Below are 72,089 nucleotides of genomic sequence, written 5' to 3'. Positions count from 1 at the left end.
GAAAGAAAAATAGTTGCGTGTTGTCCCATTTGAAACGTTGGGGGATTTGAGGGCACAATACTCTAAGAAATAAAATGCGCTGGGCTAATATAATGGTCTGAGATGTTAATCGGATTCGAACGTTTTAGCTATAATACTGTTTTAATCTCCATTGCTACAATAATATCCGCAGGCGGACTGTAGACGTCTAAATTTATGAATTAACCAAAAAATTACCTTTTTATCGGCAATTACTACTTCATTGCTTTTAATACGTAGATTACATAGAGCCTATTACACAGCTGAGGATTCGAAAAGCAGTCTCTACATATATAGAAACGCCGCGCAAACCATACCTCAGAACTTAATGTGGCTGACAAATTACCAAAAAATTACCTTTTTATCGGCAACTACTACTTGATTGCTTTTAATACGTAGATTACATAGAGCCTATTACACAGCTGAGGATTCGAAAAGCAGTCTCTACATATACAGGGTGTTTCATCTAAGATTTTACCTATTTTTTAAAAATAGGAAAATTAAGTTTTATTGTCGATTCTTCTTTTAGCTATTGTATTAGGAGTAGAGAAAAATCAGGAGTACTAAAGCGTACTAATTAGCTTAATAATTAACTAATAATAACTAATTAACTTTTTCTTTATACAAGCTAGAAGCTACTTTCAAATTGCAACAGTGAGCTACCGGTGTGAGAATGCCAAATGGTATTTTAAACGACAAGAAACGTGCATTTCTTAAGGACTACAGCACTGGCAATTCTGGCCGCTTTCGACGCACAAAAACGAAACCTAGCAAACGAAGCGCGGAATTGTACGCGCCCACGAGTGACGCAGTCGTGACGTCGCCGGGCGAATCAAGCTGTCTGAAGGTGGCTGCTGCCGCTCGTAAACTACTCGTCTGGCGCTGCGTTATCACATGCAGTGGTGCGATATTTATGCATGCACTGCTTTTCTTTTATTTCACCCTCTGGGAGCCAAAGCTTGTAGTCGAGAGGGAGTGCTGATTTGCCCATACCGTCAGCGTTACGCCCGCACCATGACAAGCTTCGTCCGCAATGCGTTGGTGATATCTCAAGATCCTACCAGACTATGACGCAGCTCCAGGCGCGTATTTCGCGGGCGGCAGCGGCCGCCTCCAGACGGCTGGTTTCTCTCGGTGACGTCACGGCTGCGTCACTCATGGGCGTGCATAAGTGCGCGCCTCGACTGCTAGGTTTCGTTTTCGTGCGTCGAAAGCGGCCAGAATTGCCAGCTCTGCAGTCCTTAAGAAATGCGCGTTTCTTGTCGTTTAAAATACTATTTGGCATTCTCACACCGGTAGCTCACTGTTGCAATTTGAAAGCAGCTCCTAGCTGGTATAAATAAAAAGTTAATTAGGTAATCTTAGTTAATTATTAAGCTAATTAGTACCCTTTAGGGCTCCTGATTTTTCTCTACTCTTAATACAACAGCTAAAAGAAGAATAGACAATAAAACTTAACTTTCGTATTTTTAAAAAATAGGTAAAATCTTAGATGAAACACCCTGTATAGAAACGCCGCACAAACCATACCTCAGAACTTAAAGTGGCTGACAAATTTGCTTAATGCCTCCTTTACCCAAGTTTCGCCTAAAAGCTTATTGCGCGTACTTCTAAAAATGTTCACTTTTGAATGGTCACCACTGACGGACGCTCAGAGAATATATTAGGGCTCGCCCTTTTTATTGGCAGGTTTCAGTGTTCAGGACCGTCCGATTGGCCACGCCGCGTTCAAACACATGAGAGCACACTAGTAGTATTTCAGGCAATCACTTCGAAGTTTGGGAACAGCAACAAAAAGCGCAGAATATCTAACGTTCGAAATTATTTGAAGAGCAACAGGAACACGCTTCCGACCCTATGCAGCAGTGTCAGAAAACGCGGCCTCTCTTCAGACGCTTGCTTATCCGCCAGAGACTTAGCTCCCAAACGCGGTCGCGCTGCCCCCACTCGACATTCTGTTTCAGCGTCGATCCCCCTCCTCCATTCTTTCTCTCTCTCTTTCTCTCCCTCTGTTCCTCACCGGCGGGAGCGCACTTCCTCCCTGCTTTCCATCTTCTTTTGGGGCTGCCGCTTGAGACTGCATTTCTCCTTTCATCTTTGTGTTCTGATTTTTGCGTACGGTGTTTTTCCCTTGTGTTTCGAGGTTTTTTCCCCGCTGAAGAAAGGAGGTACTGGTTCGATCTCACGCTCTGTACGGTGCGGCCATCTGGTGGACAAAAAGAAAACTTGAGGTTTAGCTTTTGCTGATTTGGTAGCACCAGCGCATGATTTGGATTGATAGAGGCACTCCTTCAAAGTGTCCTGTTTTCTTTTTTTTCTTGCCTTTATTTCCCATGCTGAACGTGCACCATCCGTTCGTGTTGACTTTTATTACTTTCGATACTCTCCATGGCACAAGCCGCTGTGCCGGTAGCCATTTATTACAACGTTTCCTAATGCATAGACAGCGAATGCGTCATTTTGATAATCTTTAATTATTTTTTGTAATGTAAGAACATTTTCAGCCCCTTTTCTAGTGCAAATCTAGACAGTTGCTATATTTAGGCGAAAAGAAGTCAGCGGTGATTTCAAGTTTTAAAACATCAGGCTGATAACTCGCCACCACCGCATATCTTCTGAACCTTTTTTGTAGCACGCGAATCTTTTTTGATTCACATTTCTCTGGATCTGTTTGTTCTCAATGCGTTCTTGCCACTGGCCAGCATTCACGCTTCAGTTATTGGCGTAAACGGTCATGTTCTTACCTAAGTCGCCAAGAATACGACGTCGGGGGCATACGCCGAACGCCTCAACACTCCTCTCAAACGCGAAGTTCTCAATACGAAATTAGAGACCATATAACAGCACTTCCAATATTAGGCCACTGCAATGCTTAACAAGGTAATCATTCCTACGCATAAGAACGATCTAAATTATATGCATGAAAGAAGAGCGAAAACACTCCCTCTACACTCCGACGCTCAGAGCCACACGCAAGTAAATATAAATTTCAGAGACACAACGACTCCAGGTGATATAGTGCCGCAGTCGCAATAAATTACCTTGCTGTTGCTGCACGAGATCGTATGAGATTACATTCCACGGCCGTTCGAAAGTCGTATCGTAAAATGCACGTTTTCCATCTGATCAGTAAATACGCCAAATACAATGGCGGAAAAGCCGGAGGCGAATAGAGCACCGATCGCCTGTAGAAAGACATAGAACTGGTTTGTAAACCCGGTAGTGCTAATCTCGTTCCCAACGTTGAACAGCCCCTCCATAAACTCAGCGTAACGACCGCTTCCGCTTACACTGCTGGAGAAGGGAGGCTGCTACCACGGGTGAAATATGTAATCGCTGGGCTTTATTTCAAGCCAGATCTGCGATATATATGCAGAAAACCATACTGTTCTTATTTTGTTAAATACTTAAAACAACTATGACCAAGTTAGGTTACTCGCAGATTTCGCCTGTCTCCACAGGTTTAAAATCGTACTGACTGATACCAGAACAATTTTATTTCTCCTAATTACTTCTTGCACTCTATATGTGGCAAAATTCAAAGTTAGGTCATAAATCAAAGTGACAGCTAAGTAGCATAGTTATACATTGTCAGATGGCCATGCATGTTTCTCATTAGCACCACATCACTCAGCAGTGCTATAGTTTGAATGCTATGGTCACTATTTTGATGCAGCGCGGCTCGTAGTTTAGTCGTTAATTTTCGAAACGAAAACCACGCAACAGTGGACATGGTAATTGTCACTGTAAAAAGGTTGTTACTGGAAAACGGACCAATAATTTCAGTTAATTTCATCGTTTGCAAAGCAGTTAGGCTTACTTGTTGTATTGTGTTTTCTTGTTTCGATTTCACAAATTGACTATATAATTGTTTGTATTTGGATGATGCCTTGTGTGACCTATGATCGTGCAATAAACTAGAGTCATAGTCTGGTCATGGTCATGCTCAACTGCGTCTCCGCCCATTCGTCACGCCCGCCCTGGGTGATACACAATGATGGTACTCCCATAAGAACATGGCTCGCTATGTATCTTGCCACCAGTATCGACGGCTAATTACTTTCATACTAAGGACGTACGTGGTGAGCAGTAAATATATATAAGGCAATATATAGTGACCGAAAGTTTAATAAAACCGTAATAATAAATCCTAGAGCAAGGATCGTCTCAAAACTATTTGAGACGTGACGCCTCCAAGACAGCGGCCAAGAGACTGCATCCTCCGTTTTTTCTTTGAGCGGATCGGCGCTGATTCAAGAACACGAAGTCTTAACAGCAGCGTCAAGACCCTCAGAAGGCGCTCAAATGTAATAAATAGCGCACATCTTTCTCATACGTTTGCTTCCATGAAGCGAAATACAAGAAACCGCCCGCGTCTGTACGGCATAACTATCGTCTAACGCTTTTAATGCCTAACGCTTCTGGAGGCTTGGAAGGCCATGTGCAGCCTCGATTGAACGAGCGGCAACCGCTGTTCTTTTCCGGCCGAAATAACGGGTTTGTCCGGACACAAGAGTGACTGACTGTTGGCGTTCTCTCTTCCGTGCCGGGGCAGCCTAGTTGGCGCCTGATAGAGGCTCTACCTGAATGTCCTCGAACATTCATCCAGGGGCTGGCGCAGCCGAACTCTCCAACCTAAAGGCCTCGTCACGCCCATTGTGCTCTGGCGGGAGAAGGTTCTTGATCACGTGCGCAGGCTGACGCCAGTCATGAAGGCTGTCTTCTACCTTACCGGTCGCTAGCGCAAGGAAGTCCACACTATCTGTCCCTAAGAGGGTATAAAAAAAGAGCCGCTTGCAGAAAGTAAAAGGTCTTGCTTCAGCGTCTTGTGGCCACACCTCCGTTTTTTCTCCCTTTGACGCGGTTGCTTCCTTCTGCATTCTGTTGGTTAGCATCGCAAGCAGTCGTTACTGGTGCAGGGGGAGTGTGAAGGAGACTGCAAGCGTATTATTACTGTACAAACGACGCGTCAAGACGACAGGACCAAATCGGGTTCGAGTGGCGAGCGCATTCGGTGGTTAGGTTCGATAGCTATAAAAAGAAGCTGGCTGACGGTCACATAGTTCATGAGCTCTACCTGTATTTCGAATTTTCGCCTGGGTAACATCGAGCCAGAATACTAGACAAAGTGGTGTTTATAAATGTCAACTGAACGAGGTTATTGTATAGTGTGCAGACAGAGATGTCTGCAAATAAGGGAACTAGCTGAAATTATTTTTCAATCGAACTTCTCTGTGAAACCTGCAGGAATAGTTATAGCGCAGGCGGGAAGTAGAAGACGAGACTTGTGATGCGCTAGCGTAAGAAAAGTCATACCAACGAAAATTCAGCATCCGTCTCCCGTGTACAGCTGCTCCCAAAACGCAGGAGCAAAAAAAAAAAAAAAAGGGGGGGGGGGGGGGAAGAATTCAGCCATCGCTGAAGCATTTCTCCTCTCAAGTTAAGCTGTCATCCTCTGTAGCTCGCAGTGCTTCGGATCTTGTCGTTTCCGTTGACTTTCATTCTAGCTTGAGACACCCCAGCCGCAAGAACACGGTGTGTGAGCTATAAAATTTGAACGCGCGACCCTTCTGAATCTTAGGAGTGATTAATCCTGGACATCTCATTTCAATAAAACAGATAATATTCCGAACAACTTCAAAGGAAGCTGAATCTCAAACTCGCACTGTTGTGAATGAATTCAGTTCGTGGATACAAATCACTCACGAGATCAGACACTATATGGTAAAGCATTCCTCTCCACCCGAATCGCATTGATCTCCTGTGAATTATAATTTTTTCGTCGCCGACTGTCGCATAAATTAACACCGATTTGCATTTAATTAACCAAAAATATTAATGCGGGCTAAGGCTAGTAAATTGAGCTATGCAGAGATTTCCCAACAACGCTCACTTTGCATTGTGCGACGGACGAATAGCTATTTATGAGGACATTAACCACAACCGAGTACTTCTCAAAGGAAACCCAATGTTATTTTCAAGTTGTCATCATCATCATCAGCCTGATTATACCCACTGCAGGGCGAAGGTCTTTCCCATATTTCTCCACTTAACCCGGTTCTGTGCTAGCTGCATCCACTTGACCCCTGCGAACTTCTTAATCTCATCCGCCCACCTAACATTCTGCCGCCCCCTGCTACGCTTTCCTTCCCTTGGAATCCAGTTTGTTACCCTAAGCGACCATCGGTTATCCTCTCTTCGCACTACATGTCCTGCCCATGTCCATTTCTTCTTCCTAATTTCCACTAGAATGTCGTTAACTTGAGTCATTTCTCTGACCCACTCTGCACGCTTTCTATCTCTTAATGTTACCCCTACCTTTTTTCGTTCCATAGCCCTCTAGGTTGTTCTCAACTTAAGTAGAACTCTCTTGGTTAGCCTCCATGTTTCAGCCCCATAGGTGAGTACAGGTGAGATGCAGCTGTTGTATACTTTCCTCTTGAGCGATACCGGTAAGCTGCTAGTCATAATCTGCGATTACTTGCCAAATGCGCTCCATCCCAATCTTATTCTTCTTGTTATTTCCTTCAAGTTGTAATATTAGCCTAAGAAATGCCACTCCTGGGATAAATTTTCTTATCTCAGAAGAAAGCAACAATGAACAACGTTTTCGTAAACCCTAATGAAATCAGAACATCCTCTCTTTCGATTTTCACATTCAGCCATCGAGGAAGAAGAACGCTAAAATTGATGCCTGTGTGGGGATAAAACTGGTGGGAGAAGGCCCTTGTAAAGGCCCTTCCCACATAACAAAATTGTAATTTATCCCGTATTCCTGGCACGAATTACACAGAGGTACCAAAGATGGAGCAGTATTCACACTACAAAATCCCGGGAAATTTGCGCAAAATGCCTGCTTTCCCATCCTGGAGAGAGTTTCACTTCCTTCACTCCTTCATGAGTTGCTTCCATGTGTATATGCAGTTACTGATGTCAGCACGGAAGGCAGCACCGCGACACATATCTTAGAGGAAGCCATCCCTGACATTGTAGCTGACTCGCAGGAACTTTCAAACTGAAGCCTCTGACACTTGTAACAGTTGGCCTTGTCGGCATTTTGCCACACGTAAGGAAGAAGTTACTTTAATGACAGAACGTCTCATTTGAAGAAGCACGGAGAGGGAATTACTACTCTTTTTTTTCCGTTTTGGCAATATTTCGAAAATTCGACATTCAATTCACTTGGCTGTTATTCACTTTCTTTAATTTGTGTTTTTTTTATTATTACTTGGGTAATGCTTATAATTTGAATAATTTTACATTAGGTGCGTAAACTGTGGGATTCATTAAGGCAGAGATATTAGGTGGTGGTGGTGGTGGTGGTGGTGGTAGTGGTGGGTACTTATTGAATAATCAAGCAAAGGGAAGGAAAGAGTGCTGCTGGCCACGGCAACTACTATCTAAAATCTTAATCGCCCGAGCTGCGATAGGCGGGAAAAAAAATCGGATAGAGAGAGGATAGCGAGGGATAGTGCAGAGGGCAGCGATAACAAGAAAGTACAGGGGAGCTTTGTACGCTATTTACAAAATACAAGCAATATTAAAGGCAGTGTACTTCAACATTTTGTCCTGAAAAAAAATTGTTTGCACCATGAAAACTGTTCACCGTGCTATGCATAGATCTCTTATGCTACTTCTGTTTACAAGCTGAGCCCGCCGGGGTGGCGCAGTGGTTACGGCGTTCGGCTTCTGTTCCCAAGAATGCGGGATCGAATCCCGGCCTCAGCGGCCGCTTTAGACGTCGACAAGCACGGCCCCCGTGATGTGTGCGACGTCAGTGTACGTTTCTCGCTGTCATTTATTTCCCCAACCCAACGAGGACGCAGCTATGCTACTACCGTCATTGCCGGGGGAAGGAGGTTCCTAAAATTTCCTGAGCTACCGAAGCGTTGAGAAACACCGGTGTGCGCCCATGCGCTAAACCTGTTGGAGAAAACATTCCCTGCTCAGTACTGGTAATTCTGCTAAGTGGATCGAATGGATTTCGTTTCCAGAGGGCCGCACCCAGGGACGCCACTAACGAGCGTCTGCTGTAATCTCCAATACGCTCTAGATCGAAGACAGCGAAACCTGGGGGAACTCGCCGGTTACAGCCACGGGCGATGTTCTTTGTTTTGATTTTCTTGCCGGCGAAGCAGCGCTTAGCCATGGTCCGGGCAACTCGGCTATCAGGGCGTGACGTCGTGGACTCGGCGTCAGGATTTACGAAACCGGGGCGCTGCTGCGGCGGCTCGTAGTGCTGCCGCTCCGCCGCGGCGTTACGAGTAACGGCCGTCGCTGCCGCTGCAGGAAGACGACGGCCTTGCTGTGCAAGTGTTGTATTGTCGGTTTTTATGCGCGTGCTATGAGTTAATCCGTCGAGCGCAATTCGGACAGGAGCGTTTATAAGGCCTTGTTGTCCCCTGCTGTTGTTGTCTCCGCGTGCTTCGCATGCACGTAGAGCAGATGTACAGTTGTCACTCCAGTCGCTGTTAGCAGACGACGAATGTGCACTGAATGCTGGGATCGCTGCTCCACACGTCCTGCGAAGTCAACCTCCCTTATTTAAGCAGAATTTGCACTTCCTGCTTCCTTGGCTGAAGAAACAATTGAGATTCTGGAAATTTGTTCTCTGATATCCGGTCACATGCATGTCTGCTGCGAGCTGCGAGGCACCAGATTTTTTGAAAGAGTATTGGCGTATATTTTTGGTTGTGTGTTTTATTCATTGCAGATAAGGAATGTACAGCGATGCGCATAGTATAATATGATTTGTCTACAGCAGGTAAATAATCTAGAATGACCCTTATTTTCTATCGATCATTTCGGTTTCGATTTCACCAGCCGAACTGTGGTATGCAGTCAATGTTTCTCACAGGCCCGTTTTGAGGGAAGACAGGACGTCTTATATACAGATGCCGCACAATGCGCGAACGGTAGGGGACGTGTTTCAGTAGCAACTAGAGAAGACGGGGGCTCGGTAGTATGCTGCAGCACCAGAAATTCGACCACAACGGAGGCGGAAGAGGTGGCCATCGCGCTAGCTCTAACACAACAACAGGTCAAAATTATAGTTACAGACTCGAAATCAGCGATTAGAAACTTTGACGCGGGCCGCATTTCGGCCATAGCAGCAAGAGTGTTGGCCAGTGGTTCACCACCGGCAGAGCAGGTCGCGCTCATTTGGACACCGGCGCACCAGGGGTTGAGGGGGAACGAGAAAGCGCACGTACTGGCCCGAGGATTAGCTACATTCCGGGATCCCAGTGACGACTTATGCGCAACCCCGTACCCCTTGCGCGATGAGGAGCCCCTGCAGTTCGACGATGACCTTAACACCTACCAAGATATCCTAAATCATTACAAATTAGGCAGATCAGTACTACCAAAAGCGTGTAAGCAACTCACCAAAAGCGAGGAGGTTATGTGGCGTAAGCTACAGACTGGAGTATTCCCGAACCACCAGCTTTACAGCAAGTGGCACCCGGAAATTTTTAGCCCCAGGTGCAAACGTTGCGATGGCATAGCGGACATGATCCATATGATATGGACGTGTCCTAGATTTGGAGAACCTGACCGAACAGATGAGTCCTGGGAGGCACTACTTCTCAAGCAGGACGAAAAAGGGCAACGAGAAATCATCCGTCTTGCCCTGGCCGCTGCTAAGATCCAAGGGATCCAGGTCGACGGCTGAGGAGGAGGACATGGTTGGGACAGAGCTTCGCCTCGGATCCTCACCAACCTTTTGACGGGTGCAATAAATGTTATTTCTCTCTCTCTCTCTCACAGGCCAAGGGAAGCATAAAAAAAATCTCCAAGGTAATCGCTGCCGCAGCGCTTGTTGTATAATTCCGGCTTTTGAGGCAGGCTAACTTCAGCATTATAATACTTCAAAAAAAAAAAAAAGCGAATTTGTCGCACCTTTCATCCACATAGGCACTAAATGTAACTATGACGTCATAACCATCGCTCGGGTGCCGAAACAAAAACCAAAGCAAGATAGAGAAATAAAATCAGTTGTAAAATATTTACTGCTCGTATGCAAATCTAGGGTGAAACGTAGAGATTAATTAATGTCTTTAGCATCATTGACACGAAGGAAACATTCAACAAAACCTTCATGTCGATACTCCTTTAATTCCCGCCTGTTGAAACAGTATTGGCGGTTTCTTGTTGTTTTCGTTTTCCCTTAAAGAATGCCATTATGTTTTACTCTCCAACAATGCTGAGCCTCAACAGCTGCAGTTATCTGTTGGTCACTGGCAACATTGGACGTGTAACTCAATAGGAATACTTTTTGTACTTGTAATTCTTCGAAAACTAGACAGTTCTGAGAACTTTAGCGCGTATGTAGCAATCATCATTAGGAAAGTTTTCTCCCTGTTCCCATACGTGACACTCACAAGAACTAGCTCCCAAGAATGCATGGATATTTTACAAAAACATATGCATTTCTTCTGGTTTATTTTCTGCAATAGCTATCTAGACCAACGTTTCACACTCTTTTTGTAAAAATACTAGGTAACTTCTAAGTGGAGCTTTACTTGCTGCCACCCAATGGTGTATGTATAATAGTATAAACAAGTTGAAAAAGTTGGAAAAATGGCCAAAAATCAGGTGATGGTCAGATGTGTCCCAGTTTCCTCCCGTGTAAATGACCACTGATCACATGGGTGGGGTGGCGAGCACTGCTGGTTGTAATCTCAACCTTAATCTCCTCCGTTCCTGTGGAAACAAACCATATATCTCAATAAACATAACCAAGGGTACAAGACCACCCCCTCTCCCCCCTCCTTACACGCACTCTCACAGTTGAATTTTGTTATGTTATTTCTAGAGAAACAAGCAAATGACGCACTCTGCTGTCAAGATATGGGCGTGCACCATCCAATGCAAAGCAACCTACATCCTCAAGCTGGCTCGAAATGTAAGTCCTGACGTGTGTCGTAACCTCGCACCGCACTCTTATAAGTGCCACGAGGAAAGCACAACCAGCACTTCACTGCGCTTAAAGAGATCACGCTCGGAAGTTGAAAAAGAAAGACTACTTTCTGCAATCAAAGAGGACCGTTGCACGGCGCGAGAAACTCGGTTGCAATCAAAGCGGCTGATGTTTATCGTACACTTCCGCCGATCGCTCACGCCAACGCAATCTAACCCTTCCTAGTGATTTCACAATTCCATTGTAATCGAGCAAATTATGGTTGGGTAAAAAAGCAATCCCATGCTTCACTTTCAACGGCTGTTACATTATGCTCATCATACGTGTGTCATGGTCGCATTTAAGTTTTTCGGGGGTGTCCCCTGCAACCAATTCATTATACCAGGTGCCTCACGCAAAATAACTAAGCTTTTAAAAGGGTCAGAGACAGTACCTCAGTTTTACAGAGGAGTCGTACGAAGCAGGACCGCTACTAAGCCTACAAACATCCTTCTGCCCTTGCTCTTTTGTTGTTTTTGTTGTTGTTCTCTAGATTGATGGCACATACCCACACATTTGGATCGGCCAAGAATTGGGGTGCAGGGATATTTGTTCTTGAGATGTATAGATACATCGGCAAAAAACAAAATAATAAAATGATTGCTAGGAACAGAGAAGGGAAGTAAAATACAAAACATTGAAATTAAAAGAACAAATCCTAACGCACATAGGAGGTGAACACTGAGATTTGCAGCTACTGATCAAAATATTGAAAGCAAATCAGCAAAGCAGACGTTTACATTTTATTAAAAAGTTTTGAATGGTGTTAGAAACAGACCTTTGGCGGTACCCAAGTATAGGGACACTAGACGACAATAAAATCAGGCTGCTCAATTTAAGTCCTAGCTGTTGCAACGACCTCTTCAAACGAGATCTCATCATGATGAAACGGCGGCAAACAGCAAGAAATGTTCTATTGATTCCAGTTCCCCGAAGAATGTGTAGACGGGAGTAAGCTCCAAACCAGAGCTGTGCATATAAAAATTAAGAGGCGGGATACGGCAGCACAGTCTTGCTAGAGAAGCTTCAATCTGCCGTGATTGACATGCTTGCCTGCTCCAGGAATACTTGAGATGCAGGTAGTCATCCAATGTCAAATAGTTCCAGTATGCGGGCCGAATAAGGAACGCCTACGAAATCACGCTGTTGTTACGTACGCTGTAGCCAGAAGGATACGCAGCACAAGGCCATTGAGAGACTCCTTAGCCAGGCTTATAAGCAACCTCATTGGCTCTCACATTGCTGTGACCTGGTACCCACACCGTATGTATGAAGATCAAATGTGAAAGGGAGCAATGAAAGAAAGGTGTTTAGAATTGGCGCATCCATATTCGAAGAAAGCGACGAGCACAAGGAATAAGAGTCTGTAATTACAGCCACTGCTGAGTACGGTGGCTCTATAAATTACACAGAGCAAGCACCACCGCCAGAAACTCCGCCTGGAAAATTTTAGTGAAATCCGGAAGTCGAAAAGAAAAAGCGCAGTCAAGAAGCAGGCAGTATACTCTAACGTCTGCCTTTAAATGTCATTAAAAGGCATCAGTTGCTATCATTCTGTTAATGGGAGACTTTGTAAATGGTCTTGTAATAATCCATTTAAAATGAGAGATGATAAATGTTTTGCGTTATTAGGGAAAATTCATCATAGCCAATTTGAACCTAAGACCCATTGACTTTTGTGAGAAGGATGTTAGAAAGCACTACGTTCAAAGATTGTAACAAATGTTGAACTAGTATTACCTGCAGGGTATGAAACTGAGCCCAGGTGACTAGAAAAAAAGAGGGTGGCTGACTAGAAAATACTGACGGGGAGCGATGAAAATATGACTCATATGTCTTTTAACCGGTGCTCTTTTCTTCCTCTACCGATCTGCCCAACCGTTCTTCTCCTTCCGTCGATGTTCTGCGAAGGCGCATGACATTATTTAGGCTGCAGATCGTCTTGAAAAGCAGTTTACTGGAGTGGTTGCGCCAAGCTACCGTTTACGTAAAGCTAGTTTTTAACGGCCATGGCCGGAAACAAGCAGAATGAGAAATAAGGTTCCACGTAGCAGCGGTGCCACTTTAGTGTCCTGAGGTGCATCTCAGAGTAATAATCTGCTTCTCCCTGGAGCGCCCTGACCGATAAGCATGCATGTGCGCACAAGCAGAGAGATATGAGTCAGCAGTTTGCCAAGCGAGATAATTTTTGAAGGCCAATAAATGAAGCCACGTCAATCGTACCTTAATGCAAACATCGTAGCTGGCGGTTTTTGGATAAAATCTACACTCTGACCACTTCTTCATCGAAATTGTCCTCATGAAAATAATTATTAAATGGTTAGGCTGTTGATATGCACAAATCGGCTGTTTCTTTCCCTCTGTTGCTCTGCCAGCATAAGTGAAGCGTAGGTCCCTTGCTTCCGATGAAGCACCTGAGCCTCGTTGACGCGGCTGGTATTAAATGCATTACTATAAGCCGTGAGCACATTTGCAGCTGCTGTTTCCCTTCGAAGGGTACCTTTCTTAGTCGAAGGGTACCTTTCTTTCTTAATTTGGGGGCTAGTTTATTGACTATTTCCTTAGTTTGCCCAGCACTTAACAACTGTTCCAGTTTACCACACCAACACGTGATAACGGTAATCAGCCTGCGTTATTACAAACGCAGACACACGAATGACCTCGCTGTTATCTATTAGATGACGAAATTGGCCCTGAAAATGTAAAACGATGGAATTTTGTTTGTCCTGTATGCTCGCCCTCGGCTTTTGCTACATTTTACTTTGTACCTCGCTTACAAATCTTCTGCCTGTGGATCGCTGCTTCTATCACAAAACATAACCGCTCTGCTCTTGAGTTCACCGTGCTACCGAATTCTATCTTTTTCTCTCTTCCATCTGAAAATTAGATTTACAGCACGCATACCATCACAGATACGCAGTAAGGCTGCCCGAATCAAAAACTGCTAAAGGTAGCAAGTATCCAATAATGCAAATTGTATTTTAACACGGAAGGTTATTTGCAAAGTGCAGTAGCCGCGGCTCATAAAATTATGGTTCTCGATGCCAGCTTCAAGGACGCTCCTTCCGCTCAATAAGGGACATGGCCAACCTTTTTTTTTTCTTAATTTTACTTGCCTGCAAGTCTTAAAGTTTAAAAAATGGCAACGTTCATTGCATGAAAACAACAACAGACACCGGAAGTTCCGTTAAGCGACCTCTGATTCGAAGTAAAATCAAGAGCCGTGGCGTTTGACGCCATCAAAATACGGAGACAATAAAAGCGGAGCAGTACTCTGCACTTGTCCGAAGAAACAGAACGAACTGCCTTGGGGCTTAAAGGGAATCGCCTAAGCGGACTTTCCAATTAAACCCTGTGTGGCTGCCTTAACTCTTGCAGATCTGGAGCAGAGTAGGCATCCTTACGAGGTCGTAAGTATTTCACTCATTATGCGAGTGTCCTATTGCCGTAGTACAGTTTTACACTTTCTCTTGCATCGGAGATGTAGGAAATGGGCGATCCAGTGGAGCGATCGGGACAATGGTATTGCTATGATTTGACTAGTGCAACTCCGAAGCAATCAACCGTGGGCAGATTTGTTGACATAGAGCCAAAAGAGAACAAGTTGGCATATGAAAAAAAAAAAAAAAATCGCGAACGAGTGCCCTAGCCTATCAGAATATATCGCGAAGGCGTCCGCTCTGCTGTATTTTCAAGTGAGTGGACAATGCCGTCTTGGAAACGAGCAGTTCAGCACGCCACTTGGGCAGCGTCTCAGGCGCGCTCTATTGAAGGCTCTCACGAGTCCGCTGGCAGGTTTAATCGTTCCCAGGCTCGGACAATGACAGCGGTTTCAAGCCCAGCCCTGGGATGCGGAAGTTTGCCCCGGAACTGGCTTCCGAGAACGCCCTTCCCTTTATCACTGCATGCTGGCGCCTGTCCGACGCTGGAAGGAGCGGCATCGGTTCCTAAAGAAAGCGATTTGTTTCATTCTTAATGATATGAGATCGACAGCCAGACAGGAATGGAGAATGCGAGTAATAAATACGTTGCCGGAGAACGGCAGCGTAATGCGTGAAATAGACTTGGCCATATCCCTGGCAAGGTGCTATCTTACGGTCACGTGTCGCGAGTGGGTTCAGCTGGGTAAGGCAACGACAACCTAAAAGAACTTTGCATACTTTCATTGACTCGACTTCGTCACAGCTGCTTCCTGCATTCCCAGATTAAGTGCTCCGTTCCGCGTGCACACATGGAGAGTGTATAGTCGTCAGCGCTCGAAAATGATGGTAATAGTAGAAGACCACTGGCACAAAATTCGTGGCTAAGGTAAAATCGTTCGACCAATGTGGTGAAAAGGATTACGTACCTTAAACGGGAACATTGATATTTCATCTTTCGATATAGATTCTATCCAGCTGCACACATTTTGTAGAGCAATCCTTTGATTTTTGTTTTAGAAAAAGGAGGATCTCTCTAGGACCTCAAAGTGATCACTCAAAATAGCTGTTACTTAATTTGGTGAGATTAATTTTCCTGTAGCCAATTCAGAAACAGGAGACACATCACAAAAAGTCAAGTGAATTAAGGAGAGGATCGAGGAACCACGTCAAGCCTAATTTATTGCATTGCGACCACTATAATAATTGGCCAAAGGGACAAAGAGCAGTTGCAATTAAAGAAAATTTCCTTTGTAGGCTAACCACAGCCTCTAGTACGCAGTTCTTGTTTGAGTCAATGCTGAATGGGACTTAATATGACACTGTAATTAATAGCTTCACACATGCGCGCACACACACGCACACACACACACCATATATATATATATATATATATATATATATATATATATATATATATATATATATATATATATATATATATATTTGTATGTGTGTGTGTGCGTGCGTGTGTGTGTGTGTGTGTGTGTGTATGTGTGTGTGTGTGTGTGTGTGTGTGTGTGTGTGTGTGTGTGTGTGTGTGTGTGTGTGTGTGTGTGTGTGTGTGTGTGTGTGTGTGTGTGTGTGTGTGTGTGTGTGTGTGTGTGTGTGTGTGTGTGTGTGTGTGTGTGTGTGTGTGTGTGTGTGAAGCTGTTATTTACAGCATCATATTAAATCATATATATATATATATATATATATATATATATATATATATATATATATATATGGGGGGAAATGAGGGTGCTCGTTATAATACATGAAGGAAAGATGCCAACAGTCGGCGAGGCCAAGGAAAGCATTGGGAATTGTACTTTGTCTTTTTTTTTTAATTTTTACTTCGGTAATCACATTATATAGTAATGTTCCGCGTCGCCAAAACGTTGATTGGCAGCGCTACACGCCACTTAAGGAGCCCACTTACGTCACCGTGACTGTCATGCTTTTCGCGCTCGTATTGCCTGATGCCTGCCGCCGGTGCGCTTGCCGCGAAGCTGGCCGTCGTTGGCGTCTGTGTAACTTTTTAGATGCTGGGAAAAAGCCGCGATGGGTTGTTGCAACGAATTTTTCGCGCATGTGTACCCACCTTAACTCACCATTCATTTGGGCAATCATCCCGCATTAGAAAATATTCGGGCACTGGCCGAAGCGGTTTTACGCTATACCGTATAAAAGGCTCGTTCCGCCTGAAAGCCGCCTCCTGTGTAGACGGCGGTGACATCACGGACTAAATGACCGCTGACGGGCGATTCAAGGACACACAAATTAATTGAATAAAGTTAACGGACTCAGACAGGGTCCATATGAAGCCAGAATCCGTGAGGAGGTTTTCCTAACGGTGACGTTGCACAAAATAGAAGTAGTATATTAAAGTAAATACGTCGTCATTGGGAAAAATTACCCAGGCAGCCTGCATGCTAGGCGAGCACGGAACGTATAGGTCACAAAGGGTCATTGGTACCTAGCCTGTTACAGACGCACCTAATGAATTCGTTGTGTTGCCTATGACTTAATAACGTATCTTTGTGATGTTTATTGACCTTAAAATAATAATTTAAAAATTTAGATAATTCAAACATGAAAGATTTGAAACATACTTTGAATCAAAAAGCCGGGCTAGCAGAGTAATCGCATCTGCTCTTAAGAAATTTGTTAAGCATCGTCCTTATTTGTTTTTGTTTCGGCGGAAATCGCCACAAGGCTAATTATTGGGTGGCCACGGTGGACTCAAATCAAAAACTGAAAGTTGAGTGGGCGGCTGAGATCCGGAATTGTGCGTGGATGAAACGAATGCAACTGATGCAGAATCTGACTGATTGGAGGATTACGGGAGGGGCCTCGCCATTGCAGTGGCTGCAGTCGAGTTGTTGATGAGGGGGAGGATAGAGGCACAGCGCCTTGCGGTAGCCTTTATAGTCGTGCCGTTTTCAGCATACCACGGCTTCGCGAGCACATACACCGGGTCCCAGTGTTGATCCTTCGTATTGACAATCCACATGGTCGCCCACGTACACCTCCATCTTCAGTCAGCGATATAGTTTGCTGCATCGGCTTCCTGAACACGCCTTTGGGTCTTGAGCCGCAATTGTTTGCGTTCACGTTCATACTGACGGCGAACTTAGATGCATGAAATAACGTCTTCGCTTGCTCCGTTCGTGTTTTTTAGTGCGTAGCACTAAACGCCGCAATCACGGATTGGGCCAATATTTGTCCGAAGCAGCTCACCCCGTCTCTCTCCTTGACTTGATATAGAGAGAGAGAGAGAGAAGGTGGGCTACGTCCGTCACGCGGCCTAGCAGTGTAGAGGCGGAGCTGCCACACAGTTGCAGGCGAAGCCGAACTTGAAGCCTAGAAAAGAAGGTGGCGACGAAGTTGAGGGCGTGCGAGCGACACGCGGCGGCTCATTCCGGAGTTACACACGGTTGCCCAGCAGTGCGCGATGAAGGCTGCGGCGTGCGCAATTGTGACACGCCCTTGCCCTCTCACTGGATGCATCTTGTTGCTGTTACGACTGTAGGAAGAAGGAAAAGAAAATGCACGGACCTGCTACTGGCTCTGTAGCTGAGCCACCTCAGCTTCCTCGTGCGGACAGAAGAGAAAATAGATAACAAAGAAAAAGAAGAGGGCGAGAAATACGCGCCTCGCAAGAGCTGTCGTCCACCACCGAAGCGGCGGCGAGTGCAATGACGGCCTACAACATACAAAAATTTGGGACAGGCCAGCCCACAGCGCAAGCGGCGTTGACCTACTAGTGCTAGCCCCGTAGGGCCAGCAACAGCCCTGGGTGCATCTTTGGCCGATCCGCATCCTCCTTAGCTAAAACGCGCCAAGATGTGATTTGTAAATTGGTTTATAGGAAATGAAAGGCGCAATATCTGTCACACTTCTGCGTGGACGTCTCAGCCACGCTATGAGGAAAGTGAGGAAGGTGGGAGTGAAAGCTGAAAGGTAGAAAGAAGAGCCGTAGTGAAGACCTCGTGAACAACTTCGACTACCTGGAAATTCATGCAGTGACATCGCACAGCACACGGATGCCTCGCCGTTTCGCCTCTATCGAAATGCAGTCTTAAGTGGTCGGGATCGAACCCGACAGAGAGTGGAATATCATATGCATGAGAACGTGTTATACCGAAGCAAAACAAACTAAAATATTTAAAAACGTACGGAAGGGTGTAACAGCGCAACTACTTCGTATTCCTTGAACTACGCAAATTGGCTATAATTGTTTAGAAGAGCTCTGTCTCATGTAATCACAGACTGTCAAGCCTTCTGCGAAGAATGTTTCGTTTTTGCACTGAATGCCTTCATCTCGTGTGGTAAACAAGGCAGGTTGATGGTGCGGTAATCTAACCAATAAGTTATTTTGCACCTAAATATCTACAAGGTTTCACCAGTAAGTGGCATTTATTTGATACCAGCGAAATGTCAAAATGATCAGGCGAAGCATGGTGTGAGGAGAGTTTTGGGGCATCGACCTAAGTAGCACAACAGCATCGGACCAATACCGGCACAGCACTGGAAAAAAATGGCACAAATGTCGTACCTTTATTGGCATTCGGCCCAAATGCAACCCGAGCCAATATATAACCGAGCTAAAAACTGATGTAGGACCTATAATTTAGCCATTGAAAATGCCGGCATACCTACGATACTGGTTTTCCATTTTCAAACCAATATTTATATATATTCTTATTGACTGGCTGTTCTATATTTGCAACCCAACCGTATTTGTCGGCTATCGTAATATTTGCCATCGCATGTACTTCACTGGCTTCTAAATATTTACCTCCTCTCAAATTCATTGGCACTGCAATATTCGTAAGCCAAGCCTACATACTGGCATGCATAATATTAGTATCCTGATTTATATGTTGGTTTCTTGTTGGTTTTTTTTTTGCCAATTCGTTGCTTGCAGTCATTCACATGCATAGAGATGTTTGTGCAACTCATTGGAACAAATGCATTGAAGTAAAGATTGTTCCAACTACCGCACGATCGCGCTTATTTCGCATGCTAGCAAGGTGATGTTAAAAATCCTGCAAGGTAGGCTGCAGCAGTATGTGGATCGGGAGCTTCCGGACGTGCAAGCTGGGTTTCGCAAGGGCAGAGGAACTAGAGACCAAATTGCCAACCTTCGCTGGATCATGGAAAAAGCAAGAGAGTTCCAGAAACCCATTTACTTCTGCTTTATTGATTATGCGAAAGCGTTTGACTGCGTAGATCACAGCAGACTGTGGCAAGCTCTCCAAGAGATGGGAGTTCCAATTCACCTCATCTGTCTCCTCAGGAACCTTTACGAAGGGCAAGAGGCCACAGTCACAACTGGGCATGGTCTTACTGATTGGTTTCCGATTGAGAAAGGGGTGAGGCAAGGCTGCATACTGTCGCCCTGCCTATTTAACCTATATGCAGAGTGCATCATGAGGAAGGCCGCTCTGGACGAGTCTTCAGCTGGAGTGAAGATTGCTGGAAAACGTATCAACAACCTTAGATATGCGGATGATACCACTTTAATTGCAGAAAGTGAAGTGGAACTCAAGAGACTTCTGATGCGCGTACAAGAAGAGAGTGAGAAGTTTGGGCTTAAACTGAACATTAAAAAGACGAAGATCATGGCGTCTTGCCCTATCAAGTCCTGGAGCATCAATGGACAAGAAGTGGAAGCTGTGACAGATTTTCTGTTCTTGGGCGCCAAGATTACCTCGGAAGGAGACTGCAGCCATGAAATTAGGAGACGCCTGCTTCTGGGAAAGAGAGCAATGGTTAGCCTTGACCGCCTAGTAAAGAGCAGAGACATTAGTCTACCGACCAAGATCCGTATAACCCGTGCTATGGTCTTTCCAGTTGTGATGTATGGTTGCGAGAGTTGGACTGTGAAAAAGGCTGACCGCCGAAGAATTGACGCGTTTGAATTGTGGTGCTGGCGAAGACTCTTAAGAGTTCCTTGGACTGCCAGAAGATCAAATCAGTCGATATTGTCGACCATAAACCCTGACTGCTCATTGGAGGGTCAAATTCTAAAGTTAAAGCTCAGCTACTTGGGTCATCTGATGAGAAGAGAGGAGTCGCTGGAGAAAGATTTGATGTTGGGAAAGGTTGAGGGTCGCCGGAGAAGGGGTAGGCAGCGAACGCGATGGTTAGATGGCATTCTCGAGGCATTGCAGATGAAGCTATGTGATGTTAAGAAGATAGTGAGAGACCGGAAAGCGTGGCGTGACATGGTCCATAGGGTCACGAAGAGTCGGACACGACTGAACGCCTGAACTGAACTGAAAGTCGAAGAGTCGGACACGACTGAACGACTAAACTGAAACTGAAACTGAAAACCAGAAATATATATTTGAATGAGATTTCTTTATTTAGTTATAAAAAAGCGCGCATGTATCCCAGAGCTTTGTTGGAACTCACTGGAAGGCCCAGTGGCAGCATCTGTATTTAGGTGGCTGGTGGGTGGCGAGTTTCCGCAAGGCGGCGCCGGTATTGTCTAAGTGCAGGGCAAGAGGCTAAATGGTGGGCAGTTCCAGATGCGTCTGAGAAAACTCAACCAGGTGTCTCCTTCAACCTTTCCCACGGTCTATTGCTCTGGAAATCCATCGGATGATGAACACCTGTATTTCAGCGATGTCTGTCGTCCTTGTAATAGATATGGAATCCGTGGAAACAAAGAAAATCAAAACAAATATTCTGTTAGCGCTGCTCCCCACGCGCAGTTATCATTTGTCACAGCTCTGTCAGGGAGATCTCAGCAGCACCTGTCACAACATTGCAGGACGGGTAATATATACTTAGTCATTTTCGTTCGCAGCGAAGTTTCTAAGTTCACAGTCACAACCAGGGATTTTTTTTTTTTTTGCGTTGTGGCGTTGTAAGCCAACAAAACAATGATCGAGATATGGGAAGCTCGTGGTACAGTAACCATCAAGGAAAGCTCTTTTCCTGCAAAAATAAAAAAAAAGAGGCCTCTTGTACTGCATATGAAAGTCATGCGCGTGCAAATTTAGGAAACATGTGGCAGGTTACATTCTTGCTTGCTTGATTTCCGCAAATGCGAAAAGCGGAGCGCTTTCCGGCTCGAGACCGAGCCATATCGAACGTCGCGCAACCGCAGACGATTAGCGGGAACAAAATTTAGGACATGTTGACGTAATTGCTTTCAGAAACATGGCAAAGTTTGTGTGCAGCGACAAAATGTACGGCCAAAAAACACGTGAAGAGGACCATGGAGGAATAATTATTGCGTAAGTTCATGGAAAAGGGATACAATGAGACAGCTCGACGTCTAAGAGGCATTGGACACCTGGTATGCGTTTAAGAAGAGAAAAAGGAGTAATGGAAGGTACTAAGCGCTGACCAATAAAAAAAGCAGGACTGTTATAAGCTGAAGTGATATATGACTAGCTTATATAAAGCATCACCTGCTACAGCTCCACACAGCTTCCAAGTGCCTAAATACTTGTTTTCTTTCTTCTCCATGCTTTATTACGACATAGATGCTGATGATACTCAAGGTATTGTATTGCAGTCGCCGAAGGGATGGACAACATAACAGGAAATGATGCTGACCCTGAAAGCAGAATTTAAGATCAGATGGGCATTGCAAACAAAACGAAATGAAACCTTCATGCAGAAACGGATCAGTCTAAATATTTCCGGTCATAAAATATATGGGAGCTCACAGCATTCTATGCGTACAACAAGTACTGATCGATCAAGAGTGCGAAGCAGTAACACATCATCGCGTATTTGTACGCTCCGCGTCTGATTAGAATAGTAAGAGTAATTTTCTTTTGCAAAGGAGATGTGAAAACAAAGGTCGTACAGAACAGCTTTGAGGCTGGGAAGTTCTCGACACACTACAGCATTTTATTCCAGAAAATTATAATGATCAGCCAATAACATCTGCGCATTTTTACAACAAATAATTAATACAACATAGAGTACAATTGTGTACAGCGAATGGAGCCCTAATTTTGGGAAATGCTCCAAACTTAAGTATGCTGAGGCTGAGCGAAAAGCAACTCTGCCGACCATCATTAGCGATGACCTGTAGGGTACTGGTGTAAAAAAGAAAAACTGCTCCATGTAACATAGGTATCGCTTGCTTTTGTATGCGGCCCCTCAGGCATGGTATATAGAGCGTGGAGCACGAACATTTAGTAGAAGGAATTATATATGACCGTCTTCCCTGGGAAAATTTCAGCTGTTTCAGCTTAAGAGCATATCTACGCATACGTGCAAAATACAATTGGCTCAGAATCGCACAAAAAAAAAGAACTGTTCCAATCACGCAAGGTGTTGGATGAAAACCAGAACTAAATAATTAGAAATAAGAGTTTCATCTGCTGAAATAATAGCTGAACGTTTGGGTACCCTTGGAAACTAAGCAGCGATAAATTATTATTTTTGTTTTGCATTCTCCAGCTAGCAAAACTTTAGGCCACGATTGTGCGTACAAAATACAAATTTTAAAATAGAACCAAGAAACATACTCACTCATTTGGCAGCTAGTGCTGATAAGCGTATTGATGGAATGTAAAAATTTGGTTGCGCTTAGAGAAGTCTTAGGCCGAAAATGCACATCCGTGTTCCACCGTCAATTTTTTCAGTCGGCCGCGGCATGCACGAGTGCTGGCGCGGGGCACAGAGGTAGCGCGCAGCGCAGGGACCGTTCATAGAGGATGAAAGTGGTGAAAGGAGCAACGACTGCATCAAGGGTCAGTAAACCGTCGAGCGAGGCAAGCGCGTTCCGTGAAAATGGACAAAGCAGAGGGTTTTGTAGAGCCGGTACTGCTGTCAGGTGTCTTCATTGCTTCAGCATACAACTTGAGGATACACTTCGTCTCGCAAGTTGTTTGTAGCACTGCGAAAGGCCGAGGCGCCCGGTCCAGTCAGGATCAGCGCACTACAGTACGCAATTGTGTTCCTACGCACCTCTCGCGCCCCAAATCAGTGGGGGTGACAGCAGGGCTAGGGAACTGGGTAGTGTAATTTGTCTTTTCATTATGTATACATCTGCTAACAAGTAACGAAAATAAAATTCTCTCACATAATTCTCGTGAATGGGCTTCTTGTTATCTACGCTCTTGGTTAAAGCAGCCAGCAATAAATATAAAATGCCTATGAATAGAAACACATTTGCTGTATTTTGATAAGGTATATAGATACAGCTAGCAATATCTGTAATGTGCATTACTTGCAAGTTATAGAAAAAAGAAAAGCGGATAGCGCACAGCCAAATGTGCCCAGAGAAAACCGGATCGTCGCTTCTCTTTATGAGATGCAGCTGAAATGCCACACTGGTAAATCACATCAGAGTGAGGTCACGTGTGAACTTGTTCGATACGAACTGGCCACGCTAATGATGCCAACGTGTTCTTTCTACATAAAGCACGGAGATAGCGATATTTTCTACCTGATATGTTGTGACAAATTTTCGATTGCGTGCAGTGATGCTTGTCTCAATCTTTGTTAATGCAGGCTTCCGACTGTCATCTTTCCTCCTTTTTTAAACTATATTCATTGTGTTAGTTTTTCTGTGTGCAGTCCAGCGCCATTCTTGTAGCGTGCGTCGTCAAATGAAGACTGCTGTGGTTTGTCGGCATGCAAAAATATACAAATCGATCAGTAAAACAGTTTGGTGTGGCTCATCTACACATTTTGCAGATTTTTAACAATAAATAATCACAAGTACATTAAAGCTGTTTCACAAGTACACTATGCGGACAGGCGGAAAGAAAAAACTAATTGCTGTTATCATCCCCCTATTTAAATAGAATTTGGTAGCAAAATATATAGCCTCTTATATTATTTAGCCTCTTATACATTTCTAGGCAGCTCCAATTTGTAGAACATTTCTAGAGCGCGTGTGTTACCAGAGATTAAGCTCTATATAAAAAAAAATATTCAATTTCAGTTCTCGTATTCATGCGTAAACGTCACGATGAGCGCCTAAACGGCTTCAGCTGCGGCGAGGTGTTTCACGACACTCCATGTGCCGTTGGCATACTAGGCATGTCTCAACCGTTCGCTTTTCGATGCCGAACTGCAAGAGACTTTCGGATCAAAAGCTAACCACGTCAAGTATGTTTTTCATGTACTGTCTCTGTCTTGCGTGCGTATTTGCATAAATATAATGGTAAAGTTCGGGGTGTATGTCTCGAAACCCGCACGTACACTGAGAATGCAATCGAATGAAGTAGCCTAGGGATGCGACTGCCTCTAGTTTTATAATATAACAATGTCCGGTAGCTAATGTAGCCTGGAAGTTCACGAACCGCTATCAGATGAGGCAGACAGGAATTATTTCTGAAATTGGTGTACACCCCGTTTCATAACCTACACACGCGAGCAAGTTCAATGTGCTGCTTATTGCTTACTTAAAAGCTGTAAATACTAATTGTAAACACCGAGGATAGTAGAGGAAGGTCTCATTCTTAAAAGTAATGTCTTAACCCAACGGAACAGTGTTCTCAAGAAGCGCATGCCAAAATACGAGAGATGTTGACAGTGGGGGAAAATGTTCACCTACGCTCGCTAGCAGTATAGCTAAATAACCAGGTAATGCTGATCAATATTTGGCTAAATGTAGTACCTCATGTTGGCAGCGTGATTGTAATGAGCGAACAATATTTGCATACGTACACGAACGTATGTCAAATGTTCGCATTCCAATCTAAACGAGCGGCCAATATTTGCCAACGCACACGAAAGTATATGAAATGTTAGAAGATCGATCGAACTGATGGACGATGTTGCCAAGCTCACACCAGCATATGCGAAATATTGGCGAGCCACACGTATAGCAGGACAATGTTCATCACTGGTTTCCAGACATCGTACCAATGTCAGCAAACAATGGCATACCTGGCCCGTCGTAACCAGGTTATAGTCTGGCATGACCAATATCAAAAACGTAGCGGCAACAATGAGCCGCCCTTGGGCTACGTTCTGCCAGCACATTTTCAATATCGGGCCGGTTAACTGTGTTACCTGGGGAGGGTTTATTTAGTAAGGAGCCCTCCAGTATGGCGCTTAATTGTATGATAGTGCAGCTGTCAATTTCAGCATTACATACAACAGCACATCCCCGCCGCAGTGGCCCAGTGGTTAGGGCGTTCTACTTACGTACCCAAGAATACGGGTTCGATCCCCGCCCGATGCGGCCACATTTCGCTGGACACGAAAACCAAAGCTGTGCGATGTCAAACCCAGAAACCCAGCTGGTCGAAATTTCCGGTGTACCACTACGGTGTCTCTCATAGCCGGATCCGCTTTGGGATGGTAAATGCCGTAGACTAAACTACTCGTACAAACGTATTTTTAATTTTTCAGCCAGCGGTATTGCTGCTTTATCAAAAATAAGCTGGGCAGCAAAGGTGTTCTATTTCGCTCCAGACGTTTCAGCTTTTGTGGAAGGGCTTTCAGCACAAATCTTCGTACAAAACAAAACGTATCGGGGCGCTTAAGTCCATTTGAAGAGTGGAACGCGAAAACATGAGAAACAATGTTGGCGCTATCAGTTTCTTCGAACACGGCCCAATTAATGGTCTCGTCGCTACTTTCAGTTTTTTATTATTATTTTGCAGTTAAAGTGAGTTGCAGATCAAGCCTGGAGCCACTACACTCGATCATGTGCAGGGTTCAGGACGTCACATTTCCGGCGACAAATTAGTTTTCGCACATGTCCAAGCACTGCTTGGCCATGCCCCTTCAAACTTCCACCTGCAGGAGCACCATGCAGCCATCTCGGCTATGTCGCGTTGTCTCGGGATTTCACACACCCAGCCTACAAACCAGAACTCGGCCCAATGGCGTAGGCCTGTTACGTCATCAACATTTCGACCAATCATAGAGCTTCTATAGTCTAATTGTAGAATTTTGTGACACTGTCGGATTCTTGCTCGTCTGCATTCTAATATACCATACAGAACTGAAAACCAATGAGAAATAAAAGTGACCTGGTTTTCGTGATCTAGGTCTGGACTGCGGACTTGCTGGTAGTTCTCAGGGTGTATTCGTTATAAAATCAGCCATGTAACTCTTCGGTATTAGTTACAGCGATACACATAAATCTGAAAAAGAAAAAGAACACCTACTGAATGCACTATTGATAATTTTATCTCTCCAAACAGTAGCACTCAAGGTTGACAGCCTATTGGCAGTGACTGAACCTTCGGCACAATAAGGAAAGAAAACTCTGCTATGGTATCGCAGCATCAGAATCAGTGTCTAGGTCTAAAATAAATAAATAAATAAATTTAATTCCGTTATAAACTTTCACAGTGCGGTTAATTGGGTTTGACAGTAGAGCTCGCTCTGCTTGGTCTGTTCGATCAATTTAGATGCCCCTCGTTTCTATTCCCTGTTTAGCTCAGGTTTGTGGCTCATCACTGGGAAATGCTAAAGGCAAGAAGACCATGACACGTAGAAAGAATCCACTCGACGCGGTTTCCTTTAAATACCGTAATCGTCGACATGGTTTGCGGCGGTCACTTTGTTTTGGCGTCTTCCTCTTCAGAACTATTCCTGCCGTCCCGGAGGACGGAGCAGGCGCTTTGCATCCTCGATCTAACCTTAGAATGCAACCAGAAGTCGGCCATCGCTGTTTTCTCACCCTGCAATTGTAAACTAAATACGGCGTCCACTCTCCGGAGTTCCGAAAGTATATTGCGCTGTTTCTTTCCATCTTTCTACATTTAGGAGAGCAACGAATTCACGTCCGTGCCGCGAGCCAGTTCTTGCGCGGACTATGTTTGTAAGTGAAAACACGAGCGGCGCGCAACGCTGCGATGGGTTTGTCTGAACGGGGAAAACGCTCTTTTCCTGCCTCCGGCGGAACCGGAACGACCGGACAACCTGGCCGGATGTGGCGCATGAGTCGGCACATCTTCAGGTCACGACGTTCGGTGGATCGAAGTCACGATCGACGCCTACCGAAAGACGAACAAGGCATGACCACGTGCCGAGTCGTCCTCACGATGGAGACCAAATTGGCGTGCAAAACCAACACTTCTTATATTTTTTTAGTGTAGCACTAAGTGCATATCTACTGATACAGCTACGTGCCTAGTATAGATGTCAAGTCACGATTGGTAGCACCACAAAGCCAGAAATAAAACTTAGCGACTGACCTACTCCCTACGGCCTCCATACCACACACTTGAAAAACGTGCTTCAGTCGGACTAATCCTGAGTTGGCAGCGACCGGCTCAGACAACTTTCTCGCGACAAAAAGCAATCTCATGACGAAGCTTTTCTTGTTACCTAGAAAAGGTTAACCATCGAAATATATCTCAAACTAGAAAAAATCTACCGACGATTACGAGGCGAAATTTGAGCCCAGCTTTTAAGCGTTTTGGGGATGTATTAAGGCAAAGAATTTGAGGCTCGTATATACTATGTATGTGCAGTTAAAAAGCACTCCATGTTTCTCACGAGCCGAAGACAGTTTCCCGGAAGAAGAGAAAGAAAAGCCAGCAGTCAGCGGCGCTATGGCTGGCTAAGGGACGCGGCGTAGCGTAATTCCGTCTCCTCAACGGTAGGGACCCGCAACTTCTTTCTCCTCACTGGTTGCCTCTGAGCGGGTTAAACGGCGATTGTTACCGAGAGGTGTCTCTGAACGCAGCCTAAGGTAACATGCATTCCCTGAAGGCGTGAAATGATTACGATAAAGCTAATTTAATAGTGTTACCGTTGTCATGTCGTCACCTCGTGGTTGTGTTCACAGATGGTTTTTGCGACTAATAAGAATTAAAAATATCACATTGTTGTTGTTCTCCTCTAATGTGATGGCACTAATATCACATCACATAAATATCACATAATGCAATCTAAAGAGGAACATCTCCCCGGAAAGATCTTGGTTGCTTATTTTAACGTTGCTTCTAAAAAAGAAAAAAAAAAAGTGATACAGGATTCGAACAGATGTATTAGCCTAGCTCTAAGGTAAGTAACGTCAATCCATGGCGCAACTGAAGCAAAGAGTACGGCAAGCTTTAAATGCACTCTTATTCATTTTTACAATATTTCCGCTATCTGTCGCCAGGTGACGCTGCTCAGAGGACCCTACCCTAAAAATGAGCATGATAGCTACTGCTACCATTCCGTTTCAAAGGGGACGTTCCTATATTCCATCCATCCATCCATCCATCCATCCATCCATCCATCCATCCATCCATACCGTTGAGAGAACGGATTCTCGCGGCGGGGCGTAAAGCTCGTGGCCCTTCTTTCTCTTCTGGAAATTCACTTTGAATCGTGACTCTCTTTCACTCCGTTACACCGGCAACGACACCAGCGGTGACGTGGCCCATCCGCAGAACGAGCGCATTAGAGTTACGCTCTAAAATGTTTTCCCGTGGCAACTGATGCAGTCAAAGACCAAGAATTTGATTTAATATTCTCTCCTAATTGCTCATTGCAGTAATGCAGGATGCCGAGGACAATGGCCTTTATATATTGTTCTATTTTGTGTTGGAAAAAGTACTGGTCATTTGCCTGTAAGCCAATATAAGGAAGATTAGAGCTCGTTGCTAGGGTCTCAGCATTTTATCCTCCCCGCGATAGAAGCGGTACCCTTAACCGGTACTACCAACATCAAAACATTTAGCATGTATAGAATAAACGTGCAGTGAGACTCCTTCATGTGAGTGCCATTCTGTAAAAGTTGTGAATGGAGCGCTGAAGTCTAGTATGGACTACTAATATAAGTGAGTTATACTGACGTTCTTCAGAAATTACTTGAATAGCATCATTTTTTGCTCTAACTATTAGTACGATTTTCCGCTGGTGGATTTACCTAGCAACATTTTGGCACTAACAAGTGCCCCGGAGAAACAACGCTGAACTGCAGCATCGCCAGCGTTGGCGAAGAGGCTATGCCTGCGAATTCAGATCCAAAGTGTCTGGACGCCATGAAGACGTACTGACGATGTCTCGGAGTAATACCAGCTATAATGTACCTGAAATCTCAAGCGGCAAGAGTGAAAAGGTATGTCTTGGCGCGTGGCCCCACCCTGAGTTCTGTAATAACGCATAGCATGGTCGTCGGCATGTTTCGGCATCAGCATAAGACTACATTTCACACACAAATCAAGTGCATATACATGATTGGTCTCTAAAATGAAGTCTTTTTGTTTAGAACACACCTCCATAGTCAACTAAATGCAGTCAGCCGATGTTGGCAGAGCGGCATTTAATTCTTTCAAAGCGAGCGCGTCGTTTCAGGTATCTGCCGTGAAATCAACTTCATGTTCGATCTAATTACGCAGCCCGGGGCCTATGGCGCGCCACACGTTTCCGTTTTCTTTGGGCGTTAATCTTGCTTGGCATGCAAATAATGGGGCTTCGTGACTGTTGTATTAATGCTCGACCGTTGTGCTGAGCGTGCCGCAGTAACAATTGCGCCGGGTTTGTGGAGGCCCTCAAAAGAAAAGAATCTCATATCGCACTGCAGCCTCGGTGCTTCGCATAGGCAAACGCAATATGGCACGAGCTCTATCACTTCAGTCTAGCGGACAACTAAGCAGCAACTTCTAAACAATTTAGGCGCCTTATCACACCAAGACACGATTAAGCGTTATGCAGGCTATCAATTTGGGGTGAGTTCGCAGCCTCGTAAGCGTCAGGCCCCGGGGTATGTAACCGGGTCGAAGTGGCGGGCGATTAGCGAGCTGATAGCTTAAATAACTTGCTACTTCTGATAAAGTCAAAGAATGGGCTATTATCTAATGACTTGTTTTCAGTGGAGGGAGGGAACTGGTAAAAGAGATAGTGCGGACGTTGCCCGCAGTCAAGTCAGGTGCGACATTACATCGGGACCAACAATTTCAATATGAATTTATGCAGAGATAGGAAGCAATGAAATAAATAGCTTTTTTTTATTAGTCCTATCACAACCCATGTATTATTTTATAGCAATCGCCACTACCTCCAAAGCATTCATCAAATTTATCGTCTTATGTTGATGAACACCAACAGTGGACAGGGAGATTTAATGAGCAATTATAACTGTGCTTGGGTCCAAAATACTGTCGGAAGAAGACTGAAGATTTTTAGCACTACTTAACGTATCCGTTAATAGAAGTAAAATAAAAATAATCATTTCAAGTATATGAATTCTCTGTGCATAATGTACGTTCATTTCCGGCTTGCGATAGCAATATGCTGTAAGATGAGCGGTAAACGCAGTGTTAGATCTTTGTCCTAACTTCGGATACCTAACAAATGCATTTGTCCAAAATTCAGATACCTCTTTGAAGAGTGGTTCAGTGGCTCCTTGTATATTAATATCGATAATGCGAGCATATTTGTGGATTGTATGAAGTTAGAAACTTGTTCCAAAGTGGCTGAACTGGCAGCTCTATTACACCCTTGTTCAATTCCATGTTTACTATTTTTTAACGATCTGAGGATCTACAATTGAAACTAATATAATGCAATAACGCAATATGATACATTGAAGATCTTTCATATAGCGATCATACAGGTTCATTGTTTTAGTGCTCTCCTTCCTAAAAGTTAACCATTTATCTGAGTTGAAATTCCTTTCTTATGTCCTTGAAGAATTGAAACAATTATTCCGCCAAGTCTCTTCAGCTGCCCCTAGAAGGGATGCGCCATACTTATTTACGCATGATAATTAGAGAATTCCACCTGTGCGTACGAACTATAAGTCCCACATGCTTTCCTACTTAATTCCTAGTGTTCTCAACAAACATACACAGGCGATAGAAACTATTCGGAAATATGTGTCCCATAATTCGGTTAATGCTTTTTTTTTTTTTTTTTTTTTTTTTTTCATGCTGCCTTTTTGGGGGCACAAACTAGCATCTTAGTAAAGGACCAGGTGCTTTTGTCACCCGCATTTGTAAGACTTTTTCCTATTGCATTTAGAAAATTATTAACAGACAGAGGATAATTTTTTCACGCTCAGATCTATGCTTTGAAAAGTGCTTAGTAACGCGTTTCGTTCCGCCCTCACCCCCTGGAGGCACCTCCACCCCCAGATAAAACTCCACCCCCTCCACCTCCAGGCACCTCCACCCCCAGACAATGCCGAAGGCAGCAAATGAAGAACCATGGGTCGTACTTGAATTAACTCTTTATTGGGCTGGTTTGCGCCCTCAAAAGAGCTAAGCAACTCGGCGGCGCAAATGATAGCAAGCGTCGGTCGTTGAACCACGAAAGCCCGCTGCTCTAGGCAGTAAATCCGTCTCCATATTTTCATTTAATGAAACATTTTCGTCATCGTCACTATCATTATCTCGGAAGTTCTCAGTTTATATTCGGTGAAGAAACATCTAAATAAAGCGCCCAAATTGGCTAGAAAATTCGGGAACACTGTGGGAGTGGCGTGCTGGACAGGAGTCGTTCCATTTAAATATAGATGCATATTAACTGCAAAGACAGTGATATAGTCTGCACTCAGCGGTACTGAGCGTAAAAAAAACAGAGAACACAAGGCCCTTGTGATTTACAAGATAATGACAAGGCCGCATGGCGGCAGCTACAAAGAATGCAAATGCAGTGGTTCGTGGCAATTTCCCTCGGACGATTGCAATTTCCTAACATTTATTGTCAAAAACGCGTCCCATTGACATTTGATGGCTGACTTCACTTCCCGGAGCGGGCGCATGAGAGACTAAAAAAAAAAGCAAGATTCATTTAAGCACTGGCAGAAAAAGGTTTTCGCGCCAATATCTCCATAGCAGTGTCTTAAAATACCTCGCTGTGTATTCATAGACAAAAGTGACACACGAAGCTCCAAAATGGAGCCCGGATGCATGAGCCACTGGTAAGAATATCAAAAATAGTAAAAGCTAGAAGAGGCCAAAACGCCAACAAAACACGAAACCTACAGGCGGCGCGACCTACTTATTTCTTCACTCCCCTTCACTTCCCTTATTGCTTCCCTTAATGTGATAGCCACACGAATATCATCCTTATCATTTCCCTTGATGTGAGCGGGCAACGAAGGGTACCAAGGTGTCTGTCTAGTTGTACGACTACTGACCTTACAAAATTACGACGCTTCTCCTCGAGCAATAGCACCAATAACTGAACTTGAACTACCTTTAACAATCGATATCTTCGATAGCTCGCGCACAGAAATGGCTAATAAATGATCACTATGCGCGCGACCTATCAACATGACGAAGAGCTTTGCTGTAACCGATTTCATACGCTGCTTCTGTGATGGAAGAAAACACTTTATTGGAAAAAATTTGAAGTGGACTGTGCAACATAAGCTCACTTGATAGAAACCATGGTGCTCCAACAGACCACTGGAGAAGGCAACAGCAAGCTCTAGAAGGAATACATACACTTGCGACAAACGGCACGGAGTCCACTAGAGACATAGTTCGAACAAAAACCGAATATACGCGATTCCTTGTCTTGGTATTTTGTGTGCCAGTGCAGGTGTTGCTTCGATGTGTTCCTTATGATGTGGCAGAAATTGCTTCGTCGATATGTAATGGCATTCCAAGATCTTAACCTTCGACAAGACCGATAAATGTTGAAAGCAGGAAACCTGGTGAAGCAGTTCCGTAAAAGATAAACCACTGCCTTCTCTTCACGTTTTAAGAACGTGAAGGTTGTCACGCGATTATACTCGCACTTTTTTTTTTTTGTGCTCCCTTTCAGGACAAGTGTGCTCTGTACGACTGAGTTCCAATTGGCTTGTAAGGTCAAGGAAAAATTTAAAATTGTTGCTTGTAGAGAAACCAAGGAAAGAAAATCTTGAAAAGGAGTCGCCTTACGGAATGTCACCGTTGGGCGAGTTCACAAGTCGCGCTGATCGGGAAAAGTCAGGAAGCAGTTTGTAATCAAAGAAGGCCTCAGCATCACTTCCGGTCTCGATAAGTCTGCATGCCGCGGTGTTACATGTAAGGCACGTCATAACATAGATCGACACACACAAAAAAAATACAGCGTTATGGTGTCGACTCAAATTTCAAAATTATTATTGCTCGCACGAACGTGGGATCCACTGAAATTTGATAGCGACAAGGAACAAAACAAAAAAGCAAAGAAAACTAGAAGAGAGTGGGAACTTGTTCCGGATATGAAGTTTTGATCTGCAGAAACATTAGGTCCCTGATACAACAGACACACTGAGTCTTCTATACTCTGCTTCATTTTGCGAGTTTTCGCTTGTTCTTGCCACGAGCAGTGACCTGATTTTACTGTACTGCAAGACAGAACTTTTGTTACTTTTTGAGTTTTCTTTAACACCACAGCTCTATATCTTCTTGCCCAATACCCCTGCGCCAAATCCATTTTCCTGACATTAGTATCGCGACCTTGTGTGAGTGGTAACTCTTGTAAATTTTGTATGGTAACTGGTAACTTTTGTATGAGTGGTAACTCACTGCCCCGCACTAACTCTCCATATCAAGGCGCTGACTCATTACGAAATGAAAAATAATATACCTAAATATAAAATTGCTGAAGAGCTTCTTTCGCTCCACATTTCGCCGCAGTAATTCCCAAAGGGGATTACCATGAAAATTTCCCTCGTTCAGCCGCTCGTTATGTGAAGCGGTGCAATAAATTATCGTCGGCAGCAGCCTCATTAAAAATTTCTTCTTGTCCATGGTTACCTGAAAAGATGTCAACTATTGCACATGTGAGTACTGATAAATTAGCAACATCAAGAAATTTTAGCTTGCCTCGGGACTGAAAATTTCTAGTGGGAGTTGGGAGAGGTGTTTCTGTTAAAAATTGGAACGTCTCTGCACATTAAATAAGGTGTGCAGAATCGTTGACTCCAGCATCTTCTCACTACTGCCGGCACTTTAAATAATGTCGGGCAATCCCAGTGATCTTACGCTTTCTCGACCGAGAAGCTGGAGGCGTATACGGCAAGAGCTTACTATTCGGCCGATGCGGCACCTACGTTACGAAGCTTCATCTGGTGAAGCCTTAGATATGTTCTGCTCAGCCAGGGTTGCGTATCTTGTGTAATTTGCTCTGCGGTCGCTACTCAAAGACACTAATTATCGCAGGGGGTGGCTTTACTAGATTCCATGAACGCACATATAATTGCTTCGTTTCAAATCAGTGCTGCTAAGAGTATTATTCTTCCCAGCTTTGCATTTACCCCTGATGAAACAACCAGCAACTACAGTTGTTATCTGCGTTAAATAATGTGAAGTCATCAAAAGTTAATAACGCAGTTTTAAGGGGTAGTCAATGTCATGATACACATCTCTTCAGTAATAGAAACAAGACATTAGAACATGATAGTCACACTGACGCACTGAAAACAAAAACAGTTGTATAATTGAAAAATTTCTATCATAAATAGACATATAGAACTAGAGTCAGGAAGAGTAAATGTACATGGTTAAAAAATATGTTTGTCAGATGCATCTTGCACAATTCGTGCGCGCAAAAAATACGATAAAAACTATATTTGTCTTCATGTACTAGCCGTATAGCGAAATGGTTAGGGTGATAGATTGCTTCTAGAAATGCTGAAAAAAAAAGCTAAAAGCAAGGAAGCTCTTTTCTTTTTTTTTTTTTTTAAAGCAGACTCCCACCGGCCCTAAAAAAGACACTGTAGCCATCTCGAACTATTTTCGAATTACAGCTTGTCACCATATCTGCTCCACCGTCTATTAGCTGACGTTTAACGGAAGCCAAATACGAATATTTTATTGCTGAGAAAATTGTGTTCGAAAATTTTCACTCCACTCAGTTCGATACTCGGGATCTGTAACAGAATCCGTGACCATCGTTTTGCGTCGGCGCACCGGAATTCACTTCCACTAACTGACTTTTATAACGAAATTTTTATTTCATTTTTTTTTTTCAAACCTCCCCATAAAGACTCATTATTTTAGTAAAATTCTACGCACTTTTTTCGTAATGTAGAACTAAGTCTATGGAGACCAACATCAAGGTCCCGCCTAAAAGAAATCCCAACACACTATCCTGCCAGTTCACGAACCTCTCAAAACACAGCCAGGGTGTTTTGAATATGCGATTGTTCAGTTATTATTCGCCCGATTCTCTCTGTAAGTCACAGGTCCGGCACGCCCCACGCCGAGCTTATATGTCTGCTGCACAGGTCTAGAAACCATGCTCCAGTTTTTTCACTTTCAATCAGGACCTGTGCCTTTCAGCCCTATTCTAAAATACGCCCTTCCAACCGCAATGCAATCCGGAGCACCAAGTCCCGATGGCTGGATCAGTGCTCACCAATGCGCGCCAAAGCGCCGCGAGAGCGGAGTATTCTTGCTGTTCCAGACGGCAGTGCCAAGAAAGAGCTTTTTTTTTAGTCATAGCTGCGGGCCGTAGCTGAATTTTGCCGTGAAGACGAGACAATGACCATTGTTCGGCACCACGTCCTTCTAAACGGCGCCGCGCTGAGGTGGTCGTTAGGCTGCCTCTCTGAAGAAAGGCGGACGGGCGCGCGGGTGACGTAGACGGCTCGTGATCACCTCCGCCTCCTCCCGGCGGGCTGCTGAAAACCGCGGGCCGGAGAAATTGAGTGAAGGCTTACTCAAACCCTGTGAACCCTCGCCTTGCCACCGGTGGGAACAAAAGGAGGGGCAGGGTTTAAACGGAGCAAGGTTAACATCCGGCAACGCCCACGGAACTTTCGTTCGAGCAATTCAAACCAAGCAGAGTGTTTTAGAAAAAGGGAGGAAGTCATTACTTGCGCTCGTGGTCGTTGAGAACTTTTACTCTGGTAAAGCTACCCTTGACTCAACACATATTCGTCCACGATGAGATATATTCGCTTATTTACTCTGGATGATACGTGTTACGAACAATGTAGAGAACAAAAGGTGCCCTCCTTTCAGTCGCCTTCTCGATCGCTGCTACTGACACATTGCGCACGAAAACGCCAGAATTTGTTCATTTTCCTTTTCTTTTCGAGAATACGCTGGTGCGTTACGAGAGTTGCCTGAAGGAAATGTCACAATGGAGGGGCGACGGACAAAGAGCGTAGACAGCTCAAGGTGCTCAAGGCAGCGCGCTGGAAGTTCACACCCCTATGTAAAAAGAAAACTGAAATCATTGTGCCAATGTTTTTTGCGCGCCAGTGTTTGTTAGAAACGAAGCAAGGCGGTGTCACGACGACTGAGCTCACTTCCGCTTTCTGGACTGGAATATCAGACAGCGAGTCGAACAATGAGCAAAGAAGGCCCGATTCAGTTTCTCTTGACCTCGGTCTATATCGCTGAAATCACGGCAGAATAATGAAGCAATTTGTTCAGCGCCATCGCGTAACTATACCATGCGCATTTAACGTCCACTGGACAGCGCACTTGTGCCATATAGTTACGTTTAGATCAAGCGAACATTGGAAAAACTAAATTTGTTTTCCGCGCTGGTTATGACGTGCGACGGATGCATACCGTATAGAAACAAGGCAAAAAGGCGCACACCTAGAAAACAAACAGAAAGAATATCCATGGTGACTACCCTATATATCAGCCATCTTGGAAAGAAAGCTTGAAGAGCTAGGGAGAATAAATGGTATTGTGGTCGCCTATACCAACAGCTTCATGTACAACCTTCAAGGATAAAGAACTTGTTCATTTATTTAACTAAACCTACCCGGCATTGTTATTTCCCTGGCAATGCACTGACACCTAACTGGTAATCACCGCCATGACTGAGCGGTGATTACCAGTTTTTTTTACGTACTAAAGGCAAAATTGGTGAAAAAAAGATATAAGATAAAACTTCTCATCAATGTTTCATTATTCTATTGGCATCTTCATATTTAGGTTCATAAATGGATCCTTCCCATTTCAATAATTAACAGTACCCAGTTCCCACGACGTAGTTTCACTCAGTTTTCATGCCGAAACAATTTTTTACTACCAAAACCAAGACCTAATTACGGCAAAGTCATAGTTAATTTCTCTGCCTCATTTTTGTGGGATTCATTACCATTCAGAATAAAGCAATCGTCTAACATTCATGCTTTTAAGCGTAGTTTTCGTACTTTTCTGCTATCGCGCTACATACATTTTTTTTTTTTTCATTGATAAGAAATACTTATCCCACATTCAACTGTTTTCCTCTGTTTTACATTTATATAACGTGTTCCAAATTTATGTTCTTTTTATATTAACGCCATCCTGTATTTCTGCTTGTTCTACACTTATATTACATAACAGTTGCAGTTTTCATTCGCTGTTGTTTGTACGTAATTATTTTTGTTTTGCATGCTTGTAATAGGAGGTCCCCTGTGCCTCCATTGGCTTTGGAACCTCCTCCTGCATTTACCAAAATCTTTGTATGCAATCATTGCGATGAATAAATTCTGATTCTGATTGTGAAAAAAAACATTGTGTATTTTGCAACAGAGATGACTTAATGTGCGAAATTGGCTTAATTGGCTTATTTTTGATAGTAGATACAAAGAAGATAGCACACTAGGAACACCACCGATTCCTTGTGTAGTTAAATGCGCTGTTAAAGTATGAAAGGTTTTGTTAAAACGGGGGTAAAAAATATTTTGGATACACATATTCATATTGGGGGTGCTTTGGCCTCGGGCATATTGGCAATCTCAAATCATTAAAGAGAGATTAAAGTACTATAATTTAAATCGGTGACATCATCATCATCCACAAAATTTAAGCTCCCCAGAGAACAACTAACTGTTACCTAAGGCACCTACACTCACTAAAAAAATATCTTAAGTTTTTACCCAGAACATGATTCCTTACCAGCGAACATAATCGTGCCCGTGGACCTTTCCTGGAATATATGTTAACTTCTATAGAGTCATGCTTGCTTATAGCTTGATTTTTATGCACGGCAAGAAAACACTAATTACACTAAAGGCACGACAGCGGAGACCGCTGATAAAGGTGCATACCCAAGACATCAAGTATCTTGACTCATCCTGAATCATTCATATTTTTTTACAGTTCGAAGCACGGCATAAAATATATTTTACATGAATGGGAAACGCGCATATCGGCGCCTTCTAACCCAGGAATTCGATAACATATATTATTTAGCTTTTGGTTAGAGACATAAAGCTTAAAACGAATATTGAATTCTACGTGTGTCGTTCTGAACATCGATGCTCACACGGCTTCATACTGTAGTAATTATGGCTGTTTAAGAGGACTCTTCAAAACTCCATAATATGATTTCACAAAACAAAAAAAAAAAACACACACGCAGATTAATGATAAAGCAGCAATATAAAGTGAGATCCCCATTGAAAGAACTTGAAGAGACCTTCGGGAAATGTTCGCTCAGATGGCCGTTCGCTGCTTTTTAGTGACCTTGCAGCCTGTTGTTTTATTAAAGTTAGGCATATTTCTAAAACTTTAAAGGCTCATAAAGAATTTTATTTGGGTTACTAATAATCAGCCGATTAGTTAAGCATGTCTTGAACTTGCCGACAGCCAGCTTCTTGCCGCAGCTCATCCTTTACGAAATAAGCTTTTTAGGACTGGAGTTGATCAGGTTTTAACTTTTTTCTTCCACAGATTATAAGCGGTGTTCATTTGCATTGCGAGTGGCCTACCAGTTATCTATGCATTAGAAAAATTAATTGTATAATAAGGTATCAAGATCTAAAGCGGCGCCGGTCTTAAGAAACGCCGGAGTTTAGGGCTGTAGAAATTTCACGTGCATTGACATCGCACAGTACGCGGGATCCATGCACGTGACAAATTACTGTTAATTTCTCTGTGTGACTGCCACTTTAGTAGCTAAAAAAAAACCTGCTAACAAGTGTGTTCTTTCTTCTTCCCTCTCCGTATTAAATTTAACTGATTACCGAGCTGATTTAAATTCTAAGAAAGGTAACTGAAAATTTGAGAAAAGTTACTAGGATTTCGTAATGTTGTTTCAAAAATTTCCTTTCCATAACACATATTGACTCGGTCTACAACGAAGGGGGGCAGCTTGCTTGCTATTCTTTTTTTTCCACGTTATTGATTTTCAACACGAGTTTATTCTGAAAGTGGTCGCTAATTTCTTCACGTTTATTCTTCAATAGATGACTATCTGCACTGACTACACTCAGTGTATGCGCTACAGAGAAGAGCATACAGTATTACAAGATATGAGCGCCTAGCGCATCAGCTCAGACAAAAACATTTTTTGTAGTAGAGCTGATTTCTCTAGTATATTTTTTGACCACTTCGCCAAGTTTTATCCACGCCGTCATGCTCTGTGCGAAAACTGCCAAGTTGGATGTACTGAGAACTAAAATTTGGCGCCATCTCACAGTACCAGAGATGTATACAGAGATGACGCATGTTACATCTCGAGGACTGCACTAAAATGGGCTGCACCTAAATCTCCGCGGACGGTCCGCTATTGCCCGGCCACGAAGAAAATTCACCTTAAAACACCTGGCGCCAGTTATTGCCACCCCCTCCCCCCCCCCCCCCCCCCCAAAAAAAATAGTTTCTCAAAACTGTAGCACTGGTTACAGCTGATGCTTGGAAAAGAAAAGCAACTGATTGCTAATAACCGATCATAACAATAAGTAACTGATTTTCTTGGAGCACTGTCATTTTAAAACGTACTCCAACAATAATCAGTCAGTTACTGCTAACACGTGAGGCACAACTCTGATGATGTCTAGGGTTGGTTTAATGTCAAGTTATACATGGAAAGAAAAACTGAGGGGACACGTAAGCTCCACTTGTAACGGCATATGACGTCGAGGGAGCGCCTCAGTTCGCGAGCCAGGCCAGGGTTTCGACATGGAGACTGGACTATCTTCGTCTGGGCCCCTTACTGAAGTCCTCTTGTCGGTTACATCCAAAAGCCCTGCAGGGCTCAGATGTCATCCTGGATACCATCTGAAAAATGAAGCCCGAGTTGGTCGCTCTTGCCAATCACTCAAACTCACGATACGATTTGCTGCCCGACAATGTCATGTCATATCGTGACGTCATAAAATATTACTACCAATTTGTGGCCGACCTCGTAAACTGGCATTTACCACCTACCAGCAGAGAGGCACGTTTTGCTCACAACGTCGATGCTAACAACGCCGATGTTATATTTTGGGGCGAATGGGTCCTTTAGTTGCGTTAAATCACTTTAAAGACATAAATATATGGTCATTTGAATAAATATATATTAGCTGCAAATTACCACATGCACTTAATTTCACTACTGCTCATTACCTAAATGTAAAATTAAAGCACCATTAACATCTTTAGGTTTTGCGATCTGCTGGCTAATGCGCGCGTGCGTGTGAGAGTCAGTGTGTTTGGGCGCTCGCACGCGCGCGTTTCTGTTTGATGTTTACGTCCGTCTGTCTGTATATGTGTATTCCATAATTCGTTTAAAGCTGAGTCAACTTTCGATGCACGGAATGCAAATTGAAGAAGACAGAATGACTTTGCCTCGTCCACAAAGAGAACACTTTCGCCACTGCAAGATCGCATCGCTTCTCAGCGTGAGACGAAAAAAGACAGTCGTCCATCACACTGCCAACGAGAACCGCGCCAACAGCTGCATCGCTTCCTCCACTGGCGTTGGCCATCGGTGCAGCGAGATGAGTCGACCCGTTTCTGTCGCCCAAATTGCTCTCGCGCAGCATCCCCCGCTCTACTTCGTCGATCACCTTTCGAAAAGGAGTCTTTAAACACCGGTACAGGTGGCGAGCTCACTCTCGACGAAACGCGGTGCGAGAAGACGTCTTTCCACCTCGCTTGTCTCGCACCTCTTTGCGCGACCGCCACAAACATTCCAGGTGAAGGTAGACGGCCGTTCAGGGGGGCTACGTTCTTCCAGAAATAAACGGAACACTGCCAGCAGCAAAATGAGCGAGGAGGGCTATTTGGGAGCGGCTTCAGCCTTCCTTGGAGATTGCCTAAGTTTAGTTGCAGAAGCCGCGTAAGACGCCTTTCTTTGCCTGTTCCAGCTGACTGTGTACCAACCTTCTTTCCAAGGTCTGAATAGATGGGAAAGTGAAAGGCGAGCCGCAGCATTACACCTTTTCTCAAACATGCAATATTTTTTTTTTAGCCTAGCTATCGCTGACATAAAAATCGAAATAGCGCGTACGACTATAAGAATTCCGCACCCTAAGGAGGCCTTCCCCAAGTGCAGTGACAAAATACCTAAGCTGCGCAGTGGCATGTGTTTACTGAACACGAGCAGGACAAAAACAAAGATTAAAATAGAAGATCGGTGGCAGTAAAAGTACAGAATTAAAAGCAGGCAGCCCAATCGCATCAAGCGTGTTGTTGAGTCTTTTTTTTTTTTTTTTTTTTTTTTTTTCACTAGCTCCTCGTTCAGACTTAGTAGGAGCACACTCTCGGACGCCAAGAAGAAGGTACCCGAAATGGAAACCCCGGTGATCGGATGCAATTACCCGGATGCAGGAAGGCGACCACGAAGAAAAAAGCAAAAACTGGGGCGGCGGCATTTCGGAAACGGCGCCAGTATTTATACCCGCCGTCTGCGGCCGCCGAGAACTAGTTGCACGCATGTTTAGGCACGGACAAGCGATTTCGATGCCAACGCAGCTTTGCTCTGGGAAACAGAAACGTAATTCTTCTGCCGAGAAGCGTAACGGAATCCCTTTAAGGAATCCGCTCTGCGTTTTTCGATAAAATGGAAGCGTTGGTAGCATCACTAATCGATACTTTCAGCGTTATTCGAGTCCATCTAATACTTTCAATAGCATCCCGATTTCGACGGCCATTTGTGTAAGTAGTATAGGAGCGATGCCCCATTGCTGCGGTTGTGGTTCGTCACGGATTACCAGGTAATGAGGGCGAGGTGCGAAGGTTGAACCGTGTGTGCAGCCGATATCTCGTTTTCTCGAGCGAGAAAAGCGGTGGCTGTAAGGAGATTTTTCTGCCATTTTTGTCATCATCCGTGTTTCAGCCCCGAGATACAGCTGAGCTCAAACACATTTCCCAGACAAGGAAAAACTTCAGTGAAAAAAAAAAAGCAATTACAAAGCATACATACTAGCCAAATAGCTCACTTGGTTTACTCGAACTGCTGGAGCGCACATACGTCTTTCCATGAACTGCATGCACAAATAACCGACAATAAAAAAAAACATTACACATTGGCTATGCCGCACTAAGCGGCATAGCCAATGAGTAGGTGATATGAATCGTGGCTATGTTTTTTTGTTTTTTTTTTTTTAGAAACAGGTTTTCAAGTTACATGGGGGCGTACCATTGGGTCTTTAAGTATACTCTCGGTAATTGGAGGTTTTACAACAAAACCAAGCACAATTCGTCCGTTAGTTCATTATTGTTGGTCGTTTTTGGAGAGGTCAAGTTCACATGCACAGTCAAATGAGCGCCAGTTACGGGCTTACTGCCACGACCGCTCGGCTCATAATTAGAGGACTATATTTTAACCTCTTTTTTCACTTTATTAAAGCACTTTCTTTCTTTTCTTTCAGCAATACCAGTAATTGACATACAAGTCCAAGACACAAGATACGCCTTCCTGGGAAACTAAGAACCAATATTGAGAAACAACTCTTATTAGAAGCTTCTCTTCCTGAACTTAATTTTGCATAATACCGTTAGGAAACGCTTCGTTCAGTTTTAATTGCGAATGAAGTTTGAGGAATTGAGACATGTGTACTTTATAGCACGGTACGGTGCGGTACAGTGCGAAACAGTATGATATAATATGATATGGTATGATAATGGCACGATATGATACAGTACGATACGGCACAGTAGAATGCGGTGTGGGACGGCGCTGTACTCTATATTGTGGTACGGTAGATTTAGGCACGCGACCGTGCGGGTTGGTATGGTTTCATAATGCCTGACATGGCACAATATGACATCGCACGATACGGTATACTGTATGGTAACGTATACTACTGTATGATATGGCATGATATAGTATGGTATACAACCATGCGGTATGGTATGGTATGGTATGGTATGGTATGGTATGGTATGGTATGGTATGGTATGGTATGGTATGGTATGGTATGGTATGGTATGGTATGGTATGGTATGGTATGGTATGGTACGGTAAACGGAATGGGGCTCAACGTCCCAAAAAGGCATCGGGTGTAAGGGCTGCCCTAGGAATAGGCTTCGTCACCTTCACTTCGGAGTGTTCTTTGTGCACTGACATTGCAGAGTATGCGGATTTCTGAGGATATCGTTGGGATGTGCCCAAAGAAGTAACGCAGGAATGCGTCACAGTAAACTGAAAATTAAACCAAAGGGATAAAAGCAATATTAGGGTCAGTGCAAAATTTAATGAAGGTCAGAACGAGTTGGTGTCACTAGAAGTAAAATTGAGGGAGGCAGGAGAAACAGTAGGCCGCGAAAGCGATGGTTAGATGGCATTCTCGAAGCATTGCAGATGAATCCATGTAGTTCGAAAGGTAGTGGGAGACCGGGAAGCTTGGCATGATATGATTTATAGGATCACGAGGAGTCGGACACGACTGAACTGAATAGTAAAGGGCTGCAGCATTTCTATCGGAAGAATCAAGAAGTTCAATGTATTTCTTAACCTGACATAGATAACATTTTAACTACTTTGAAAAGATTATTTCTATGCATAATTTCAAATTTAGCAGTCTTGCGATGTAAGATCAATGCCGTTACTCACCATTTTCTCACACCTCCATGTAGGTACAACCTCTGTGTAGGTACAATCGCAAAGAAAAAAAAAACAATCTCTTGCTAGTCGAGGGGGAAGGAAGAAACAATCAATCGGCAATTCCAATTATTATGCATACGGAGCGAAATCGGTTACAGCCTTAGAAATGTATGATTGGACGATTAAGCAGTGACAGTCAGTCCTGCGTCCACTTTACCATCACATTTACGTTTCATCCGACAATAACACATAAAAGCACGAAGCCCTCGTAACACTTCAACCTACTACTCTGATTCGTTCCATTGACTCACGCAGTGAGCGCAATTATCTTCGTTTATAAGTGAATGCTTGTCTCCAATGAAAAAAAAGAGAAATAGATAATCCGCTCTTTTGTTGCGACATAGATGGGCACACATAAGCTTGATTAACGGAACGTAGACTCAAAGAGCTGTGAAAAATATACAGCTATAGAAAAAGTATCCAGACCAACTGGCGATGTCTGACGTGCAATCGAACGAGTATAATGACGGCAAAGCTCGGATAGCTTTCTTATTTCTTCGGAACTTTATTTGGGTTTTTTTCGGTAGGTCCGCAGTCGTCCGAGCAAGTTGACTCTAATGCTCCAGCTTGTAAAGAGACACACAGATGAGAGAATAATCATAGATTGTACCGATTGTATTTCCCTTACTCTTGGTTGTCCTGCCATTGATTGCATCTTAGAAGAAAGCCGGTCGTTGCAAGGAGAAACGCGATTTAGCCTGCTTTCTTTGATCGAGTAAAGGCATCTCCAACTGCGCCTTTGGAGAATGAAGCAGGTATTTTAAAGCAGACAACGGGAGTGAGGAAGTAAATGTTCAAACATTTGGAGTGTATTATCTATATTCTTCATTTTTGTGTTGTGACATTGAATTGACAACTCGCAGTCATTTTTACTGTGCAACGTAGTGACAACATAACACAAGATGGCGCCAGCTCGTTAAAAAAAAATTAAAATAAACCATAGTTGGCCATCTACGTGCTGCACGACAAATTATACGTCGTTGGGAAATATATCAGAGGAGATATTGAGCTGGTAACGTTTCTTTTAACTTGTGTCCAACTGGTCTCTTCGTAGTGACGACTGTCGCTTCGAAAAAATTTCAGGACTGCGCTCAAGTCTGTTTAAGAGCGGAAATAGCGAAAGCCACTATACAAGCCTGTTTGCACTAACTGCATCGTCATTGCCACCCCTGCTATCACCATCATCATCATCGTCCTCGTCGTCCCTACCGCTGCTACCATCATTTTAAACTTAATGCACCATCATTACAATTCTAACTGCATCGTTGTTGTCGATACTATGATTCCATGCAAGGCTTCAATATCCTTCGACAGGAAGACATCGAGGATACGGCGTGTTGGAGAATATAGTTCCGGTAGACGTTCAAACGTACCCGGGTTGCCGGACTGTTCTCAGCAGCCGCATTTTGTCTCGCAAGGCTCGATCAGTCGCTTTCGTCTCCTACTCCGCACCCATCATCCGAAAAGGAAGGAAGGAAGGATGGCGTGTATTCAAATTTGGTCCCTCGTAGTTGAAGGCCTCACGCTCTCGTCTATGCGTCTTCTCTTCCGCACCCCCGGATCCTGCGAGGGCGCCAGCCTCGCGGCTTTTCCTCGTGGCGGGCGAGTAAAAAGAGAAAATAGCCGGACGCTCCCGCCGCCGGCGTCATCCACGAGGGCGAGGCAGGGAAGTCGAGCGAGTGTACTTTATTTTCAGATTCGGCTCTCCGTTACACAAAGCTCTTGATGGTGACGGCGAAAGCTGCGTGCCGCCGCCACAAAGAACAAGAAGCTCTCGGTGGGCGCCAAGGTACTAAATATAGTTGGCGCGCGCCGCATTAAAAATCAATTACTTTTACTTTCTTTTCGGCGCGCTTTCCTGCAGCCCGTCGCCTCTTCTGCGCGCGCGGCCTGCAATAGATTGCTGACGAGGACGAACGACGACGTGTTCGCCGTTGTTCGTGCGGTCTTCGCTGGCACACGTCTGGCGGCAGATGACGGAGCTGCGATGACGGTGTCTAGGACTCTCTCACGTACGGAGGTACACACACTTGACTTATATTCTGTCTGTTGCTTTAAACGAGGATGGAACTGGTGATGAGGATGCTGATAACAGATACGGGGTGTCGGTAAGTAACGGCACACGGGGACGGCCATCGGCGTCGGACGGCTAATACCGTGATAGGGCAGTTGAATAAAAATCACTCACGTATTTGACTGTTGTGTAATGCCGACACGTCGGCCGTACCCGATCCACGAGACTATGGTGCCGCGTCGCTAAAGGGAGGAGGACAAGAAGGCCACGTGTTGTAAGCCTCGCGGCCGGGATATCGCTACCACATCTATGTAGGAAGAAGGAAAGGCGGCTGCGGATAGCTTGGGAAACTATGGCAGACATAACTCAAAACGGCGCGGCGCTACTCCCGCGGTGGCACTGTCGAAGTAAAAGCCAACCGCACGCAGTTGGCTATTGGCAGCCTCATCTTGTCGCATGTTATATTATTTGCTTCTTGAGGGCGCTGTGAGGAAAACGTGATGCAGTCCCACCAAAGAGTCATGCACAGAGGGTCGTTAGAAAAATTGCGGATAGCCGACTTTTTCTGCGCCGAAGACTGAAACAAGTTCTGTCTAGACGCTATCAGTGTCTCGTCTCAGAAAAGAGCGAGAGCATCATAGTCGGAAAAGAAGTGTGGCTTATATTGAATTACATGATCTCACTCAATAGGGCTCGAAGAACCTCACCAGAAAGCTTCCCCAGGCGTATGCAAATAGAGTAGCATTGCATGACCGCCACAAGTAGCGGATAACATTTCCCCTTCTATATTACAAGCCTTTTTTTGACTGACGCAGTTTAGTCGATCAAACTGACGTCACCAAGGAGATTATAAAAATTATGTTTTTTTTTTAATTATTTGAACATACTGTTGGTCTCCTGTAGGGAACGTTACTGAAGTGGATTTATAGAGAACAAAGATGCAAATAAACAACACAATAATACAAAAGCCAACAATCAAGTTTAAAAAAAAAAAAAAAGAGGAATCAGTATTCATATGCGGAAACATGATCTCCTATGGGCGTGGCCCTGCGAATTTTCAAGTGCTATCACAGAAGGTGAAGTGGTGTTGTGATACTTTTCAATCCCTTTATTTTGACCATGCCTGTAGTAGAATAAGCAGTCAGTAAGATATTCAGAAAAGTGGTCTTGCAAATGGCGCCAACGTCCGACAGCTGACACCAGCAGTAAGCGGATGGTCACATCAGTGGGAGTAATAGAACTGTCAATTTAATGTTAAATTTGGTATCTACGCTCATGCTGTGGCCTTACTTAACGTGTAATCAAGTGCAAGCCAGCTACAACCAAAGGGGACCCGGGCGGAACAGACGGAAGTACTGATAGCGAACACTAGTATATTCTAGCCTGAAGATTGAATCACGAGTCGTTCAAGTTGAAACTAACTTCAACACTAAAGCGGCTATTGGTGAATTCTTCACTATCGCCACTCCATGTTGATTGCACTCAAGGCTTGCATATGTCTGCCATCTTTGACTTACGACCGTTCATTACTTTTTCATAATTTGCTCTGTCTGGTATAGATAGTTAATCCTTCTACAAGCTCAGAAAATGAAATCAAAGCAAATTGTGGGTGACTGCAAACAAGGCTGATGGTGTAAAGGGCACTCGCATTGATGAGACACCTTCACTTTCGAATGTTCTTGCTTCCATATTTTTGTTAATAAGACATCTGGCTATGTAGTTCTCTCATGGGCGAAATTTTAAGCTGGTCTGCGTAGGCAAGGGTTGCGAGAAAGTTGCTAGATAAGGTGATTTTATCAGTCACGTTCAAAGCCAACATCACTAAGGTCCAACAATTCCCATGATCTCGAGGCGGAGTAAAAATAGATCACACCACTAGACTCCACTTGCGTCCCCAGCATGAAGAGTGGTGTAACCCCGAGGAACTGGTGAACAGCTCCTTGGCAGAGGCCAGCTAGTCTTCTTGCTCTCTTACCGTGTTCGCCGTCGTCTAAGGGACCAGAATGGATACGATCGGCAGAGGAACAGCTTGGGTGACGAAAAGCGCCCTAGTTCACCTACTATATGAAATATGAAAACTGGGTACCTCTACAATGGGCTTCGAATGAGGGCATTCATTTCAATGATGATTAATATTTATTATTTTCTAGCACGTGCCTACTAATGTCTTGAAATCATTCTGCGCGGACCAAGATATCTCCAGCTTTATTTGGTTCAGAACCTTATCTCTGCTGTTTCTGCACCGACTGACAGACCGAGATACGGCCCTTAAACCTCTTAACCATGTCTGCATTGCTTTGGCAATCGTTAGAGCGGCGTACACTAATCTTAGCGAATCATATCTTTGTTTGGAATCCAATGCAGGTGGTCTGAAAACCAGAATATCTTCGCGTGAGGTCATCGCCACTAAGCAACACGGCCTGGGACGTTCCGGGCAACTTGTAACGAGACTGTTACTCGATCCTTCATTAAGGTGACTTCAACGCGGTTGATAACGAGATAACAGGTGTTTTCTGAACATTGCACTGTCAGGAGCTGGGCGCTAATGACCCGCCCCACTTAAAATACTATCATAAGCAAACAAATGAACAAACGGTGCTTTTCGCCTCAGTACCCGCGATCTGGTCTTTTATTGAAACGTGGTAGAGTAGTGTCACGCGGTTCCTGATTACGGGTTGCAGGAGGTTTACATTTCTTTCGCAACGGCATGTACCGCCCCAAATCAACCGGCCCATCTCGGTCAGTGAGTTCTAATTGCTGTCAGCCGTAGCGGCATTGCGTTTTGAATTGTTTGTTCGTTTCCATCGATTCGTGCACGTTTGCACTAGTAAGTGTGCGCGTGCGAACGTCCGTGGTGTGCAGGGTCCGTGATACGAGAGGAGGGCTTTGTATTCTTGTGATGTCGGAACTTGCGCTTGTGCGTGTGCGTACGTGCACGTAAGAGCCTCAAAAGCCTAACCAAATGGCGGGGTAGTGCAGTCACGCTTCAGTGGTGGAGCACAAAATTAATCGCTTTTCTTAACGATATGTGTTCTCAGTAGGAGTTTCTCCTGCCTCGGGTTTCAGCAATATTTTCTCGTCCTTTTCTTAAATATTAGTGATTCAGCTATCAGGCATACGATGACTAGTAGTGTTTAGTGTATACTGGTCGGGATGAACTATTGTTTTTCTTTACAGAACATAGCGGCCGCTACATTACAGTGTGGTCGTCAGAGCTATTTTCAGTGGCCCCCAGACATCGAATCGTTGCCCAAGGGTGATTCACCTCGGTGATGTGTCCTTTCTTTTTCGTAATTCATTTTAAAACGGATTGATGGAAATATTATGCTTCTCAGAGCAAATACCCGCAACACAGCAGACGGGTATATCATTGAGCTTTCGCATCGGCTATATACAAAGGACTATCCTCGTTACCGCATTAAGCAGTATAGGGCCATAAAGTACCTTTCCTCTCATAATTAAGGCTGCCATTACCAGCTCGGCACCTATCGCAACAACCTCCCAGAAACCGAACTGTTTGTTACAAGACCGGACACCAGTGTGTCTGCAATCGAGGGACGCGAACTTCTATTGAAAGTAATAAAAATAGATGTAGTGAGTAATAGCCGACAACACTTGACTGAAGGGAATTTATCAGAAAATGCCTTTTCTTTACCTTGATGGCTGCGACTCTTGTGCACCATGTAACTTTCTTTTGTTGCGGGTTGTCTTCTACTCGCACAAAATGTTTCAATGGCCTTCAGTCTCGACAGTTTCTGATGCGGTGCATAAATGCAGGCACTACTGTGTACACTTGCATTTAACTCAGTTACGTGCACCCATGAGTAAAGGGCATACATGAATAAGCATTTTACAATCCCTTATAGGTACAAGCCCTTTTTTGTAGGCTCTGCACATTAGTCATAAATACCGTCATCAGAAATACCTTGCAAGGTAGCTCGCTGTGTCAAGGGATGTGGGCAAAAGAAGGAGATTAATATATTAACGAAGACAATCTTCGTCGATTTTTGTAGGGCGGAGGGGAACTGGAGAGAGGGGATTGGATGTTCCTATTATATAAGCCGGAAATTTTTCCCTGATAGATATATTGAATAAAAGGAAAGAGACAGTCAGAAAAGTAGTATTTTTTCCTTTCCTTTGCGCCTTTTTTTACAGTCCTTATGGTGGTTACATTGAAACCTACAACAATCTACCCAAACTACAGACATCAGAAATACCTTGCAAGGTAGGACAAAAGTAACACCAAGGAACTCGACGAAAGGAATATTCTTTTCTCTGCTCACGCATAGCCCCATCACCGCGCATTACAAGCCAGGCTTGAAGTTTCTATAGCTGAGTCAAAATGTTTTCTATGTTGCAGCCACCTGTATACGAGTGGAGCACAATGTGCGCATACGCACTTTAGTTACGCAGTGGCACCTCACTCCAGTGTGAAATGAATATTGGCGTAATGCAGAGATATTACGTGAAACATTCCATCACGCAATACGTCTGGCGGAGACGCGAAAACAATAGCTCATTACACAGTGTTTCATTAAATGAGCTGTTCCGCCTACTCTTTTCTCTTCTCGAAGGAAAGTTCCCAACGTTCAGTATAGTGCTCGCTGAACTAGCCACGCGCGCACGGTCCGCGCACGCCATCACATATGTCGTATATATATCCTAGCTGGAGACGCTATATATACGTGGCGATAATTATCTCCTACTTTGCGCTCATTGCTCTCATTTTCGTACCAGTGGTGGCGGAAGTGCAGTGCGCTCTGCCAGAGGCGCCGGGCGCCCGCTTTTCCTATTCCGTTCCCACCGTCCGAGACTCTCCTCCACAGAGCACGCAGGAAACTATTTTCGTTTCTCCGGGAAGCAATATCTCGTCGTCAAATTTTCTGGCTTAGATTGCAAGTATATACGGTCGCCAGGGCTGGTTTATGTTCGCATTCTTGTTTGTGACTGGGGCTAGGTAATTAGGCCGGCAGGCACTTCGCTGACAATCGAGATGAACTGGTTTAATAGATTAAAAGTGGATGCGCGCAAGCGCCTTACTTCTTTTACGCTGGCTACTGTGCAATGCGAAGGGCCCATAGCAGCACCTCACTAGATACTGCCTCGTTCCTTCTCCTGTGTTCGCTGCTCTCCTATCTGAGTTCTCCCTTTGTGCAACTATGCCAAGAGTATCGCTTTATGCCCAGCGCTTATGCTGTTCTGTCCCTCGACGGCGGCTCTTTTCACGACGTAGCATTTACGAGTCAAGCGTTCCACAAAAGCTGAAGCTATGCAATACGCTTCGGTACATGCGATGCTATTTGCAACTACAGATCATTTCTGGCCAGCTGACTAGCGCACCTAAATGCCCTGTGAAACACCTTCTCTGTTCTTGACGCGCATTGCTGCTGGTGCGGGGTGAGTAAACATTTAGGAAACGTACGTTTAACTACATTTATCGGGTTTCATTTCTCATTTTTAAGATAAATTCTCACCGAGCCAGTTTGGTTCTTTCCTGCGGAATAAGCCAACGCTCCCCGGAGAATATTGGAGGTCTAATATCTGACCAATGGAAAAAGAAATGACCGTGGCAGTTCGCTGGAATAACTTCAATGCACGCTAATTCTTTTTTTTTTCCTCCCCGGTAATCAACTTACCTGCTATACAGTAGCTTTTATTGTTGATTAATCGTCCTGTGAAGGTGTGGGATCCAATAGGCAGGTCATCATTGGTAATATAACTTGTCCTGGAACGTTCGCTGTTAGTTATCTTCAGTACATTTAATGCTTAATTCCTAACCAAGACAGTAGAGCCGTAAGACTAGCTTTCTAGCACGCTCCTATGGCTGACAGGGCCATGTTAAGCGGGACCGAACATCAAAAGCGAATATCTACAAAAAAAAAAAAAAGCTAGCCCAAGTAAACTGAGTACTTGAACGATGTGTGGCACATCGAGGACAAGATTTTTTAGTGTTTTCTGAGCCTCACCGTCTAGCTCTCCGCCCTCTTACTATATGTTTTAAGTCCACTCTTGGTCACCTCTTGTGAGGTGCAGTTGCTAAATGCTCACGCATCATTTTTCGACACTGGCGGTCGCTATCGAGCTCACCACGTCAGACAGTACACGACTGTCATCGCACAAGGTCTGCGGACGCAAACTGCTCCGTGTGCTCATGCACGAGCGGATACGATTACACATGGGCGCATATTCACGCTGTCAGTCTATCTATTTATATATAATCTGGTGAAAACTTCAAGTAGACGGGCCTTAGCAGAAGTGCGCCATGCAGGTATTTGCATCTTTCACAAAGGAGGCGTGTATACTGGCCTCAAAGTGCTCGCCGCGCTATGAAGATTCACTTTACCTTATAAGAGGCACTTGTTGCGGCTGATACAGAGAAATACATGTCTCACCGCACAGGGTAATTATTTAGGTAAAGGTCATTGGTGTGAACATTCATTCCGATTAAGACGAGGTGGCTGGCCGCTGCTATGATCAACTCCTCTTTATCAACGCGCCAAGGTTACCATGACCACAAAAGATAAACCACGCCAAAAAAGTGAAAATGGCATCCTTGCAGCACCTCCATCTTTGTGCTTAGTATTGTTTTCAGACGCACAACTATTTCCGGAGATGCGAAATATCCAGTTCAGTATCGGCAGTAAAGTCAAAAAAAAAAAAAAAAGCTTCTGGGCTTGAGAACAGGGCCATTTTCAGCACTGATCATTTTCAATTACACGTATAGTGACGAACACGAAAATGTGCCCTCAAAACCATTGCGAATGAACAGTTGCTTGCAATGTTATGATGTCCAGTGCTAGCCATAGTCACTGACCTTCAATTGTAGCATAAAGGCCGCTTGACGAGTAAGAAAATTTGCTCTGGTCTCGCAGTAAAACGGGCTCCTCCCCGGCGGAAGCAATGTGTGGAAGTGTTGGATTTATTATACCAATGTTTTGACGATTGTTTCAAGATCCAGCCACCTTGGCATAGGGACACGGCATGCGGCCGCTGAGCTAACGACACAAGGTCAAATGCAAAATGCCGCATCCCCATTTTAATGAAGGTGAAATGCAAAATGTCCCCTTGTGCTGACCTATGTCAGGTCACGTTGCATAGAGCCCAAAAGGTGACCGGCCTCGCAGGCATCGTGAACAGCTTTGGGAGGGTAAGCGTCGCATGCTAACGTATTCTTAGAATTCCATGAGCATGGTGGCCTATAGTGGGTCAGTCTACAGACGCACAGCCTATATGGGGCCAGTGGGTCCACGGCCTTTGTCCGCACAGTTGACACTTTCATGGCAAGAAGGCACGGCAAGGAATCAGCCTGAGCACGCACCTCAGCCTAAGAGAGCACAGGTTCTCAGTTCCTTTACCCTTTCTTGAAGTCAAAATAAAGCGTTCCACGTTGGTCAAAAGACAAAACTTACGCTCCTTCTAGTACCGCAAGGTAAAACCACTGTCATTTTTGTCAGGTGACGTTCTGGTGATAATTGCTCAGTTATTATTCATTTTTTTTCCTCGTTTTTCACAAAAAACTATCACTGCAATACACAGAGATCTAGTGTGCCGGTAGATAGTGGAAGCATATGTGATAGCCACATCGAGCACCTCGCGTGTCGCAAAACCTTCGGGGGCATTACACCAGATAGAAGTGAACTATCTTTATGGTAATCTACGAGTGCAATGAGTTTGTACGCACGTGTGGTTTCGCTTGTACGGGTTTTTGTATTATTTTTGTGTGTTTTTTCATGCGTTGTGCGCCTGCGTGAGGCAACACTTGAACCTTTTTAGGCACGCGTTCTTAATAAAAAATTATGTTGTTAGTCAGCGCTTAGTTTGTCTGTGTGTCTTTCTTTCCCGGTCTTCATTTTTCGCGCTGTGCAGAATGCTTAACTCCCTCCAACTCGCCCAGCATTCAATTTTGTTGCAATGCAGGAGCCGGGTATGGAGTTGAAGCCATGCATGCCTGTCGTTCACAGCATATATAGCAACGGTGTGAGCGTTCTGAGACAATCATAGACGTTTGTCTCTCATGCGTCTTGGATGACTAGCTTCCTTTCATGCATTTATTTGCCATTAGGTGAACGTTTCATATACTTTACCTCCTGGGGTAGACAACAAGAATAAAACGCACTTCTGCACACGTCCGTTTTTGATGCAGTATGTTTACGTTTTTGGTTTTGTTATGTTTTGCTAAACAGGAAGAGAAAGAAAAAAAAGGTTACTGCACTCATATTTGCGTCATACCATCAACACTCCCACTGTTATCCTTCTATCATAGGCTTTAGGGCATCGAAAAACGACTACGCTAGTTTGGATACAACTGTGATGATAAGCTTGGAACCAAGACTGAATGGTCTGGCTTAGCGGTAAAAGCAGTGGTCAACGTTTACGTAATAAGTGATCGACAAGGGCTCCGCAGATGTTCTTACAACTCAGTATTTCCAAAGGCGGCCTGCTACATGGCAGAATTATCTCGGGCCTTTCACCCTATAACCATACGGCCAAGACATAGTGAGAGTTATGCCACTCTTCCTTCCCAGGTCGTCGCAAAAGCAGCACTCTCTAAGTTCCATACTGTTTGGCAATCTAAATATTAGAGGATTACACGTGCGTAGCCGGCCCCCTTGATCCTGAAATGACATGTGTTACAAGCACTCATTTGCAGCTTAAATTTTTAAAGAACTGCGCGAAAGACTAGCGCCATTCAACTTCATTTGTCCTTGCTGCGCCTGCCAGAAGAAATACACCACAGTGCTTCTGCGTCTGCGAGACGTGGCGATCGCATCAATGTTTACTGCATAACGTACTTTTGGTCAGCCATGTCTTCCATCTCTAAGACGCCGTACAACACGTCACATCTGTATACCCATTGTTAGATCACAGGCGCGAAATGCCGGGTTGTGTCCGTCCTTCCTTCTGTGTGTTTTCGCGTTGTTCTTAGCGGTGTTCTTTAACTATGTACCTTTTGTACTCGCGCCCTGCCGCGGTAGCTTATTGGGTAGGGCGCTCTACTGCTGAACCTAAGGATGCGGGGTCGTCTGCCGTCTGTGGCGGCCACATCTAGATGGAACAGAAAAGCAATTCGATGTATAGTGTGATGTCACTGTACATTAAATAACCCGAAGTGGTCGAAATTTTCGGAGACCTTCGCTACAGTGTCCCTATAGCCCGAGCTGCTTCGGGACGTTAAACCCTATAAACTAAAGCAAAATTGCACTGGTAAAGAAAGGAGGAAACATTTGAGGCCCCTAGATACGACGTACAGTATAGCAACAAGACTATGTGCAGTTACGCGAAGTACACACACACACACACACAATACACACCATATATATATATATATATATATATATATATATATATATAAGGAAGATCCAAGAGCGCTGGCATATTCACCAGAAATAAACAAGATTGTAACGTAGGAAGGTCCGCACGCCAACAGGGTTGGTATCTATACCACCGCTCAGTGCGTTTGAATCCCATCGCGGCACGACGGGCGAAGGGTCGAGGCGAACACCTGTTCTTCGACTCCGTGCCACCAAAGAAGCAGCATTTTCGCAAAACAACCGATGCAACCATGTTGGCGCATAGGAACAGGCTCGGCAGCGCTTCGAGGGGCCAACAGCTTCTCCACGTGTTTGCACGGCAACGGTGTCTTTAAAGAGGTGCAGGTGGTCCCGGAGACATAGTCTCAGCCGTCATGTGGGCCCTTAAATGCTACCGCACCATTAGGGCAAATGGACAACGCCCTTCCTGCTGCTAATAGGGCTACAGAACGCATTCGTGGTTCTGTCTCGTCGGTAGAAATAAAATATAAAGATAAGAAAACTGATGCATGGTCGAAGCACTACGGGTAAACCGAGTGAGCATACATCTACTCCATTGGGCGTGCTCTGATCAGGTCGCGATCGAACGATCTCGACGGTGGCGGTGAGGATTAGACCCGCGATAACAAATGAAATGCGCCAATAGGCGTGCTTCTCGCGGGTTTCGTGGAAAGCGCAGCCACCAGAAGGCGGAGTGTGGGAAGCGGGATATTTGATAAGCCTGAAAAGGAACGCTAGGCAGGCAAAACGCGGGCAAGAAGCGAATATCGAGACGAAGAGATAAACAAGAAGAATGTGCGGAAGGCTTTTTGGCCGTCCACCCGAGTTGGAGAGGAACGGGCGGCGCGCAGGAGGAAAGTGACAGCGCGATGGAACGCGGCCGTAATTATTTGCGTCCTCAAGCGCGCCCCGTAATAGAGTCTCTTTCTTCGGCGCGCATTAAAGACGAAGTTTATCCTTCTGACCTTCTTTCAATACTTCCCGTTAGCCGTCGCTTTTCATTTCTCTTGCCCTGTGGTCACGCTGCCGATTTCCTTCTGCACTGATCCTTTATCGCCATGCAAAGATCGCGTGCTTACCAAACTCCCAGCATGGACCGATTTACGCATTGTGATATCAGCTGTGATGAGAAGCTTAGTTGAGTCACCCATTACCTTCTCTTCAACGCTGTAACCATTCTTATGCGTCGAGGCATCTTAGAATAACTAAGAAAGTGGCTGTGTTCTTATCACGTGACTCCGTACGACGATTAGAATTGTGTTGTTCAGTAAAGTACCCGCTTTTAATTTCAACAGTACGCTCAGATTGTTGCAAAGTGGTTCCAGCCATGTTCAGCAATTACGCTGAACGTATCACCTCCAATGCAACACCGATCATAATCTTCTATTATAAACGCCTTTCATATCACCAAAGGCGGTGGTCCAGAGGCTAAACCTGTCCTCTCCGATTCTCCTTGCACTTTTATAATTTCAGCGCCAAACATGATCCCTAGCCGTGCACTGTACTTAATCAACGGCGATTGTTCGTGCGAGGCGTATGACACTCGTTTCTGCGGCTCACACATATCATCCTTTCATACGAGCTTCGACGAGTGCGGACGAAAATAACCTATAAACACCTATAAAAAATTCGGAGATATGATAACTATTTTCTCTATTTTCTGGCATCAAGTACCCCGAATAATTTTGTGAGTAAAATGTCCATTCTTAATGAGTTTCCGGCAAGTAGCAGACACTCTTCTTGAAGCGTCTTACACCTGAATGAGCGGGTATAATCTCAATATTTACGCGCTATTATCGTATCTGTATAAATTGAGGAAAGAATGCGCATAGGTCTCTTTCTCATATTCGCGCATTTATTTTAAAAAGTTTTACTTTCGAACACACTAATTTCTTTTATCTACCGCAATAGCGTGCTCAAGGAGTTTGCGCCTGTTTTGTAAAATCAAGCCAGGACATCTACCATGCAGCGTATAACGGTTCTCCTAGTTTGCCGTTCATCCTCCATCGGTAGTGCAAATTCGACGGTACTCTTACATGTGCTTGAATTCAATGCAAACGAACAAAATCGGAAAGCCTTATAGACCCTGCCAAAAGGTTGGGAAAAAAGCAGTCAGTTAAAATTGTGACCAATTGTTCCCACTAAAACTACGCCCCGGTGCCCACATTGCGAAGCTCTTGAGCTTGCTATAATGGTAGGTCAAATAAATTAGTATGTTCTGAAGTAAAAATTGCTCAAATAAAGGAATAAATACGAGGAAGAGACCTCTCCACATTTGTGCTCATATTATGCAGAATAAGATGATAGCGCATAAGCATTCAGGATGACCCTGCTGGCACAGGGTCATTTCGCCAGAACCCATTTCGCCAGAACCAACGTTCACAAATTCTCCTTTTTTCCACGAACTATCGAGGACTGGAATGTGCTGCCTGGGGAGGTTTTCACTTGTGAAAAATTCAGGGAAGCCATTGGCAATGTTTTTGACCACTGAGAGAGCTTTTGTCCGGATGTTTGCAATGTTTTTGACCTCTGAGAGAGTTATTGTCGTTTTTTTTTCTTTTTTTTGCTAGCGACATAATTAGAATGGCCATCTGTACAAATTCATGCTTCCAGGTTATTTGTAGAAGTGTATCTGTGCATGACACGCAAAAATTTCTCCTTTTCTTTGTTATTTCTTCTTAACACTGTTTTTGACCATCCTGCTTGGACCAAAGAGGTCTGCAGTATCATGTAAATAAATAAAGACTATGTAAGAAGAACGGCTGCTATCTTGCCGGAAACTCATTTAAAACGGACATGGCAAAAGAATGCGGTGGTTCGCGCATGTCCAATGCGGGAACATGCGCACCGCCACTGCTTTTTTTTTTTTCTTCTTCTTCGCTTATTTCTTTTCTGCAAGTCCCACAAAACGAAGAAGTGAACACGCCGATGCATGGAAGACGGTTAGTGGAGTCAGCGCGTGAAGGGGCGCCCATTAAAGAGGATCCGCAGACAGCGGTGAGCTAAGAGGTACCGAGCACAATGGCGGGCGGTTGCATTGTAGAGCGCCTACATAGTTGCGTGCACGACTACGGAAGCCAGGCGCTGTCTGGTCGAACTCGCCTACTTGAGCACAGCGACTCGATCGTGCTATCGTCGCCCCGAGAAAGGAAACGCTCGTGAGAGGAAGCCGCGCACTGGGGCCGCCTTTGCTCGGCCAGGCGGGCCACTTCTCCGTTTGCCTCTTTTGTCACCTGAAGGCTTGAGCAATGACGGTGGCAAGAACTTCCGTGTGTGCGTTACTTTGACACGTCTATATTTATACCCATCTCGAATATCACGGGAAATGGGCGTCTCTCTTGCCCACCTCCTCGCTCCCCTCCCGCTAAGTATGTATATAAATACACGTGCACCAGGTACGACACTGACGGTCTGCTCTCAGCGGATACCATCAAAATCAGGAAGTACCCACTCATCTTACGAGCGGACATACTGGAATAAAAAGAAAAATTAAGACACTACAATGTTAAAACAAAAGTTGATTATAAGCCCATCGAGACTTCACACGCGTTTTAACAGTCGATTAGTGCCTGATGCGTCTTTGCCCGCAGGAAATCGAAATATTCTTCACTGCCGAAAGCATTCCCACTCTTGTTGTCGCAAGTAAACAGAGTTTATTAGCAGCTCTCGTAACATGACTTAAAATTTGAGAAACGAGCTCAGTTTCAAGTACATAATTCTATTATTGCGGAAAATTAAGACAAAGAAAAAGGGGGCTTCAAACCTTTTGTTTCACAAAAGTTGAGTGCCTCTGCGAGCAACTCCAATGATTAGTTATCCGTGACAATACTATACTTTTTTGTGTTGCGTCTGTCATGCCCAGTTTATTTAATTTGTATTGCTAAGATAAAAGCAACCATTATTGCAATATATAATATATAAATCTAATTTTCTCGCTCCCTTAATATACAAGACCAATAGCATTTCTTCAGAGAAGTCCGGCACTCCAAGGGTCAAATGGAGATATTGTATTACCAAACAATAAACGCAAGAAAAAGACAGCGAAACGAGAAAATCGACATAACATTCCTGTTAGAGAAGTTACAAGCAGAGACCGACATTTCCATAGGTGTGGCTGAAATTTTTCGCTTCGTTATTCTTAAATAGTTCCACATGTATTTTATAGTCCCTATATAGAGCCAAGTCGCATCAACTCGAACTGAATTACAGACTGTGAAACGCAAGAAATGGTTTAGGTTAAACTTTTGTGAATAAAAGAAGAATTCTACCTGTTCAAGCTACCTGTGATGTAGTATAGTATGGTATGGCATGGTATGGTATGGTATGGTATGGTATGATATGATATGTAAAACTACATCAAACTGCCAAGTCATATAGTCCACACACACAAGAGCTTATTTACCAACAAAATTGATATGCAACAGAAGAAAAATTACCTTTGCTTAATGTTTGTGAGCCCACACAGCCTTTTGTTGGCTAAAGTATATTCTTCGTCTGGCAAAAAAAGAAAGGGGGGGAGAGGGTGTCATCTTATCATGTCTTCCTAAGGGCTGGTACGTGAGCAGCCGGACTGCAGAGCACTCTCTCACCTGATCATTAGAGGTCAGTGACCTGGGAGGAAATGCAGAGATGCGGGCGGGGCCTTCTGCAACCCCCCCCCCCCCCCCCTCCACAGGCTATGCGGTCTTCTCTGTTGTCCCCTCACACTGTGGGGGTATCGCCCACAGCCGTTCGTTGCATTATATCCGTACGCTTGCATACGTTAGAGAGGAATTGGGTGGAGTGGAGGAGGGGGGGGGGGGGGGGGGCACATAGCAGAGAGCTATATGCGGACATCACCGGCATACGGTCGTGAATTGAGAACGGTGAATACGAGGGAAGAGAGGTCGCTCGCCGCCATTTGGAGGTCAGCGCAAGGCCCGATTTCATTCACAGCGAGAGCTAATGCGGTGCAATTCGGAAGGAGTGCAGGAAACACTGCTGCGATCTCTTACTACGCGCTATGGGGGCATTATGATTGCAGGATGATGTTGAGAGCCTTTGCAGCCGTAATGCGCGCCTGCTCCGTTAGGCGTCTTTTCGTGAGTGCGATATGGTCGGTCTACAGTGCACCGAGGAAGGGGCGTAGTGGGAAGTCAGGGGCGGGATTGTCAGCGAGCCATGTGATCGGCTTTCGCTTTTGCTGGGTTGGATACGCTACACGGCGCTCAGTCTTGGCCTTGCCTGCGAGGATCGCTGAACGAAGCTGACGCCAGCACCAGCGGCTGCAATGTGTCGGGGTGAAAGAGTTAATAGTGGCCTCTGGCGGACGTTCTCGCCGTGCGCCTTTATGTCCTCTGCAGCTGCCCGATATAGAAAGCAGCGACTTCACGTTGCAGCCCGCGGGTAAGGTCTTGAAATGCATGCGGAACGACGGATGCGAGAGCTGCAGGATACGGTACTGGTACGGGCTGCAGAATAATGGACCTGATTCTTCGATCGCGTTGGCCGAAGCAAATTGTAGAACGCCTCACGAAGGTGGTCAGAGTATGGCAGGCGGAAAACAAACTTCCTCGTCAGCGGGTCGTGCACTTGGTCGTACTGACCGAGTCGTTTGTCGTCCCTGAAGAACCACTGCACGATCGCCAGCGACGAGTGAAAGCGAAAGGCGGTGAGGATAGTAAATGCGGCGTCACGGCATCCCATTGGTCATCGACAATGTGCGCCATACAGGGATTCATGCTGGTCCGTTCTGACTGTCTTGTAGTATTGGTGGAGGTGGTTGAGTCGGGAAAAAAGTGGCAGTTGTTTAAATACAGTTGTTTAGAATGACGCTCTTGTGCTCGTTTAGGCTGCGCCTGCGTGCTTTAAAATCACGAATGTCGCACGAACAGTCAACGTTAATTTTTCGAAGTCAGATTTTGTGACGACGAGGAAGTCTGAAAGTAACGTAACAGTGCAAGTCATGTCTGAGTAGTAAGGGGAAAGAACTGAACCTTCTGATTGAAATTACGAAGTAATGGGAAGTTGGCCTGTTTCACCCTCTTACATATTTACAGGTCTTTTTTCCAAGTGTTGGTGCACAAAAAGCAACCAGGCTCACTGGCTGGTGAGAGATAATTGCATATTGCTTAATTCACGGGTTAAAAGAATATGGAAATTTCTGAATAGCGATAACTCCTTTATATTTCGTCTTTTTTTTTTTTTAGACTATTTGTGAAGCCCACACTCCTGCTCTAATACCTTGGCGCTACTGGGCAATTGCAAATAAATAAATAAATAAATAAATAAATAAATAAATAAATAAATAAATAAATAAATAAATAAATAAATAAATAAATAAATAAATAAATAAATAAATAAATAAATAAATAAATAAATAAATAAATAAATAAATAAAACGTTTCGTTGCACCAGGCAGACCTGAATTCTGTCGTTAGTTAGAAAAAGAGGGAGTCGCAAAGAAGGGAGTTGATATGAGGAGCTTTCATGAAAGCCATAGGGAAACATGCATGTACAGGTGCAGACATAAGTAAATGAAGCACGCATTTCCCTTCAAGATAAAATCACACCTTCTGCACTGGAGAGAAGAAAACAATATTTGACCATGTGAAAGGGTACTGCCATCTACTATCAGTTCGCACATACCACTGCTGTCAGTGTTAATTATGCAACGCGTGAACATTTTTAGAAAGAAATTGCGTGCTCCGTTTACTTTTGTCCGCACCGATACTACATCTATATTTTTTGTCGCTGCTTGAAAGCTGCATTGGACAAAATCTGATGAACCGAGTGGGGTATCCACCTGCCCCCTTTTTCTCAAATGTAAATATTCTAATGTACACCTGGACCACGTAAGACTTCCTTCCTTGTGCGAATCAGACACTGCATTCGAATGGGAAGAAGATGGATTGAGCAAGATAAGAACAATGAAATGTTGTGGATTTAAAAACACCTAGGGAATTATGACATCGTGCACCTGAAGCTAGGAAATATTGTGCGCTTGCAGTGATCCCCGGATACTTGTACAACACTTTAATTAATATTAACATGATATTTCCAAACCCGTTTTTGGTTTCTGCATCTCTTTATAGCTTATAGTTCTTTAAGAACATGAAACTGTAAGGTAGGCTTAAATTCCAGGATTTATAAATATCGCTCATAATGCACGTCGATAACCGGAGTAATTACATGGATATGGTGCCCTCACAGAACTGCATTAGAGGCAGCACATTAGCCACTACTAGTCGTAGCCGTAGCCGAAGGCAATACTTCAGGGCGATGCATAGAGTTTCTTACTCTTACCTAGAGGGAAAGCTGTGCTGCCGTCTATGGGAGTTTACATGGAGTTTTCAGAAGGCAGTTCAGCTCCCATGGGCGCTCAAAGCATCATGGGCCGGAGAGCTACCGAGTGCAGAACTACAACTTTTGGCCAAAATTAATGTAAAGATGAACGTTGTTCTACCGTAAACAACGTCCTAAGATTGAATATTGTGACTATAAATTGCAAAAAGAGAGAGAAACAGCATGTCAGTGTGAAATTTATTCACTATAAGCGATGGCTCTTTCTCCTATTGGCTTAGTTTTGAGCAGCACAAATACCAAAATTTCGCACTTAATAAACAAACTTTGAAATAAAAAAATGTTATGAAAATATTTATCGTTGTGCAATCACTTAATGAAGTTTTTAGTGGCATTTCGGGAAACAGAAACCATTTATTGGCGACGTCTGCTTTTGCGCCTTCGCTACTATGGCTTTTGCGGTCTATGTACGCACCTTCAGATGATGATGATGACGAAAAAGAAACATCGCAGTAACGCCACTCCACGTACCCGAGAAAAACCGACTGTCCCGCAACAAGTAGCACACCGGCCCATGATTCTTAGCGCGCCCATGGTGGCTGAAGTGCAGCGCCCTCAGCTTTCCCTCTAGTTAGTGTAAGGAACTCTATGGGACGATGGTCTCACGGAGCAGGCATTTCACGATTCATCCATTCATTCTTTCTGCCATGTGACCTGGCAGCCTGTAAATTGTATATGAATGGCACTAGCACTTCATGAAGAAGCGAATGCGAGGCTATTGGCAAATAAATGTCATCTTGGCTGCGCCGGTGTTCTCTTCTGTAATCCTCTCATTTTTGGGTACCTTTTATTCGAGGAAACTTTGTTGTTTCTCCTTGGCCTTCAAGTTTCTTGAGCCGGCTTAGAACCCAAGGTGTTCTAGATTCTAGTAACTAGGGCTTTAGTTGCAAATTTACCATATAATTTATCCAATGTTATTTCTTTGTCGTCGCGTGAATGATTACTTGGTCAAGCTATCATCCTACTGTCTTACACACTATACTCTTCCGCTAAGTTCATGAAGCATTTAAAATGCTCCATGAACAGTATTTAAAATTTCTTCAAGAGAATAACATATTGCAGCAACAGCTGCGGGAATGCAGGAGATAATCTTCGACAGTTACCCAGTCATTCAAGGTATTTCAGTTCTTCCTTCCATTGTAAAGGGGGCCCACCAAGTAGATTTCACTTTCTAGGATTTCAGGGAAACGTTTTGCCTCTTATCGCATAACAAATTAACCGAGAGACTTCAAATTGTAGGACTCTCTGATTTTCTTGGTGCTCGGATATAATTATATTTATAACTGCGTAACCTATACCTATCAAAGGAAACGATTCTGATAAAACACTCGGCCGCCTCATCTTCCGTTCCTCAGGGCATGAGCTGCTGCTAATTGGGGCATACTGCATCGATATTGTCGGGGTGGCTAATGAATCTTTGCAAATTCGTATATACGCGGTGGCTGTATTCTCTTAAATGTAATCCGATCAACGTAGTACCTGAAATAGTTCTTAACGTATCCTTACTTAGAGTAATAGGGGGCATGAAATCGAACTCCGAAAAGACAGCCCTGCTGTGATTTTCCAGAAAACGCAGGCATTGAAACACTACGCTTTTCTTTATTGAACTTAGGTTACCTTAGAGAGAGAGAGAGAGAGAAAACTTTTAATGAGCATATATTCAGTAAAAATTCGCAGGAGCTGGGTGGTCGGTGCCCCTAAAATACATTGCGTACTGAGCCATAAATTGAAGATGCAGCAGTCGAAGGTAAAATGCTAGCGTTTTAGAAATTTATAAGGCCCAAATTACAGTGCGCGCGCATTCTCTCCAATCCACCTATTCATCACCATCATCAGCCTGACTATACCCACCGCAGGGCGAAGGCCTCTCTCATATTTCTCCACTTAACCCGGTTCTGTGCTAGCTGCATCCACTTGACCCCTGCGAATTTCTTAACCTCATCCGCCCACCTAACTTTCTGCCGCCCCCTGCTACGCTTTCCTTCCCTTGGAATCCAGTTTGTTACACACAGCGACCATCGGTTATCCTCTCTTCGCACTACATGTCCTGCCCATGAACATTTCTTCTTCTTAATTTCCACTAGAATGTCGGTAACTTGACCCACGTAATATTATGACTAAACGCCCTTTCGAATAGCCAAAGAAAAGCTGTACACTATTTGCTGAAACGTACAGATTTTAATCACAGCACTGATGCAATCTCTTTCAATCCTTACCCGGTAAATGTAAAAGTTCAGGTGATTTAAATTTCAATACATATTGTCATTCAGCCACGAACAAGGAATAAATATTTCCCCATAGATGTCACTATAGAGATCCCGACAAACCGCACACTCTCCCCCGTTAAAGGGCCACTGTCCAGGGAAGGACCTCTTAAGCAAAGGATCCCAGTGTTTCGATCGGGGGCCGGAGATAGTCTGTGCAAAATGCTACAGTGACACGCGCGCCGCAAAGCAACGAAAATACAAACCAAAGCTCTCTCATGTTCTCCTTCGGGAAGCCAGCTTCCCCGTTCCCTGCGCTGGCCCGTCGAGCCACATAGCAAAGCCACCTAGTCGAAAACGTCCATTGGTCCGTCTCACTGTCTGAGGGATGAAAGATGGGTGTCTACCGCCAAATCCACCCACTAGGTGGCTTTGCGACCGCTCGCTGCGTGCTTTTCCCTCGCCACGGCCGGACGGAATCCAGCAACGCGCGCTCCCTCGCCCGTTTCTTTATTTTTTTTTTTCGAGCACGTGGAGCTCCACGGCCCACCACCTGCTAAACGCGGAGCAGGAAGGGGAATTTGTCTTTCGGAGGCTAGACGACAGGGCAGGAGAGTGAAAACCTTTGCGAGGGAACGGAAGGAGAGATACACGGTGATTGCGGTGGCTGTAATTGCGTTATTATTTACTTCTTTCAAAAACATTTTGAGGTCTTGCGTTCTGAGGCCGAAGTCCCACAGTCACCGGGGAAGAAAATATTTTCGACCGGAGGTTGAAGAGTGAGCCTTCAACGCTACTTCGTACTTTGCTAGGATCAACTTATATTAGTGCTATTCTTCGTGATAAAACAGGCACCTTCCTTGATTAAAACAGCTTGTCAGATTACTCAGTTCCATAATGTTTTATTTTATAAATGTCCAGATTTATTATTCATATGTCATGGCTGGTGATACCCACTTTCATGTAGACCCGGGCGTTCTTTTGTGTGTGTGTGTGTGTGTGTGCGTGTGCGTGTGCGTGTGCGTGTGCGTGTGCGTGTGCGTGTGCGTGTGTGTGTGTGTGTGTGTGTGTGTGTGTGTGTGTGTGTGTGTGTGTGTGTGTGTGTGTGTGTGTGTGTGTGTGTGTGTGTGTGTGTGTGTGTGTGTGTGTGTGTGTGTGTGTGTGTGTGTGTGTGTGTGTGTGTGTGTGTGTGTGTGTGTGTGTGTGTGTGTGTGTGTGTGTGTGTGTGTGTGTGTGTGTGTGTGTGTGTGTGTGTGTGTGTGTGTGTGTGTGTGTGTGTGTGTGTGTGTGTGTGTGTGTGTGTGTGTGTGTGTGTGTGTGTGTGTGTGTGTGTGTGTGTGTGTGTGTGTGTGTGTGTGTGTGTGTGTGTGTGTGTGTGTGTGTGTGTGTGTGTGTGTGTGTGTGTGTGTGTGTGTGTGTGTGTGTGTGTGTGTGTGTGTGTGTGTGTGTGTGTGTGTGTGTGTGTGTGTGTGTGTGTGTGTGTGTGTGTGTGTGTGTGTGTGTGTGTGTGTGTGTGTGTGTGTGTGTGTGTGTGTGTGTGTGTGTGTGTGTGTGTGTGTGTGCGTGTGTGTGTGTGTGTGTGTGTGTGTGTGTGTGTGTGTGTGTGTGTGTGTGTGTGTGTGTGTGTGTGTGTGTGTGTGTGTGTGTGTGTGTGTGTGTGTGTGTGTGTGTGTGTGTGTGTGTGTGTGTGTGTGTGTGTGTGTGTGTGTGTGTGTGTGTGTGTGTGTGTGTGTGTGTGTGTGTGTGTGTGTGTGTGTGTGTGTGTGTGTGTGTGTGTGTGTGTGTGTGTGTGTGTGTGTGTGTGTGTGTGTGTGTGTGTGTGTGTGTGTGTGTGTGTGTGTGTGTGTGTGTGTGTGTGTGTGTGTGTGTGTGAAAATCAAGAGTTACCTTATGTAGCGCAGACAATGCTTCCCTGTTCTGCGCCGCAAGCTAAATGATGCTGCAATTTAGCGCTGAGTGGTGGTTCCTTTTATTCCGATAGCATTATCTCTGCCGTATCTAGTTTACAATAATTAAAATCTACATACTCCGTTGCGGCACAAATCCATAAAGAGAGCAAATATCGCGATGGCTCTACCGGAGCATCTGCTTTAAAATAAACTACTTCAAGTTAAGTTCCCGCCACTTCAGTTTAAAGAGCCATTAATGCGTGGTCTGATTGATTTGGCTGTTTGTTGCAGCAGAGCATGGCGATTTTTAATTAATTCCGACTGAATCAAGTCAGCCTCCCATCCTAAATTGTTATTGTAGAAAAGCGACGACTCAATGGCAAGCCTATGGGTGAATTGGAGAAGCATGGAGAAGCTTGGAGAAGCATCTTACACGTGGCAGTTATCGATGCTATACCTAATATTCTTAAAACGTGCCCAGGTGTAAATTGTTTAGGTGGTGTTTTAGTGCGGACATTTATATTTGAATATTTTGTTTTTTTACTCCAGTTCCCCTTGAAAGGGAGAATACCATTAGTAACCCTTTAAGTTTATGCTACTTGCTTAAGGCAAGATGTGTCCGCAAGGCCAGCCCACCACCAAGCCGCCCTCATTAATATTGTGCGTGCCCATGCTAGAGACGGGCACCGATCCTGGTCTATTATTACAAAGATATTTCGTCATGTTCATTTGTCTTTCTTCCATGCATGTCGGGACCCGTTCAAATTTCTATCTCGCCAACGAAAAAAAAAAAAAAACATCTTGCGTCAGATTCCTGCCATATCCAGATCCTTTTTCTATGCTTTGCATTACAAGAAACCGTTATTTACACATGAAAGAATTATCAATTCTTGATACCTTTCCTTAACCAAGGTCGCCTTTTGTCCGCCCGCATTTTATATCATGTTTTACGTTGGCCATTACATTGTGATGCCCGGTGCCATCGCCTTTAATCTTTTATACGACAGTCACCCTGAGCGCCTAAATGTTCAAACACAAGCCAGCTTGATTGGGAGGCAATCCCAATTACAGCATCGTGGTCACGTGCAAGACGACTCCAAGTCTTGCGCAAGGGACACGCAAAGTAATGTTCCGGTGATGCCCGGTACGAGCGTATCTCACGTGCACCCAAGTAAACTAATTCGGAAGAGTACACCGGTGGGCCCAATGATGAAAAGAGAGAGCAGGACCGGTTCGCTGCCCAAATTCGTGCACCGGCAGGCGAACTGGCTGCCCTGCTCGAGATCTCTCACGAAACGAAATGCTAATAGCGGGCGGAGAAGTGCTCTTCTGCTCATTTCGCTGTTCTTCGAGGAAGGCGATCATGCGGCCGAGTCGAGAAAGTGTTTCCTGCTACAGTATATAGTCTTCTCCGGCGCGCTCCTTGTGTGTAGACACGCGCGGAACAAAGCGTGGCCCCCATTCCAGCGCTGGTCATCCCGCATCTCATCGCGCATCTTTTGGGGTCAGTTAATCCGGGCCCGCATGTGGGCAGACCGAGAAAAGAAGAATAGACGAGCGAGAGAAAACTGTCTCCGAGCTCGTAGGTGATTTTCAGACTCGCGTCACTTCTTTCGTTCTACACCTCTTTCTCCCTCGCTCTCTACGCACAAAGGCAAGTACGAACGACTGACCGAAACCCGCGCGCCGTATCCACATAAGGAATTACGTTCTTTCCTGTGCCCGCTTTGTGCGTGCGTCTTCTTCCCATGCGCGCCCGTCTGATGATGCGGTGGGCAGCTTTTCTATTACTTGCACTTGCTCTTTTTATCTTCGCTCTGGAATTGTCGGCAGCGCAACTTCGGCCCTCGCGCATAAGCATGCCTCTCACTGAAACGCGCACGCATGCTACTGCGGAAGAGCCGTCTCTCTGAATAGAGATGTTTCGGGGCAGAAGTATCAAGTGCCACACATTAGGCGGCGCCTAATGGTCCTTGATGGCAGCACCCCGTTGCTTTTAGGGCTGAAAACAGCGGCAGCTCTGCGATTGCAACGATATTGACGTGAAGAGAAGAAGCGCAGGAAACATGTCATTGAGGAGAAACGCTAGGAGCGACGCTGTGAAAATGGTTTAATGTGATTCCGTTTTTTTTTTTTCATCTCTTCAGGTCTTGCGAACGCGGTAATTTTTATGCATCATCAGCGGCTTCATTGATGCGTGAGCTGAAGAAGGGTTGGCAAATCACTTTTGGTTACCGCGATTACTTCTCTCTTGGTACTGCGTGTAATAACGGAAGTCATAATTGGCTCTTCTATTTGCACAGCAGACGTACTTCTGCTTTTCTCTCTGCTTCTGCGAAGCAATTCTTTGAAATCTGAGGGAAAAGTTTGCAAATTTGTGCCATCGTGTATACTTTAAAACGCTTGGTAATACCAAAGCGCTGATGTAAACCGCAGAGCAGGCCATAACAGAGCTTCAGCTTGGAGCGCCATCATTAATTTTTAGAGCTGAGAACTGAAGCTCTCTGTCCTTCGTGTGCGTTGTCTCTGCATAGCTACAGGGTGTCGGGAGTGACAAGAAAGCGATGAGGGCAGGCACGGGCTACCGCAAGGACAGGTATTGTGACAGTGGAGTAGGCAAGAAACGTAGCAGCTACAAAAAACACCCATTATCCCTCCTCAAAGAACCGCATGCGAACTTAGCTCCGGCCGTTGGGGCCGCATAGAGTCACCATGGTGCGTGAGTCTGTGCGCTATTCCCCGCTATAATTTGCGCTGGCGCACAAGAGAGGTGTATTTCTGGATCGCGAGGTCAGCAGCCGTCCAGCAGGCCGCCCGGACTGGCCCGCTAACAGGTTGCCTGGCTGGCCACGCTGTCTCGAAGCTTGCGAGGAGCCGCCATCACCGACGCATCGACTCGAAAGAGAAGCGAGTGCAAATAGGTTGCGTTGCGCCCTTCGGTTTCGGAAACACCGGTTTCGCCGCTGTCGCTTTCGACTGCTTGGTCGTCAGAGAAAGGACTGGGCGTTCTGTGACCCGATATGCACTGTGCTCAAAGTATTGACGACGCTCTTAATGCATATGGAAGACGACTTTGTCGCCTGTCGATTCCTAGCTGTTCATGACAGCGGCTTTAGCGTTTTCGGCAAGTTACGGACAATTGTCCTTTTACTTGCATACATACATGATCTGTAAGCGACCTGAGTGCGTATGTGGTGATCGCGGCGGGGGCTTCGTGTGCGAGTGAAAACTCCATCTGGCGGTACGAGGTATATTCCGGCGCTGGTGTGCCAGACAGTCACTTGGTCATGACTATTGTTTGTCCTGAGCTATTTGTATGCAGGAGTAGCAACCTCTCATACGCAGGCTCCCTGCTTGGCCATCGACACAGAACGAGCTGTCGGCCCTTCGGAAGGGATTACGGTTTTTTTGTGCTCCTTTTATCTTCAGATACCCGTGTTTCCACTGCCACAGACCAAGTAGACTCCGACCACAGCCTGAGTCGTGTACCTCAAGGCAGGCGATTCATAGCATACTCAAAAAATTGCTAGGTATTGATGAATCTTTCAAAATGGGTACGCAAAAGAATCCGTAGAGTTAGGAGAGCAGAAAGTTTGGAGAGTTGGACTCGAATAAACTTTAGTTGTTAGTTAGCACTCGTCCTTGTTTTTCTCGACTTCCTGTGTCCACGAGCGAACGTTTCAGTATACAGTCCATAGAGGATGAAGCAAATCAAAACACAGCACCCATAGCACAGTGCTTTCTTCGAGCGACTCCCATCTTTCCAGTGACATCTCCACCCAGGCTCCTCACTGTAAAATAAAGCCTTAAGCGAGAGTTTCTCCCAACTCGTGTCACCGACCTAGCTAGCAATTTGCTCACTGGGAAAGTCTTTCTCAGGAGATTACTCCTACATGTAACCCTCACCCCTGCGGTAACCTGCTCGTGGTCAGCAGAGTTTCATGCTCCTTTCGGTCGCTCCTCTCCTTTTTCTTTCGCCACTCCTGATGTGAAGCGGACACTAGACTTCAGCTATGGACAAAGGGAGATAAAGGAAATAAAGAGCGCCACGGAAAGGAGTCTGTCATGTCCTGAGATCTATAATGAATGGGGTTAGAGAGCATACACTGAAAGTCTTCAACTCAACCCTGAGTCCTTTAAAAACTTAAGGAGCGCCTTCGCTATTCTTTGTGATAAAGGTGTCTTCCAAGGGCCAAACCTCTTAGCTTCAGTAAGAGCGCGAGAGTCTAAACGGCAGAATGTCGCAGCCAGGAAGGCACGCTCACGCTCAAACTGACGGCAGTCACAAAGTATGTGCGCAATTGTTTCAACACACCCGCACTGCTCACACGTTGGAGGGTCTGCCATTGTGATTAGATGGGAATAGGTGTTCGTAAACGCCACTCTTAGCCACAGGCGACACAACATTGTAACATCACAGCGGGGGAGGCCGAATTGTACATGCAGTTCAAGTAACTGGTCAAAGTGATGCGAGCGGGACGTCCAGCCTCCAGGCGTAGACCATGCTTATCTAGTCACGCTTCGGACGATCAGTCGAAGGTGCCTTGCTGCGTCGGCTCTTGTCAATGGCATCTCGACAATGTTGGCTGTATCGTGAGCCGATCTAGCAACATCGTCAGCTAGGTTGTTCAATTCCACAATGGCCTGGTATCCACTGGTAGATTATTTCGAGACCCTCTTGTAATGAATGCCTAGTGGTGCAGATGTTGAACCTCCGCTACAAATTGCTCAGGGTCGCTATGGCTCAAGAACGATTGAAAACATTTTAGGGCAAGTTTGGAATAACAAAATACAGCCCATTTTTAGGAGCTTGTTCAGAGATATACTCTACTGCAGTACCAATTGCGGCCAGTTCTGCTCCAGCAGAGGTAGTCTTATGCGCAATTAGATAGTAAATGTTCGTCTCGCAGTAACGACGACGGCACATGCAGAACTAGTAGGGGTTACCGAGCCATCTATACAGACGTCAATACGGTCCCAATAGTCATTGTGTATTATGAAGAAGGTCAATTGCTAAAGGGCTGGCGTTGATAAGTTCGATTTGTTCGATATCCCCTCAATGGAAGGCGCGCACATGGGAGCTGCAGACATCACAGTGGCGACGGAGGTCATGCTGTCGGAGTGAACTGTTTTGGGATGGATTACTGGTGCGTTGCTATGATCTTCGCAAATGCAGAATGTGGTCTCTGCAGAGGCATCTGAGCAGGGTGAGGCTGTGGAATCATTGATATGTCGTATGTGCATTCGCAAAGAATCTAGAGCAATATACGTCAAAAGCGGGTGGTCTTTGGCTAGTGCAATACTTCCCAGTGTT

This window comes from Amblyomma maculatum, chromosome 4 (genome assembly GCF_055883805.1).
Source record: "Amblyomma maculatum isolate TAMU_Amacu chromosome 4, ASM5588380v1, whole genome shotgun sequence".
Classification (NCBI taxonomy): domain Eukaryota; kingdom Metazoa; phylum Arthropoda; class Arachnida; order Ixodida; family Ixodidae; genus Amblyomma; species Amblyomma maculatum.
The sequence above is the reverse complement of the archived record's forward strand: the minus strand, read 5'-3'. Positions refer to the sequence as shown.